Source organism: Clinocottus analis, unplaced genomic scaffold (genome assembly GCF_023055335.1).
Source record: "Clinocottus analis isolate CAN_PGR_092001 unplaced genomic scaffold, fCliAna1.0.p SCAF_10, whole genome shotgun sequence".
In the NCBI taxonomy this organism is placed as follows: Eukaryota; Metazoa; Chordata; class Actinopteri; order Perciformes; family Cottidae; genus Clinocottus; species Clinocottus analis.
The window spans coordinates 13,207,563-13,275,569 of NW_027175821.1; the positions used below are offsets into that span (position 1 = coordinate 13,207,563).

A 68,007-nucleotide genomic window follows, 5' to 3' on the forward strand; every position below is an offset into this window, starting at 1 on the left:
ACCAAGTGTACCCTTAGTTATTTTATGCAAACTTAAATGTAGCCATCAAAAACCAGAGAATGGAAATGTATCATAGTAATGTCAGTGTTTTATATATAATTTCTGAACTACATTACAGGCTGCTATTTAAGGATGTATAGCCCCATCTTCACCTTACAAAAAAAAGAAACTCCTACAGATGACAGTCTTTAAGTATCATTCTCTCAGTCACTCTTTCTATACAATATATGTACACACATTTTTTTCCATCATTACATTACAAGTAATGAAAAACAAAACACTTAGCCAAAGGGGAATAGAAAAGCAAAAATACAGAACATTTTACTTTCTCTCGAAAATTAAAATTAAAACATTTCGGCTTTTCTTGTTAAACCCATCCAAACAAACGCTCACGATGACAGATAGATAGATCATTGGAACCCACACTGATTTTCAAGGTGCCACTCAAAATATTACTGGTCAACAGTGAGGACAAAATTATATATATATATATATATATATATATATATATATATATATATATATATATATATATATATATATATATATATATATATATATATATATATATATATATATATATATATATATTAAAAAAAAGAAAGAAAAGAAAACAATAGCAACGTAGGTTTAAAGCACACAAGAGGACGGGCTCTGCTCTTCGGGTCTTTTCTCTGATAAGTGATGGTTTCAGTTCATCGCCGTTCAGACCGCTTTATCACCCAGCCAGCACGGAGGAGGCCAGCACTGCGACAGGAAGGAGTCAGTCTTTCCCTCTGCCTTCTAGTCCACCTTGACCACACTGTAGATCTTATTTACAAACCAGAAGCAGGCGAAGAAGCCAATTGTACCTGAGAGGAAAAGACAGGTTAGAGAAATCATTTGATAAAAAGGGGAACACAAACTATATGAAATAACAAAAAAAACTAACTTAAAAACACCCAAGAGGACTAGCTGTCATTGAAAATCTCTTTTCAAATACGACAAATATGAGAAAGGTCCTGAAATGTATGTACTTCCGGAGCACGGACACAAAAACTAACCGAAGTGTAAAATTTAACAGCCAGCTTGCTGTGGAAGCAAAACCAGACTCAATCCATGAAAAGCTTGGAAGGAAAAAAAAAAACTTTTGACAGCTAAGACAGCAATCTCCTCAAGAACGCACTTCATTTTGTCAGGGAGCGAGCACATTCTCCCACAATGTTGAGAAGCCAGATTGGTCAAAATCCTGGATCAATTCAAGTCCTATCTGACAGCTCAACAGGGGCCAAGCAGCCCAATCCCGAATTAAGTTATGATCAAAGTTGGGATGAGGTGAAAAAGACCGACCAAAAAAAAAAAAAAAAAAATTAAAAGATGGGGCATGAGAGAGATTAGGATTATTTAGATCAAAACTGGAAGCAAGGAGGGAAACTGATAATCTTTTCCTTGAATCCTTGGATTATTTCTTAGTGGTAATCTTTTGACATCTCGTCCCCTTGCTACTTACAGCTCCGTCTTGAGATAGTGTCACGCTGCACTGCAGTGACAAACAGGGCTACAGGCTAACTTCTATCCAATCTAATGACAGAATAATGTCGTCATCATGTGACATCATGGTGGGATGTTTCATAAATATCATAAAGACTAGGCTGTTATCCTTTTCCTGCACACACCCGTACTCTCGTCTGAGTGGGCGTGCGAGAGCCGTACGGGGCTGGAGAGTGCTGTTGCCATGTCAACATGTATCAATCTTTGTCTCCATTAACATGGAGACAAAAGCAGCAACAATGTTCTGTTCATCCTAGCTTTGTGAAGACGTGCGTGGTACATAAATCTGCACAACCTCAAGTCACACGTCTGGATTTTAAGTGCAAGCAAAGAGAAACTCAGCAGAGGTCAGGAATCTTGAGAGCAAACAGACTCATTATCCGTCATGGCAACGAGTAAAAGTGGTCCCTGTATCTTTTGATCTACAGAAAAAAGATTATAAAAAGAAGAAGCTCCCTGATAAAACTAGGCTTTGGCTTGTCAAACAGCAAATCACAGACAGTAGGATTGACCCAAATAAGTCTGCAAAACCAGATCTGACCAAGAGGGACTTTGAACATTCCTGTCTAATTTCCCACAGTCGCTCTGATTTTCAATCAACTTTAAACAAAGATGTTCAAATAGGTCCTTGAGAATGAATGCTCTTTAACTTCATTTGACACAGTGCTTCTTTAGTGTCAGTACAGAAGCACCGTGGCTCTATGACAAGAGGAGGAGAATTATTGCACGAGCAGTAAATCCTTGTGGCTGCCTAAAAAGCTCACGGCACTTCATCTCAAAGACTCACCTGTGAAGAGGAAGAAGATCAGGACCATAATCATAGTGTATCCAAAGTAGAGGATGGTGCTGGCAGCTCCAACTATTTGCAGCTTCGAGAAGAAGTAATGCACAGCGTAGACAAACAGATAGACGGCCGTGAAGCCGCTGGTCAGGAAGGAACGCCACCACCAGTGGTAGTCCTGGACACAGTGCAAAAGAGGGCAAGTCAGGACATGTCAACTGAAGTTACTTTGTTTAGACATGTCATTTGCATAAAATGTAGTCAGTCATTTCTTGGCACAGCACAGACAACAAACATAATCAAAGGGAGGAAAATACTTCAGCTGTTTGCATTTTTATTTCTTCCTGTATTTTCAAGAGTAAGACAATGATATGACAAACATGATGCACTATTAACAGTGAATTTATTTTTTACTGTCATGAGGTCAGCTATAGCAGGTACCTCAGCACATAGGTGGAAGTAGCAGAGCAGAATTGTGGCCTCAGAGCATGTGATGAGTAGAATAATGAAAACCAGGAACAGGAACCCAAACATGTAGTACATCTGATGAGACCTAAAGGATCAAAGACAACAGACGTCAAAGAGCCACACTTGCAGCGAGAGTGCGAGCTGTTCAAAACAGGAATTACAGATTACACATTGCTCCTGTCTTCTTACCAAATGCTGTTGAGGATGAAGAAAAGTTGGATGAAGATGCAGCCAAAGGGCAGGATGCCACCCATCACTATACCAGGAATAGGCTTTGTAAAGAATGACTGCTCAGGAATTTGGCGTGGGATTTGGTTTGTTCGCACGGGTTGTTCAATTGCCTGCACAGGAACACACAGAGTGTGAAAAAGATTGCAAACTCTCTCAAGCACACACACACACACACACACATTTAATCCGTCATCAATAAGTTGAAGTTACACAATTGTATCAATTAGGATGCCTAACTCACAGCTTTCTTGAATCCAAAGTAAGCACCGACGAAGGTCAGGGGCACAGAGATTCCAAACCACAGAGCCAAAATGGCCACCAGAGTGCCAAAGGGGATTGCTGCTGATGAACCCTCCACCCAAAGGATCAGGTTCATCAGGAAGAAGTCTGCAAACACAATACTAGGGAAAAGAGATGGACGACCAAAAATTACACAGAAAAATATAATACATGTAAGAAGCAGTGTGCAAGACAAACTGAGCATCTACAGTGCGACATGTCTCTCCAGGCAGAAACAAAGTACAAAGATGAGACAAATGAAAAGCGGCGTAAAAAAGTGAACTTACCCTGGGCACAAGAGTGCTGTCAGCAAGACGTTTGTCTTCCACTTTTCACCTCCAAAAGCTGAGAGAAGAAACAGAGATGGATGAGGATATCATAAAGAAAAAGATCACACTGAGGGCAACGACTACAACTGTTTTACTGGACTCTTACTTTTGTAAAGGCGTGCAGACACATAGCCAGCGGGCGTGCCCAGCAGAACCCAGAGGACCACAGAACATGTCATGAGCGCCCCTCTGTTCGCCGGTGACAGGAAACCCAGACAGGCCAGGACTAAAGTGGACAAACAGTCATTATACAATCACTCAGACATAACAGCATCATTGCAAATTAGGTACTGAAATATAAATGCAAGACTGCTTTTATTGCAACTCTGATCCGCGGCCCCATGACTTTAGTCTGTAAAACCTTAACTGGCATGACAGTGTATGGGCCTTTCAATACATCATCTTGGTTAAAAATGCAGTTTGATTTATTTTAGAGGCTCCAACAGAAATGCCTTCAACTTTGCTTTGAACTTCTTTTTACAGGAAATGTCTAACTGCCTCCCTGAATATCAGGACGTTTGTTACATGTTGGTAAAATAAAACTGGACAAAGGGAACTAAGTATGTAAAATATAAGAGTATGTTTTGAGAGGTAGTGGAAGTTAAAACTCAGCTAGTTGTCTTGAAAGTTTCAAATAATGTATTTAAATGCAGTTTCCACATGCACACTGTTTTTATATATATATAGCTCTAATTAATACATGTTGACTAACATGACTGAATACAACATCATGACATATTTTCAGTGTGAATGAAAACAATGTGACACTGGGGCCAGAACACAAAAGCAAAACGGATTCATCAAGTTCAGTATGTGTAATTACTATCAGTATCACAGCTTAATGTAAAATAGTCCTTACAGAGAGTGATGAAGGTCATGATGAAGATCTGGGTGCCCTGTCCGAGGAACACAGACAACAACATGCCCTTCCTGGGGGGACGGAACACGTCACCGTGCACCTGCTTCCACCCCGACTCCTCCTGTGCGTCCTCCTGGGAAGGGAGGTGGAAAGCCATACAGCGACAGTCACAATCAAGAGAGTAATGAACATTTGAAAGCAATAAAAGTTAAAGTTTAACCCACCACCAAGCAGTAAATACTAACTCACCTGTTAGCAAGGAAAAACAAGATGGAGACAGAAAACTTAGTTTACCAAAAGCTGTAAAATGTGGTGTGAACACCGCTCAGTCAATTCTTTATCGCCCTGTCTTTACTGTTTCACATTAAAAAGTATTCGCACCATATTTTACATTGTGTTCTAATGTGCCAATTTACCTTAATCACTACCCCAAACACCTGATTTATTAAACACAAAAAGTTTCTGTTCAAAACAGCTTTCAATACGCTTACGTAGAGTACAGAGGATTTCTGGGTCGTTGGAAGCTTTATCAAGTCAGCCTGTGAAATGTAACAAAATATTCATAATTCTGGGTAGTGTGCACCCAGTGTGCTGGGCCGTATTGCACACTGCAGGATTACACCATGTAACGGTCATCAAGATGACCAGTAAACACACACTTACTGCCAGGTGAAAACCTCAACCTCTGATATTTGTGAGTTTAATAGTTCAGCTAAAATCTAATAAATTACATTATCGTCTGTGGAATAAGAGGAATGTGCTGTAACTACAGGCATTAAGTGTCACAATAGCACAATAGCGTAGCCTCAATAATGTCTGCTCATTAGCTAGAAACAAGATTGCTCTAAAAAGTTCCCAAAAAGTTATTTTCTCAGAACATGTACCATCTACTTTGAATAGTTCATTTGCATGGTGGCAGCATGTTGACAGAACAAGAACTAATGAAATTAAAATTGTACCGTTAAAAACTAACAGCTACATTTTCAAAAAGTCTTCTCTTGCATGCTCGTGCTCATATACACATCTGGATCAGCTTCAACTGAGACCGAGTTCTACAATGCCTTTACCTGGTCCACTTGGTTGTATCTGGCAATGTCCTTGTGCAGGGTTCTGAGCATGATCATGGCAACCATGCCAGATAGGAAAAGGACGATGACCAAGGAGTTCATGATGCTGGACAAACACACAAGACATACCATGGCATCAACTAACAAACATTAAGACCCAGGGAGTTTTAGAGAGACTGTTTCTGTGGTGCACAATGTGAAAAATATCTTCATACCTAAACCATTGGATGTTGGTGTGAGGCATGGAAACTAGGATGTAGTCCCACCTAGAGGCCCACTTGATAGAATTGTTTTCCTGCAAAATGTTTGCAAAAAACATCACACACACACACAAATAAATAAATAAATAATATTAGTTATAGTACAATTGATTATATAGTAATAATGTATTGGAGGCCTACCTCAAATGTGACAGAGTAGGTGTAAACTATTGAGACTTCATTTTCAAACACCCCAGGGACCTCCATTGGGGTGCCTCCTTCACAACTTGGGTTTTTTTCATCTGCTTGTTTGATACTGTTGTGCACAAAACACACAAAATCTCTCATGTTAGATGATCACAAATCTAGTGTTGGTTATGACTGGCGAGTTGTAATTTGGTTGCATTGTGTTGAGGTAGATTAGACATACATCAAAATGTGTTCACATCATATTAAACTACTACCAACCGCAATTACCTCTTTGGCTCCAGAGTGGCAGCGACCAATCGAGCCCCTCTCCATCCTTCTTGTGCTCCACTGTGGTAAGTGATCTTGATGTCTACATGGTTAAAGACGTAAAACATGTTCTTCTTGTTGAACTCAGTCTGAAAAAAAGAAAAATTAAAATGTTACTCAATATCAAGTACTCAGAGATATTTGTTTACAAATCTAACCTTGAGAAATCTATGTTGTTAAGTATCTTCCATACTGGAATTATCTCATTCAAAATATTCCATAAAATGCATCTCTAGTTATTATTAAATACCGTTTGAGACTAAATTGCATTTAATTGTTAAATTACAGATTTTTTTTTGTTCTTTTATTTGTTTCATACAATAAGCTAATGTGCTCTATAAAATACTCACTAAAGTCAGCTAAATTATCATTAAGTTCTTATCTATATTGGTCTGGGACAACCCTTTACAAAATCAAGATTCCTGTCAAAATGAGAAACCACTTGACAAGCAGATGAACAATTATCTTAAACTAAATATGTAAAGTAGACTACACACGTTCCAAGACAGAAATCACAACTCACATTGATAACACAAGCATCTTTTGCTCGGCCATCTAAGGTAACGAGGCAGCCAATGGGGAAGCCTGGGTTGCAGTACTTCTGACCATCTTCCACATCATAGCACCAAGTCACCGGCATGTTGTCAATGATCCTGAAAATAAAAAAATATTCACCTCAACAAAGTTCTTGATAAATAAAGTCTGTGCATGTATTTGTATGTTAGCTTTCCTGCGGTTGCACATTGTTCAAACAAACCCCACCCTTTACTTCACGTAAAGATTCACAGTACAATAGAATAAAATAAAATATACAAACCAGTGGTGCTGGTAGTTCAGCTGCATTCCCATCTTAAGAAAATCCAGTTTGGCGACATTGTCCTGGTTATCTTTCTTGTAGGTTTTGGTGCACACCTTCTTGCATTTCACATCTTGCTTGAAGCTGACCTGTGAAAGGCAAATAAGAGTAAGGTTACATTAATATAATGCATTAAACAAATGTATATGGAACATTTTAGGGTTAACACCTACCTTGTAGGGTGAAGACTCAATTCGTTCACCAAACAGCACCTGGCCAAGGTTCTCAGAAGGCCTCAATTCATTGTCATCTTGGCAGAAGTCAAACCTTTAACAGTTTGATAGATGGTCACACACACATAAGATGTGGTTTACTTTAAAACATATATTTCGCAAATGGCATCAAGGAGAAACAAACTGTTACTTACACATCATACTCATAAGGCAACACTGACTCCACAGAGTCCAAGCGATTCACAAACAGCTGAATTTCTGTCTGTAAAGAAGCAAAACCAGTTTATCTTTCAGTCTATATTTGTTCTGTAACTGAACACATTGTTTTACACAGGCCAAAAGCTGACAGGTTGAGGTTGCCCATCGTTTTTTTGGTCACTCTAAACAAGCACGAGCAGGTAACGTAAGAAGAGTAGTGGTCAGTCAAGAAAAGTAACGTCATCACTCGATAATTGACTCAGAGCTCATATGTCAATAATCTCTTGGTGGGGTGGTGACCGACCCGACACCTCGATAGTTTATACAGTCCCGTGGTCACAACATTCATTAGTAACGAGCATCGCTAGATCACGTTATCTTACTATGGATTAGCACGTTTGGCAGGGCTGCGGTGCCAGGTAATAGACTGGGCCTAAAGAGAGGCATGGCTAGCTAGCAAGATTAAAGAAGACAACACATTTAAATGAATATGCCAATTCCAACTGCAGAATGTAAATACACTAACGTACTTTACATAACAATGGTCGGTCTCGTGAATTCAACTTACCTGGCAATCTTCACCGCCTTTGTCTTTTTCACAAAAACTCACTGGGGCTAAACCCGGAAGATAAAACGCAGAACACGAACAGAAAAACGAGACTAGCGAATAAACCAGCACAGAACCAGAGTGTATCCGCCTCTTCATTGTATCACAGACAGGGCTCTTCTTAGATTGTATATACTTATGTTCAAGGACTCCTTCTTCTAAGGAGAAGGGATGTTTGCTAGCTATATACTGTTAGCTAGCTCCGTCTTTCTACTCGGGACGCAGTAGCTCGTATGCCTTGGGCTCAAGCAGCATCGGTGACGTTCAACTCCATCAAGTTATGTGGAAGTCACAAGAACAGCACCGGAAGTGTAACGATTTTACCTTCAAAATAAGGTTAGCTCGTAAGTATTCTGATTAGTATGTAGGATGTATACATTTGTAACAGAAGTCTATTCAACAATGGCGGATTATTTATAGGTTACGTTTCGTAAGAATAAAATGAAAATCAATTAAATGTTCAATTTAATTCAAGTATATACACAGTGGTTTTATGTTGAAAGGAAAAGAATCCGACTTCCTATATTGTTCTGACCGACTTGCTTGACACCGTGGAAGTAACACTGACGTTGCTTATTGATTCCTGCGTAAACATCCTCCTTTTCTCTATGAACAGCAACGTCACTGTGCTTTATACTGAACATTAGTTACAAAAACGAGTATATGCGGGGGTTTTTTGTATGTGAAAGATATGCAAAGGGCATTGAAGATAAGACAAAAGTAACAACCACATTACGATTTCTGAATTTTAAAACATTTGTAAAGCTTCAAGCACCAATTAAATTAATATGCTGCTTACATGTCGAAGCATCAATATTGATAATACAACTTAAATAATGTAATACTAATACTCTGTAATAAATTGTTCTTTTTGTACCTTAAATATATTTAAGTACAATTTTTTTTGCATGACTTTTACATATATTGTCTTGCACCCTTTTTATGTGGTAACCTTTACTTAAAAGGAGGGCAAAAAAGTTGCCAATAGAGGCGTCCGATTCCACAACTTTCTTGAGCCCATTTATTTGATACCGTGCAGTTAAATACAACTGAAAGTTCCAACTAAGTTCAAGTTGATACTGGTGAATTTAGAAATGGATGACTAATCAAAAGGAATAAGTGAGGGGTTAAACATAACACATGCCCCCACACATGGCAAGACCCCATGGGCACATGTCCCGTCATGCTCATTTATAACACAATAGATATAAAGTTACAAAATGTTTATAATAATGTAATACGCAAGAAATTGGTAATACATTGTACTTATAGTACCTTAACTATATTTAAGTGCAATTTTGACTTCAAGACTTTTACATATATTGTCTTGCACCATTTGTATGTGGTATGTGCCTTTACTTCAAATAAATTGGTGCACACGGAATTGTAGAATAATTTAGTATGTTCTGCTTTTCTTTTAAAATCATATGTCAAACAACTTTAAGTTGTTATTCCATGATTTTGTGACATCATTTTGAAGACAATGTCATTTAGTAGAATACCGTGTGAATGTGTCCTTAGGAGCGGATACTATAAATAGGACACACACACTGCAAACAGTAATAATTTTAAACCTGACTGAAGGCGGCAGCGTCACGTTTTGGGCCGTCTGTTCAACCGGAAGCAGAGAAGACGAAGAAGTAAACGAAGAAGAAAGAAGGGCCAGAAACAACCGTGCAGCGCCGTCGCTTACACAAAGCCGCGAACAGTGCAGTCTGTTAACAGCTGGCTGCGTGCATACTTAATACAAACCACATAGCACTGTTGATTTTTTACTTTTACTTTTTAAAACAGCGTGTTGTCGTCGGAAAGCTCGAGTTAGTAACGTTAGCTGGAGTACCTGCTAGCTAGCGTGAGCAAAGTCACAAAAACAGCTGGCACGTTTATCGCCATTTTGCGCATTCAACAGCCGAAGACTTTCCCCAGGAGCGAGGTAATCACCACAGATATGTCTGGACACCGAGGGAAAAACGAGTAGCAGGCCTCTGTCTGCAAATTGTACTAGTTTCAGTATTAAGTACGACGCTTGTTTGTTTGCAGGCGGTGTGTGGCTTAGCATGGCAGAGGCGGACCGACCAGGGAAGCTCTTCATCGGTGGGCTGAACACCGAGACCACCGAGAAGGCCCTTGAGCAGTATTTCAGTAAATATGGCAGGATTGTCGAAGGTGCGACCAGAACTACTGTTTATCATCTTATTTTCAATTCTTACCGTGGTTGACTCTGGATAAATTGTTAACATATCGTCAGTTTACTTATTTCTTACAATTTCCCGCTTTTAATTTGATGCATATCAAAAGCGTGTAGCCTCGCTGTAATTAGAAAAGCATCACATCTCTGACTTCACATTTTAGGAGGATAACCGTAAGACTCACTTTTTTACTTTTAGTTGTTATGAATTTGAGAATTTTTGTTTTAATATAGCAATGAATCATGAGTGAATCTCTCTCCCCCCTCCTCCTTTACTCCAGTCCCCACTCTTTCTCTTCACTTAACATGAAGGACCTTGTTTATTATTTTAGTGCAGGAGTTTCGTCATAAAGGGAACTCATGAAAATATTTATCTTGGTTTATAAAAGGGGGAAGTTTTATCAAACTTTCACTGTTGCTAGATGCATCATTGTTGTGCTTTTGTGAGACCATAATGTAATTAGCATAATCTACGAGTCACAAAGCACAAGCTCTCCGCTCACTGTATTTTCTGATTTTAGTTATTTTGATGAAAGACCGTGAGACAAACAAATCAAGAGGCTTTGCCTTTGTCACTTTTGAAAGTCCGGCTGACGCAAAGGATGCAGCCCGTGAGATGAACGGAAAGGTGAGTACACTTTCTAATCAGCCATAATCTGAAAAAAAAGATCGGTTTGTGATTGTAATTTGAACTCTTCGGCCAGTCTCTTGATGGGAAACCTATCAAAGTGGAGCAAGCAACCAAGCCTCAGTTTGAGAGTGCTGGCAGACGAGGACCTCCACCAATGCATTCACGCAGTCGTGGTCCACCCAGAGGCCCCCGTGGTTCCAGGGGGGGTCCTGGTGGGATGAGGAGCCCACCATCCAGAGGTAAATTATTAATGTGTTCAGTTGAGTTTCTACAATAATATAATGTGTGTTCATAGTAAAATATTCTGACTGAATGTAGTTTTGTTAATCATCTTTGGGGCCTAGTGTGTTAATATTTGCATCTCTTGTCTGTGAAAAGACTACTATGATAATTCAGGGAATGTAGAACCCTTCTTTAAAGGGATGTCATCCAGGGGTCCTCCTCCAATGAAGAGAGGACCCCCAGTTCGCAATGGAGGTCCCCCACCCAAGAGGTCTGCCCCATCTGGTCCCATGAGCAGAAGTAAGTGGCTGTGTAGAATTCAACAGCTCTCAAGCAAGTACCCAGACATTTTTGGTGATGTTTATTGTGTTGCTTGATATGTTCCAGCCCCCATGTCAAGGGACAGGGATTCCTATGGTCCACCCCCTCCCCGCAGAGACTCAATGATGTCCAGGAGGGATGACTATCCATCACCAAGAGATGACCATTACAACTCTAAAGAAAGGTGTGGTATTTAGTTCTAGTTAATTTCATTACAATGGTGGGAAAGTATTACCCAAGTTTTTGCAGGTTTTGCTGAGCAGAAACAAAAGTATTTGGAATGTATAATATCTATAGCGTTTTATTACAATAAACTAAGTTACTTTAGTGAAATAGAAAAGTTAACAGTATACATCTTAGGCAAAAAAAACAGCATCTGCTATAACGTAATTCGAGTTTTGTAGTTATTTTGCTATGTTTTACAGCTACTCCAGTCGGGATTATAATTCAAGAGATTCAAGAGACTATGGACCTCCTCAGAGAGATTATTCATTCAGAGAATATTCCAGTTCCCGAGATGATTGTGGCTCAATGTCAAGAGGATACAGGTATGGGTTGATTAAAAAAAGTTAAAGACTGAGATTCAAGCTCATCTGGTCCTTAAATAATGTTTGTTTTTCTTATGTAGTGACCGTGATGGTTATGGTGGAGGCCGGGAACCCAGAAGCTATGGGGACCGTTCAAGTGGTGGTTCCTACAGAGATTCATTTGATGGTTACGGTAAGATATGACTGCATTAGTGTAATGACGACAGATTACCACTGTGGCACAAAGAAAGAAGAGCTGCACGAATAACCAACCAATTCATACCATTGAGTACCGCAATCGCCAGTCACAAGAAACTGCCGTTTGTCTTCTCCCAAGAGGAAATTTCAGGCAGCCTCGTAAAGCTTTTTCTTTCACTTTGAAGCACCCCTGACCTGCGATCCAAGTTGCATAGTTTCATACTATTAAGAATATATGGCCATTGGCATCTCAACTGAAAAACAAAATTATATTCAAAAGCTGTGTCCACATATCACAGTCCATGTTGGCGCGGCATTCGGCAAAACAATCAGTTTGTGGCAATATCATGCAAAATATTAAATGAGCTCCAGAGAGTTTGCAACCATAAGGAACCCCAAAAAGTCCTTGGAAACATCTGTTGACCACTGAGTATGTGTTGGCTAGCAAAGCACTCCCTCAAGGAGTAACGTTCAAAAAACCATCAAGACAACTCTGAAAACTTCGTCCTTACCTGCAATTCTGACACTTGGAGCTCTAAAAGGAAAACTGGCTTCTCAAATCAATGGCATGCTGAAATGGGTAACACTGCCCATTTATTCCCTGTGCTTGGATATATTACTGCCCATATCGACTAAGTGTCCATGTTAAACGTAAGATCGATAACATGATGGGACATTTAAACATGTCGTCCATTGAATTTATTTGTCAGCGAATGAATTCTATTGGCAAAAGAAAATGAGCACTTCACAGTGCAAGAAAATGTATAAATTGAACCTTGCCAATTACTTGACCCATTGACCCTGCAGGTAACTCTCGCAGCGCCCCACCTTCACGGGGCCCCCCACCATCCTATGGTGGGAGCAGTGGAAGCGGTCGTTACGATGACTTTGGCAGCAGTTCCCGGGATGGCTATGGCAGTCGTGACAGTTACACCAGCAGTCGGAGTGAACCATATCCACCTAGCCGTGGTGAGCGAATGGGCAGGCAGGAGAGGGGCCCAGCTCCCCCTGTTGAGAGAGGCTACCCTCCTCGTGATTCATACAGCAGCTCAAGTCGTGGAGGGCCACGTGGTGGGCGCGGAGGCAATCGGCCTGATAGAGGGATGGCTCGCAGCAGATACTGAACTGGACTTGGAAATCGCATTAAAGCAAACCGTATTCTCCGTGCACAGTTATCAAGTATTGTGGAAGACATCTGACAACCAGACAAATTCGACATGTCTAAATCTGTGGATTATGAAGCTTATCCTGTATCCTGACTTTTCCAGTTTTTTATGTGTAAAAGTAATTTTTTTTTAGTATTTCTCTTGGTCGTGTAACAGTACAGTTACCAAGTGAGTGTTAGTTTTTGTACATTCAGTGCTGTTGGAATCTGCAATGCCCTTTTCAGTCTGGCTTTCCTACTCTAATAAAGCTTTTAGTTGTACCTTGACCACTGCTCATCGATTTTCAAACCAGGACCAGAGACCGTAACATGAATGTAAAGTTGCAACATGATCTCGTTGAACTATGCTCTCTGCAAAGCATTGGTGAGTCTCAGCCCATGCTGTACAGTTGAGTGACTTGAGTTCCTTCCTAACACAAATGTGCCATCAACTGGACGCTACTGTTTTCAAGGGTTAGGCACATGTTACTGTCAAGATGTTTTAATGTAGTTTCCTTGGAAATGGATCCATCACCCTAGAGCCATTTGATGGCATGCAACGACAAAACCAAAGGCAACAACAACCAAATGCAACTCGACTGGTAGTCAACAGCTGGTAAGCAAAGCAAACCTCTTTGTTTCTCATCTGTAAATGAGTTTCTCTTTGTCCTGTATTGCAATCTCCCCACAAATGGTGGTACTCAAGACAACTTTTGCCTCAGAAGACAAAAAAAAGGAGTTCAACTGAATGCCTTTTTCACTGTAGTCGGTGTTCACCAGCTAACATTGTCGAAAGTGCAGCAACATCCTGAGAAGTTTCGTCCCTTTTCAGCAATGAAAGTTTAACCGCCATTTTCCCAACGGTGCCCTCACAAATGACCCTTTTTAACCAACCGTCAAACTCGGTCACATGATTGGCGACAGTGCATTTCAAACCATTATTATAGATGTCCCAAGTATTTATAAGAACTTTGTCTTGCTGAAAATTAAAAGCCATTTTATTAACTAGGAGCCATTTTCTCAGTATCAAAACCTTTTCCACGAGCATGCCAATCGAAACAATGGAGACCTCTGGAAGAACACCACCGTCCTAACTGCCAAACTGGAAACAATCGCAGAAGCAAATTCGCAGTCGGACCACGGACTAAAACATAGTTTTCAGATGTTTTATGAATACATGATAAAGAGATGGGCAATGTGTTAATTGTATGTTGTCATTGCAGGATGAATACCCCGCCAAGGCAACTGCCCTTGCAATTGACCTGAATTTTGTCCTCAAGAAGTTGGAACAATTAAACCTCAGTGCACCAGTGTCGGTAAGTCTATAGTTCAATAACTTCTTTGTCAAATAAAGTTCTGTGTCTTGCATAGAAAAGGTTGATTTATTTATATCCCTGTACAATACAATTGTTTTGTAATTGGTTGTAATGTTCACTGTCTTTCAGATGCTGGCGCAGGTTTCTGTTGTGGGCGCTGGTGTAACCTTGTCTTCAAGTGGAAAAGCGTGTTTAGTGCGAAGAACACAATCTCAGGATTTGCTCAGATGAAAGTGTTTATGGTGTTTTAAATAAAGACTATAAAGAATCTTTTGTTGACTGACTTTTGTTTTATGATATAAACATGCAATGAGCACAATTCTTCCCAAAATTGCTTTCTATAGTTAATTTTTAAATTGGGGTGGATGTGTTTGTGGGACAAACTATTTTTTTCTCCCCATTCTGAAGCATGATGATCAGCTTTTACTTTAATGAATATGTAGATCAAATGAGGCCATATTTCCTATTGCAAATACCACAATGAAACGTAGATTCATTAATAATGGACACACGGGTTGTGTCAACTTCAGCATGACTCAATTTGCATCGTGATAATTATTTTAAACTATACTGAGGATGCAATAAGCATTAACCTCCAGCGTAATGAGTGAGACAGTTTACATGTCGCATATCCAGTTAACCCTACAGATTCCCAGCTCCCTGTTGTTTCCTTTTCATTGCTGCATTGGCACTTGTAACATTAGAGAAAGTGCCCTCTGCCAACACGAGCTCCTCTGCAGAGGAAAACGACTCCTGTCTATTGTTGAGGTGCCTATTTGCCAGTAGGGGTGATCATCAGTTTTGCGTGTGGAAACCGCGTCGTCCTTCCCCCACCGCCTCTTTTTTTTTTTTTTTTTTTTTTTACTTGTAGCAGAAGTGCGGATGTGAGTTTCATATTGATACGGAACAGGCCGCCAGTTTTGTTTTTTTTAAGTTTTTTTTTCAGCAATGCGTGCCTAGGCAATGCTCGTTTTGTGGAGCTATGAATCCAGAGGAACAGACGGTAACGTGGTTAATATCCCTCGGAGTGCTCAGCTCGCCTAAGAAGAATATAGCGGATCCCGAGGAGTTTTTGAAAACATCGTTGAAGGATGGGGTCGTCTTGTGCAAGCTCGCGGAGCGGCTCATACCTGGCTTCACTCCCAAGGTGAGCTGTTGATTTAAGTCAATGTAAGTCAACAAATGCTAAATGATCGACGGCTCCCGGGGAAAGGAAGGAAGGAAGGACGGAAGGGAGGGGTTTGATGAAAACGATACCCGACAAGAACTTCTCCCTGCAGCAGGCCTTTTAATGCGTGTAGCTCGCGAGCCCTTAAGTTTTAGCCGCTCGTGCGTTTTGCTGCAGAGCCTCGTGCATCGAAATAAAACGCTGCATTTGTTTTCTTTTCACTTAGGGGACATTTTAAATTGTTGTTTCCTGTATAAAAAAAATGTTCCGCATTCTTGACACGAGTGCCTTGGTGTCAACACCCACCAAAACACGACCGACTCGGTCGGAAGAGTGCGTGAAACATCGGACACGGACTACGTCGGAGGGCTCGCGCAGGGGGATTACACGGGGTGCGGGGTTTTAGACAACTTTATTTGTTTTGACGTGTTACCCCGACGTTAACGACACGCATAGCTTGTTGAGAGGACAAAGTTGATATGACAAATAACAGTTGCAAAGACAGTTCGTCACTTCCTCCTGAACGGCTCTTACCGATGCGACCTCCCCCCTTTGAAAAAAAGCGGCGTCAAGACAGCTAAACGAGAATAAAACCGGAAGTAGTAACTTCTCTCTTTTATGATGACCTCCTGTGCCTAGTTTTTTGCTCTTTTTGTTTTGCTTCTTACACAGTCTGAACTTTACTCAAAACAAAAAAGCCGCATTTCTCCTCCTAAATTTCCCCATTTTCAACGTCGTAACTCGACCCTTCAGAAAACTTTATTTTGAAAGTTTGGAAAGTGAGCGGATGTTTTGCTTGAACCCGGTTACTTTGACGAGTCCTGTGCGGTTCATGGTTATGTATGCAAGAAGGGAGACGTAGAGAGAATCCAGTTATTTAGTTATCTGTCGGGTACCACGTCATGTGCTCCAGCAACGTTACTTTCTCTGTGTGACTGAAATGACAGCAGCGTAGGCGTTAGATACGAGCTTTGTGTCAGATGTCTGTCTGTCGTGTGTTGTGTTTGTATGTTTTATTTTGTGTGCGTGTGTGTGTTTGTGATTAGTACTGCCAGGACCCGAGAACTGAAGCCGACTGCATCACCAATTCCAGGGAGTTTTTAAGGGGATGCTCGTCCTTGAAAGTGGAGGTAAGTAGTTATGCGTCTGTTTAGGTGTCGATGCTTTGGACATGGCCTTCTCTCTCTCTCTCTCTCTCTCTCTCTCTCTCTCTCTCTCTCTCTCTCTCTCTCTCTCTCAATCTCTCTCTGTCATCATTGCTTTACTTAACTAACCCTCTGAGCTGCAGTTTGCAGTGCAGACTTTAACACGCTCTTGCTCGTGTTGTGATCTGCTTACCTTGCTGGCATCTGTTTTCCTCGCATATCCATGCTGTCAGTCACTCACACTCGCCAGACAGGATGGGGACTGCTCTGACTAGTAGTTATCAAAGGGCTACAACTTACTTTCAGACTTCCTTTTTTAGTATTCATTTAGTCTTTTATACTGCTTTGACATTTACATTGGTTAATTTGCTGCAGGTAACACAATCTCCTATTCACACACATTGCAGGGCTGTGTTCCTCAAAAAGATGTTCAAATCATTCACAGATGTTGGGAGTTTTCCCCGTCTCGGTGCCAGCTGGTTTCTGCCACACTGGACAGTAATTTCTCCTCTCGGCTTTATAAATAATCCTTTCTGGTCTTGAGTCACATCAGTTGGTTTCTTTAAACAGCTAATTGAGTCAGCCAGCTTGGCTCACTGTAAGTCAAGCAGTTCAGTAGTCCTGCCCAGCTGGCTTGTTATGTGTGGGAGGTCCCTTTTGCTTTCATCCTGCAGCCCTGCCTTTGCCCATAATTAGACCTTCTGTAGCCAGCCAGTAGCTCATGGGCAGAAGTTTTTGCCTCTGTCCGATATTGTAAGTTAGGGGATGTCTGTGGTGCTCCGGCAGGCCCTACCCATCCTTTGGTCAGTGATGTGATCGTGGTTAGAGAAGCTTTTCTCTCTTGTTTTTCGCCGTAGCAAATGGTGGCTGCTTTTATTTTGACTGCACAAAGAGAGCAGTCACACTGCTTTCACTTCTGCCCCGAGATGAAGAAAGAGGAAGCACCAATTACTGCTGAAGGTCACAGATTTTCTACTACATTTTAAACTGCACAAGATTATTCATTTGTTCAGATTTTTTACACACTGCTGTCAATCCGAGTAACACGTATTCAGACTGTGACTCATTGCTAAAGATGGTCAAGATGTCAATACTAGCAACAGTTATTACTGATCAATATTGTGATGGAAGAACTACATACTCCATTTTTTTTTTTATTGCAAATGTCTTTTTCTAGTATTTTCTACTCTTGAAAGCAGTGGCGCAGAATATTTTTGCTCAATGTTATTTTCTAGTGTTTTTTTTTACTTGATGAAATATAGACCTTAAGGCTGCTCTTATAGAGATGTGATGGCCACACTCGCTTTAACTCTGATGAGATTCTACATAACGTATCACCAAGGCTGTACTACTCAAACTCTATATTTAAGATGTTTTATTTAAAATGTGAAACCTTATCTTCTAGAAGAAAGAAGATAGCAGTCTGAGACAGAGTGAGCAAGCTGTGTGTGTGTGTGTGTGTGTGCGTGTGTGTGTGTGTGTGTGTGTGTGTTTGTGTGTGTGTGTGTGTGTGTGTGTGTGTGTGTGTGCGCGCGCGCAAGCATCATTGTTTGTGTGCAAATTTTAAATAAGTCTAGCATTGTCTGTTTTATAACAAACCACTAAGTCGCAAAATATAGGTCATGCTCAACATCCCACTTTTTAAAATCTCTGTCTGTAGGGTTATTCAAATCTCTGTGTGTTTCGTTGTGTGTGGGTGTCTCTATTGTTTTGTTTCTGTATCCACTGAACGAGCCTCTACAGCTCAGATCTGTGCTATCTGTAGAATAATTATAATTGTTACTTCCTCTTCTTTCGCGCCTGATGGATTCCGGCTCGTAAGAACAGATGTGTTTGGGGTTTTTGGTCTAATCCCATCTCCTCTGTTCCTTTTCCATCCAGGGGTTTGAACCAGAGTGGCTATACACTGGCGAGAACTTTGGCAAGGTGCTGACCACTCTGCTGGCTGTCAACTTTGCCACACAAGGTAAGAGTTTTTCAGTGTCTCTCCCTGTGCACCTCCTGTCCCTCATATTGGGGAATTCTTGATAACAAAAATGGATCGTAGCATTTGGTCTCACGTTATGTATCCCGATAAATTATGACTTCAGTGGAAAATCTGTATATTACACCCTAACACTTTGATGCAAACAATCGACGGAAGAAGTTTGGAGAGAGAAAAACAGCACATGTAGCTCCGTGTTAGCAGGCGATTCCTTGTTTCCACATGTATGTGCGATGATGGTTTTACAGACTTCTGCCATGCAGCCATTGTAAGTCATGATTGCGTGTGTGTGTGTGTGTTATCTATGGGCAGCTGGCATAGCAGTGTGTGTTTGTGTCATGCTGCGTACCATATTTACTCATGTGCATCCGTTGAGACACCCTTAATAATGTTCTCTTTGGTTCGTTTTATGTTTTTTCTGACATTTGGATTGAGCTCAGAATGGAGCGAAGTGCATTATGTAGTATCACACACACAGCTCACAGCAGCCAGAGAACCAGCAGCCTTTAGAATGATTTAGTCAGCGTTTCTGGATCAATTGGCCACCTCTGCGTGTCTCATAATTAATCGTAATGTTCCAGGCTATTTGTTTGGTGTTATGGAGTTTGTGACATGTGAGCAGTGTCGTGTGATTCTGATGCTGCGGCTCATAATTATCTCTGTGTAATTGATGTCAAAAGTTTTTTTAGAAAAGGTGTTGTCTTCCAGTTTAATTTGACTAACGGTACAAAACTCAGATATTCAATTTACAATGATGGACAACAAACAAAGGCACCAAAGTGTTTTGATAAATTACTGAATTGATTCATTGCCGTCTGGTTTTGGACCCATTAATTAATCAGGTAATTGTTTAAACACTATGGTGTTATCGTCCTTTGGGGATATGTTACACTGGCCATGACTTTGTTAATGCATGATCAATCTCTTGAGTGTACTTAAATGAAGGGGAGGACACGTGCCACAATCTCAGATGTGGACCCGAAGCCTCCCTCAGTACTTTGGCTTTGCTTGATATGCAAATCGCTTATAGGCTGGCTATGCCCAGCAGCTGTTCTCCTATCTTCAAAAGGGAACTTGATTTGAAGTGGATTAGTCACCAGTTGATATGATCAAACACAAGAGGCCTCTGTGTTGGCATTCGTTATCCTCTTCTGGCTTTGCTCCTGACATTTCTTAGAATGAATGTTTGTTTAGGGTAAATACTTTTGAACATAGCTTGCATACAAAAATAGCTGCGGTATCCACAGAGCGCAGCCGACAGCAGGGCTTGTTCTCTCCGTGCGGGTGTGTTGGGAGCGGCATGTTGGAGCCCAACGAGCGGCACATGTAGACTGTCCCTTCCGCCCTCAGTGTCGCATCCATCACATCAGTTCGCCCTCCCTCGCGTCTCAGCATATGGACAGCAGTAGGGAACCTCTTTCCCCAAACATTACACATGATCTGCTGATGAAACAAGATTACACAAAGTGTTACCATAGCACATTGTACTGCTGTGAGTGAAAGTGCACAATAGCATTTGTCCGTTTAATTGCGTCGACCTGAACTGCTTATTGGATCTGAATAAGAGATTATTAAGGCTAATGGGGAACTGTTATTTATTTCCTTTCTTTCCTCTGTGATTTGCACAAGCATCAGACAGTGGACCTGGCTTGCATCCAGTTGGCATTTGATAGGAAGTCTGTCCGCTGTGATTATGTTTCTGCTTGTTAGCTTGTAAGAGGTTGCCATGTGTCACTTTTCAAGTGACTATTAGTGACACAATTGATAGCTGTGTCAGTGCACCTCCCAGGACTGCACATCCGCTGCAGGACAGCTGGCAGCTACCGACCAAAAATCCAGCTGTAACTCTGCCGCAGAGGCCCAGTTATGACACTGTAGTGGGGATGCATGTCGGTGGCACGCATTATTTCCCTACAGAACTGCACTTCAGACACGAGACATGTTTGGAGGAAATGTTGTTAAACATATGTCAAGTAACTAAAACAAATGTATTTGCTAAACCAACATAAACAGCAGGAGCGATGACTGAGATATACTTTGTTGTTGTGGTTGTGTGTGAGAGAGCGAGATATCCTGGCGCTGTGCAGGGCCATACTCGCATGAATTATCATCAAGATGTCAGCTCAAAGTATGTGTGCTGGCCTCAACGATGATGATGATGATGATGATGATGATGATGGTGGCATGTGTTGTAGGTGAAGTTGTTCACCTAATGAGAACCAGGAAGTCACAAGCTCAGACATAAATGTTACCAAAGTAAAATTTGACCATATTTCCTGTGTGTGTGTGTGTTCATAGAATGTGCTCCTGAGAGGTCATGTTCGCAGTCCGGCTCTCACTCCCCACGTCAGTCGACATCTTCACACACACTCTCCTCCGCCAAATCCAAAGGCTCTCTGCGTCGACAATCCAAATCAGTGGTACGGTACCTTCTGCATTTTCCGTTCTCTCCTCACTTCACAGGCTTATTCACCTACATTTAGTTGTTGTTGTTGTTGTTGTTGTTGTTTACCGCTGATGACGACGCATGTCACTTAACTTTAATTTCATTTGATGTTTGACCGTCTCTCCAACAGGAGATGTCCGAGAACGGTGGAGGCGGGCAGCTGATGGTGAAGGCTCGCTTCAACTTCAAGCACAACAACGAGGATGAGCTGTCGTTCAACAAAGGCGACTTGATCCACGTGATGCGGCAGGAGGATGGCGGATGGTGGGAGGGCTCACTGAACGGCAAGACGGGCTGGTTCCCCAGCAACTACGTCCGGGAGATCAAACCCTGCGGTGAGTTTGGCCTCACATTCAGAATCATGATTCCTGAGTAGGATGCTGCTGTACGTCTCAAAAGGAGTTTATTGTGGCAAGTTTTTGTGGAATATACAAGATATGGATTTATATACACTTGCATGGTAATTGGTAATTTGCATTTAACATCTTTACGTGGAAGTGTAATGATGGGGCTATAGCATAGTTTGATGATGCATCTTAAAAAAAAAAGAAGAAGCTTTGATTAAATGAAGTTGCCGTGTCGCAAAATACATGGAAATGTATTTGATGCTGCTGGTCAGAGAGGCATTATGTTTTTCGGGTTGTCCACCCGTCTATCTCACGAACACCTGAAGGGAATTCCTTCAGATTTTGCTCAAACGTCGACCTGAAATCAAGGAAGAACTGAGACAATTTTGTTATCGGCGGCCAAGGTCACTGTGACCTCAATACTTTTTTTTCTTCATCTTTTTGACGATTATAACGAATTAGTTCCGAGGAGCGCTCTCATCCTTTTTACTTGACTCCTTCACAGAGAAGCCATTGTCTCCTAAAGGCACTCAGCTGACCAAGAACTATTACAGTGTGGTGAGTCAAATCTATTGGAATATGTAAAAATATAATTATTCCTTCTCTCACTTTGCTTCCACTAAAACAATGTTTGTCTGTGTGTCAGGTATTCATACATTTTAAATATATTTGTCATTCTTAAATCTTTTATTGGAGTTTGTCAAAATACTGGCAGCTCATACTGACTTAGTTACCATGTGATCACTGTGTCTGCTTTTTGTTTTCATTTGATCTATTTTACTGTATCTATTTTATAACTTGGACACATTTTAAGTGAACTAACGATGAACTATGGTGGACTAACAAGAAAAAAAAAAAAAGATTTTCCTAATTATTAACTTGTTTTCCCTTGAACATTTAATTTTGAGGAAATATTGTGCATTCTTAACTGTTCTGTGGACTGTGCTTTCTTTGCAGGTGGTGCAAGACATCTTGGAACATGAGCGGGAGTTTGTCAAAGAATTACAAACGGTGCTCAGCGGTTATCTACGAGCCCTGCAAGCCAGCGACAAGTAAGGGCAACGAAAAGGAGATGTGACCGATCCAATAATGGGCAAAATGCTTCATCGAATCCTGAGGGCAATGTGTGATTCGAGATGCGTATCCTAGAAATGAAATTAACGTTTCATCAATAAGTCTCTATTCTTGAATTTACTGAAGTCATATGGGATGATAAAGCTCGCTGTGCTTTCAAGTTTACCTTTCTTCCATCATGCCTGTTGGTGAGCAGTTGCTATTGTCTAATGTGTTCAGGCTGAGCAGTGCAGACAGCGCCACCCTCTGTGGAAACCTGGAGGAGATACTCACCTTCCAGCAGGGTCTGTGTGCGGCTTTGGAGGACTGTACCAAGTAAGTCATGCTGGACACGGATCTCCATGGAAACGTTTTGCAATTAGCTCAGTTTATTCTCAATAAACTCGGCTTAGCGGAGAGTTTGTACCACGGTGCATTCTTGCTGTGCTTGTATTGTACATAATCAAATGCCTCTAGCAGACCATTCGACACCAGTTGGGAAACTCTGACATCCAAGGCTTCTGGAAAGAAACGGCTGTGGAGTATATAGTTCTTGAAATACTGTAAAACTATATCATTTGGCCTGGGAATTGCTACAAAATTCAGTTTAAGAAACCCTAATGTATTACTAAGTATTTTTTGGGAATTCAATTGAATGCCAATGACCTGTATTTTGTTAGAACAGTCTTGTAGTCTTGACTATTCAGTATATCATCCCTGCAAACGTTTCTTCTCTCTCCGTATCGCTCTTCTTTTTCCGACCATGTTCTTCTGTCTTCGCAGAGTCCCAGAGGGCCAGCAGCGAGTAGCGGGCTGCTATTTAAACCTGATGTGTCAGATCAAGAATCTGTACCTGGCTTACTGTTGCAGCCATCCTTCAGCTGTTTGCATCCTCACTGACCACAGGTCAGTCATACCACAGCCATTCACCACAACCAAGAAATGTCTGAGAAGATAGTTTGTGGAAACGTAAAAGCCCCGCTATTATGCCAACTGTGTGAAGTCATTCGGCCTAATTTCTAGGCATTTCATGAGCCTCATGGTGGGGGACTCACTCAACTAATGGGGGTTACAACTATGGAGTAGTAAACAGAAACAACATCCTTCACACTATGAAGGAAAATTATATTCTGCTCAACAAATTTGGAGTCTTGTTTGACCTCCTCCTCCTGCCCCTAAAATGTATTCAATGAAACGATCTGCGAAGGAATAATCACTAGTTAATTGAGTTGTTTAAAACTCTCAGGCATACAGCCTGGAATGTGCAATCGGGTCGCGGGCACAAAAGGTTGGAAACCATCAACATAACCAACCTAAATGCCCTCAGACTTTGCTTACTCACATGTCTATTTCACAGGAATTTGTTTCATATAATTGAGAAGAGTTGACGTGGTTCATTTTAACTTCCAACCACAAGGTGTCAGGCTTCCCATCCGTAAGTGACCTGAGGGGGGGGGGGGGCTTCACTCAAACTGAGCAGTGACACCAAATCCCCCCCAAGTGCGGGAGGTTTCCTTAAACCCAGCTTCTATTAAAAAGCGTCATTCTCATTGAGTGGGACCGGCTGTTTTTCAATGTCTGTCGCGGAGATGAGAGTTGCTGTCAAATAGCAAAACAAAGCGTTAATATTGAGTAATGTCGAAGCCGCTTCTCAGATTCTACATAGCGAGCCGCAGATGAAGTTGAATTTCACACAGGAAGTAGACTGTTGACAGGATACATTGTCATTGTGGTTATGTTCACAGGCAAGCGACGTGCTTGTTCATTGTAAGCACTTTTGCGTTTCAGTTGCAGGAGGATGAGCCTTTTTTGTGACATTCACATTTACTCAATGTTGCCAGTTAGTGTTGCTACAGGATACAGTATGACTGAACTTTTGGATGATGGAAACCCGTGAATGGTGTTACTTTCAAATCACATTTCCAAGTTTGCAGTGAAATGAGAGTACTGCGAGAGGAAAAGTGCAAAAAAAGGATGACCTAATTTGTGGTGTCTTTTTAATGTCATTAACACCATTGCACTTATGTGTGGTTTATTTGCACATGCTCAACAAGTGACACGATGTGTGTGTGTGTGTCAATGTTGTTGGTGGTTCTGACAGCAACAACAAATAAATGGAAACTTTTAGAAAGTGGTTGGACATTTTATCTCATCGGTTTGCTGTCACGCAATCAAAATTCAAAGAGTATAGATAGTAGTTTTGCCTCTTTGAAGGATTGTTTTTCAGTGTTAGGTTACAAATTATAGTTATTTTTTTAGTGTGTGTATGTACCGGTAAATGTACATTTGCTGTGGCTGCATATGTAATGCTCATTCTATGGAAACAAACTTCCCCTTTTGAGCACATTTCTACTTTCTTTATCCATTTCCCACTTAACCTACACAGATAGCAATATGTTAATACATTACTAGATGATACAATCATTTATGTGTGCGAAATATAAGATTTCCAGTGCTTTCTATTGAAACAAATATTCAACACAATGCAATGTTTTGTGGTAGCATTAACGGTTTTATAGTACCATCAAGTTCTCATCATCATAAATCTGCATCTTTGAATAGTCCTTGAACCTGGACCCGTAGAGACGCTCTGCACGCTGTAGTTTATACCAATTAAATAATCTAAAAAACTGAACTGACTTTGTTTAACAGTGAGGAACTCGACAAGTTCATGGAGAGCCAAGGAGCCAGTTCTCCAGGGATCCTGACCCTGACCACCAGTCTCAGTAAGCCCTTCATGAGGCTCGACAAATACCCCACGCTGTTGCAGGAGCTGGAGAGACATGTGGAGGTACAGGAAATAGAAATACGCCTATGTCGAAATATATATTGAAATATGTAATTCAAAAAGTATATTTATTGAATAGAGGATTTGAAAATACTTTCAGAATGTTGTATTTATGTCTGTACAACATTTAATATTGTAGATTTGATCTTTGCCCAACAACTATATAGCCATTAATGTCTGACGTATGTCAAAGGAAAGTGAAACATCTTTTGAGTCTTTGTCTCTTTAAACCTCTGACCTGCTGCGTATATTACAGCATGCTTAGTATGTGCTTTAACATTCAGAGTTAGGCTGCCGTGTTTGTTGATGTGTCGTTTGGTTTCCTCCACAGGAAGCGCATCCAGACTATGCTGACATCGTAAAGGCAACGGCAGCGTTTAGGAGCCTCGTGGTGAGTCTGGATACGTCCAATATAGATAACTATATTATCTTTGTTCATCTTCACCAGGGATTTGGCGTGTACAGAAAAGAACAAGGCCAAACACAATAAACACGCTGGCAGCCTCATGTCGATTCTCAATTATTGGGTTGTAATCTCCTTTTCTTGTCCAATTATTGATTTATCTTCCCAACAAAATTCAAGCCACTGTTTTGTGTCAAAGCACGGCCCTTAAGACGGTCTTGAAGCATGCTGCGATGCCAAGGTGTGTGTGTGTGTGTGTGTGTGTGTGTGTGTGTGTGTGTGTGTGCGTGTGTGCGTGTGTGCGTGCGTGCGTGCGTGTGTGTGTGTTATTTAACCCAGTGTTTTTCCACCTTTTTTAAACCGCGGCACATCTTCTACAATAAAAGCACACCAACAACCAAAAAAGTTACAAAATGTCACATTGTAGCATAATACAGCACATACATACACATATGGAAGGTAATTATTGAGCTACCTACTGGCATGGAAGAGTATTTCATCACGAGGCCAGCTACTATATTACAGGCTCAGACGCGCAACAATGGAAAAATGACTTGCGGCAACTAAATAAGATTCTTTTAAAGCGATTTAAGTGAAATTGGACTTTTTCCCAGGGCATCTTCTATGGCCTATGGTGTGCCGTGGCACAATGGTTAAAAAATGACTGATTTAACCCGTAGACAGGCATGCGTAAACGGTCAGACGTGTCCTCCGTGGTCAGCCTCTGACATCCTTCTGCCGAACCCAACTTGTGTTTAAATAAATTTGCTTTTCAAATGTAGGATTAGTCTCATGTTTGGGTTGATGGTGATTATTTGTATAGTTTTTATGATGTCACCTTTGTCGTCGGACAGATAACACACAAATAGCCGCATAACGTAACTTTAGTATCGCAACTGATAAATAAGCACGGCGCTGGCGAGAGGGTGAAAAAATAAAAATAGACGTATGTGTGCTGCGTGTTGTTGGGCGTGTTGTTCCTGCAGTGGCTAAACGATGCAACCGCACTGCACCTGAGTGAACTCTGAGACACAGTTTCCTCCGTATAACTCTTGAGTTCCTAGTAAGAATAGACGAGTTGACTCACATGTCTCTTCAGCAGAGCTGTACAGGAAAGCAGGAAAAAAAAACTTCACCCAAAACTGACTGTTGTAATTTGCAAGTCTCCTTTTTCTTTGTGTTTTTAAGTGGTTGGGTGGGCAGGGGCTTTTGAAATGCTAGTTACACTGCTGCAGCTCTCTGTGTTGAGTGATTCATTTTGGCACAATGTGGGGTGGAAAATGATATGTCATTTTTCCTGTTTGAGGAGGGAGAGCCCCTAACCAGCACCTGAAAATATGCTACTTTATTTTACAGGTTAGTTCCTATACCTATGAGCAAGAGGTATAAGAAATGTTAGTTTCCATTTTCTAAAGCCATATCCATAGTGGGGAAAAAAATCCCTGCTGCTCATTACTCAGTATTTCTAAAAGACAAGAAACCAGAGTGTGTGTCACATGTTTGACATTGTGTAAATTCGACTGGAACTCGTCAAATCCAGTAATCTAGAAAAAGATCTCTCCAAAGTGGCCCTATATACTTCATTGTTCAAATGAAATGTTTTTGCATCTTTTTTGACTAGATGGTGTTTGTGTGTTTGTGTTTAGACGCAGTGCCAGGAGCTGCGGAAGCGCAAGAACCTGGAGCTGCAGATCTTGTCAGAACCAGTGCGTGGCTGGGAGGGAGACAGCATGAAGAGCCTGGGTCACGTGGCCTACATGTCCCAGGCCCACATCAAAAATGGGTCCAGTGAGGTGAGAGACGAAATAAAAGAAGAAAGGTGTAGATTAGAATCACCCGAGTTTCATCCATCAATGGCAATAGAAGAAAGGAAGGAAGGGTGTCACAGGATGTGTTGCATTGCTAAGCACACAATTGGATTTTGCATGTACAGAGAAGATGTAAGATGGACTTCCATGAGCTTCTTTTTCCATCTCTAATAGACTTTGAAATGATGATCAGTTTTTTTTAATTATCATATACATTTCTCAATGAATATACTAGCAGTTAGACATGCAGTTGACACAGTCCAACATTTATAAAAAATATTTGACCAACAATCCAGACAGCTGCAATAACCCCAAATAGTAAAAAAAAAAAAAGAAAAGTGCAATAAATTCTATGTCTAAATTTGAGATTCAGCAAATTCTTATTAGCTAATATTTTCACATTCTGGATGCTTTATTATTATTATTTTTATCTCTATATAAAGTGCATTGTTCTCGATTGAGAATGCATGGGGTGTTGCATGTAAGCAGACAGAGGGAGTAGGAAAGGCACCCTTGGGTGAAGTGCTCTATAAGTATTTGACTAATACCAAGTCTCACAAGTATGAGCTACCCGCCCTGATGCCCAGAAGTGTCATTCTTTACAACAAATGTGAATAATCTACCTTATGTGACTTGGCCTGATTGTGTTTTAGGGTTCCCAGTGAACCGTGTGTACAAAATGACGGCCTCCTTCTCTGTTTAACAATTTAACATCCCCCTCCTGTGTCTAAGCAGAAACCTATGTAGGCCATACACATACTGAAAACCATCTTCTCTTGTGTGGTTTCTATGCAGAGGTAGATTTTAAGTCGGTGGTTGGAAATAAAGCCCACCATAAACATTTAGATTCAGCCTCTTTTATGTTTTTATCTCTGCTAACCGCTTTCCAACCACCATACTCTGCAGCATGCCGTCTTGGCAGCCCATCTAATTTCCCATCTATACAACAAGCGACAGCCTTGCCAAACCCGTTCCGAGGTGCTAACTCAAGCTAAAATATGCAAAAGTCATCTCTGATTATGGTTTCGAGTCTTAATGTGTGACTTGCTTTGTGACAAGCACTACAAATCAACAGGTTCAACCTCAGCCACCTTCCTTCCACTGATTGAATAAACTAAGAGGCCACACTGGAACAAGTCATTTCTGTCTCTTTTTTTGCAGGAAAAAGAGGAGCGCTATCTAATGCTGTTCCCTAATGTGTTAGTCATGCTCTCTGCCAGTCCCCGGATGAGTGGCTTTATTTATCAGGTGAGCAACACAGTATACAGTGTGTATCCTCCATCAGTCCTTCATGACTATTTTCTCCTCAATTGTGTAAGTTTGAGTCTTTGTTGGCTCAATCACTCTAGGCTACAGCAAGATATGGAAAACATGTCCTACCTACTATATGCAGTGCCGTATTATTTCCCCTGCTTTTGCTTGTTCCATTCAGGGAAGACTGCCACTGACAGGCACCACAGTAACAAGACATGCCGAGGATGCAGACAATGGACACTATGCCTTGGACATTGCAGGTTTGCATCTGAAGCTCTGGAGAAAATTATGTCTCGTTTTGCCCAATAAGCATTCGCCCAAGAAACAGTCAGGGGACCTTGTCTTCAAAATACAAAGTTCATGCAGTGTCTGATCCCAGAGCACAAAGTCATACGACAATACCTAACTTTTTGAATGTAAACTAGCTGTCGAGGGATTGTGAAATATGTATTTATTTCAGCCAAGAAAAGAAGCTCAGACGTGTCCCACTTTTTCAAAGAAAATACGATATAGAGAAATCATTTGATTCACTTCCACAGTAAAGCCTTCATTTTTAATTCAATTAATTTGCACTTTAATATATTTTTGGGAATTGTCGTATTTATCATGAATACTTTTAGACAAAACACAAATATTGAAGGCAACATTTTTTTTCTGAATTAGACTTCGATCTCCAAAAGAGATACTTGCATTTCAACAACTGGCTGTTCTAGTTGTGATCGTGGCATTTTGACTTTTCTCGGCCATATGTGGCTTTTACTGATGTGTGTGTGCGTGTGTGTGTGTGTGTGTGTGTGTGTGTACTTATGTGCTGCAGGAAGCATGATCGATCGTATTACAGTGTTCTGCAGTACTGCCCAGGATTTACAAGAATGGCTAGAGCACCTTCAACCCTTTACCAAAGGAGGAAGCCCGGCAGGAACCATCTCAAAGGTTAACACACACACACACACACACACACACACACACACACACACACACACACACACACACACACACACACACACACACACACACACATACATACACACATACATACATACATACATACATACATACATATACACACACACACACACATTGAACCGTCAAAACAATACCAAAAGTGAAGCATGCAACATGCAGAGGTGTGATAATATCACAGGCATAATTCCCACACACTTACTTGTCTTCTTTCCTTTGAACCTCTCATGTAGACGGTAGAAGGCAAGCCACTGAGCATGGTCGGCACCCCCACTCACCTGTCCCACCTGGGCAGCCTCAGCGCCATCAGTCGTGGCCCCCTGGAGCCGCCAAAGACCAGCAAGCCCTGGTCCCTCAGCTGCCTGCGCCCAGCGCCTCCCCTCAAGCCCTCTGCCGCACTGGGATACAAAGAGGTAGGCGGTTGTAGCGTTGCAACAACAAGCGCACACACGCTTAGTATGCATCTTTTTAGAAGCAGTGATGCAGTACATTGTTAGTCAGAAACCACGAGAAGTCCTCCTCCACTTCAAGTCCCTCACTGTGTCCTCTTTCTGTCTCTACTTTATTCAGATCTCCACTATATGTTTTACACAATACCTTCCACCCAACACACAAATAACACAAGTGAAGTTACACCTTTAACCATGAATTGGACTGTCATTGATACATATTCAGCAGTATTTATATGGATTTTCAGGACGCAAATCTCGTCAACTACCTGCAGTTGTAATCTGTCGGCATGTTAGCTGCCTGTAATCTGCTTTTGTACTAAAGATCATTCAGTATTTATAGATAAGAATTGTAACTTTTCTACTTTTGCCGAACATTTGTATCAACTACTCCTTCGTGACGTTTGATGTTAACATAACTTCCACTGCATGTGGTCCCACAGTGTAAAATCTTTGTGCTGTGCCGTGCTGACAACAGGAAAACCCTTCACACATAAAGTACATGACTGAAAAGTCGCAACGAGTTATTAATAATGCAGTAAATAGAATAGATCTAACACGACTGTGAGTGCGTCTGACACATAACATGATTATGTTCTGGGGAAGGTTATTCCAGCAATATAGTGTGGCATCGATGGTGCCAGTGGTTAAAAGCGACCGGTACTTGGCTTTGACAGCCACGTGGGAGGAAGAAGCTTTCACAAAGTCAGCTCTTTCAACTCTTTCATTTTGGATAGACGGTCTCTGTAAAATACATTAAACAGTGTTGAATAAAGTAAACATGCGACATGTTGTTTTTCCTAACGTTGTAGCTCCTAATCTAAGAATCATGTATACAGATAATAATACTACACTAGCTGATTCTAGTCATAGCTTGTAGCTATTTGGCTCTTTTTCTCTGCCCTGCAAAGAATGCACGTATAGTCCTCTGAATGCATAACCCGCTTTCTGCTAAATTCTCCATATATTTCTCTTTTTTTTACTTAAAGTAACTAATATATTCTGCATAGACAAAGAATAGGTGAATGGCAGAGTGGGGGTATAAAAATGTTCACCATTAACTCTCTATCACACCCTTTTCTCGTCGTATTTTTTCATGCACATTTCCCCTTTTTCCCTCTTTCTCCATACTGCCTTCTGTAGAGGATGTCTTATATCATGAAGGTAAGGTTAGATCACATCTCTCTGTGTGTGGGTAGGGGTGGGGTTGGGATGCGTTTGGGATGGCGTGTGTGTGTGTGTGTGTGTGTGTGTGTGTGTGTGTGTGTGTGTGTGTGTTGCCCCAGTGTTGAGCTGGCATGCCATCGCTCTGTTTGCTTCTCTCCTCTCTCATTGTCATCCGTTGGTTTCCTGTTTTTTGTGGTCCTGCGTGTCAGCTCTTTTTTTTTCTTTCTTTTCTCATTCCCTTTTAGGGAGTCAAGTTAGAAAGCAACCTTTCTCATGCAACGGTAGTAGCCTAATAATTTCTAGTTGGGGTGCAATTTTTGAACATCATGACACAGTCGTGTCTCCAGAGTTGTGTTTCCTATCATATATCTTTGTCTGCTCCATGTAAAGGCAGATGTTTACCGCTCCATATGGCGATTATATGTCTCAAAGCATATTGTTCATCTGCTCTCAAGTGGCCATGGATGTCAATCTTGCGGCTTTAAAGTCATTAAAATGTTCCAGAACATGTGTGCACTGTGCATATTGCACTATTGATGTACTCCAAGCAGTGGATGAAGCTAAAGCTTGACACAAATTGCAGTGTGCCACTGAATTGCTCATCACTCTACACATGAACTCAAGCACTTGTAGGAAAAGTTTTGATCTTTTCGAACTGTTTATCCTCTCCATTCCCCTTTTTAAAAGTAGGTGAAGTTGTGCCAGAAACCCCCACTCTCCATTTTATATTCTAATGATGCTGTCAATTGTTCCTTTTCTGATTCTTATGAGGGACTTTTCTGAGTGTGTGTGGTAGAGGTTTTGCAAGTTGATTCTCCATAAATTACTAAAAAAGACAGTTGCTTGCTATCTGTTTTCTTTTTTGCGGGTTCTACCAAGCCTCCCTTTTCCAGCGACGGGCACGGAGCAAGTTCCTTCATGTGAAGTCTCATAAGAATGTGACGTTTATGTGCCATGAGTTACTCCACTCATCTGCGTTAGCATGATTACTGTGACTAAACCGTTATTTTCAGCGAGTCGATTATTCATCACACCTTAACTTTTATTCTGCGCAGGAGAGGAAACAGACATTGCACTTTTTCTTTTTTTCTTTTTAGACCTTTTTACTCAAAGCAGCAGCAAAAAAAAAGAAGAAAATGTCTCATTCATAAAACCGCATCCTCGTGGTTGGAATGCTCGTAGAAATTAATGTGATAACATACCGACATCCTTTCTCATAGCGTTAATTAACACTGTAAAATATTCTGTACCGTAAAAAAAATGTTTGATTTTAGTTTTCAGGATAGCACAGACGGGTGGGTTGGTCACAGACATCACCACATGCTTGCTGCCTTGTTTGCTGATGGAACTTTGTCCTTTTGATGTTGTATGTTTATACCGAAGATGTGCGTCCCCGTGAGCTTGCATTCTGTTTGCTTTGGAGCCTCAGCTTCATAGGTGTGTAATGCAGCGTGTGTTTAGAGAGCGAGAGAAGTACTTAATTTGATGTTGGGCTCTTCCAGGACTCCAGCAAGAGCCCGCGGCCCATCAAGAAGTTCCTGCCGGGCAACAGGAAGAAAGAGCGGAAGCACTCCGATGACGAAGTTCAAACGAGGAAAAGTATGAGTTTTATCTTTCTCGAAAATGAGAGAGGGCTTAATGCAGGACGTGTCCTCATGTAAGGTCATGCTGTGTTCATTGCTCTACTGCCGTGTGTGGAGTTATTTTGATCTGCGAAGCAGAAATGTTTGTGACACCATCGGCTGGTCAAATTGCTTAATTTAGTGTTTATGGTATTGACCGTCTCTGGTTTTGACAGGCACGGCGGCGCTGGAGGAGGACGCTCAGATACTGAGGGTAATTGAGGCGTACTGCACGGGCGCCAGCCTGCATCAGACCGCCACGGGCGTGCGTTTATGTAAGAAAAATGTTTCCTTAATGCCTTCCTGCATTGCACATCTTTAACACCTGATGAAGCCATGAATCAAGCCTCCTCATTAATGTGTGTGTGTGTGTGTGTGCGTGTGCGTGCAGCGGTGCGGAAAGAGTGTGTCCCTCAGGTGCTTCTGCCAGAGGAAGAGAAGATTATTGTGGAGGAGATGAAGAGCAACGGGCAGACAGTTATTGAGGAAAAGTAAGCATATCATTACTTTTGGCAAATGCTTTGTAATAATTTTTACTGTAATTGAATCCAAATTTGATATTGATCCAATTCAGGCTGTGAAGGCATGAATGTTCACATAGTATGACCTTGGGTTTAGAGGCACTATAACCTTGATATGCAGATTGTTTGTTACCTGCTCAATACACAAGCAGATGTTTTAAACGGAAAACCAAGATAGTGTTCAGCAAAACTTACTTGTTTTTGAATTTCTTCCAGGAGCCTGGTTGATGCTGTGTATGCTCTGAAGGACGAGGTTCATGACCTGAAAAAGGTAAGTGGGAATTTAGTTTGACCAACATACTGAATGTGCTTAATGTACTGAATGTGTTTAATGTACTGAATGTGTTTAATGTACTGAATGTGTTTAATGTACTGAATGTGTTTAATGTACTGAATGTGTTCAGGCTGAAACATTGTTTTCCAAAACTAAAAACTGCTACATAAAAAAAGCAAATTATATGGTCAATTTAGATACAGATTTATCTCATAATGAACTTGTATCGCCCTGCAAGGACGTATATACAATACCCATTTTTCACAAAAGTAGCATGTTTATGCAGGTTTTTAAACGGTTGAGAATTAACTTTTTTTTTCACTGCCAGTCGACGAGTACCGATATTCCTTTTCTTTTTTTTGTGCCATGACGTCACAATCACTGGTAACTGTTGGTAAACAGTGAAAATTAGAAGGTGGATACTTCTTTTCTCGTTTAAACTTTCAAACTTGAGCTTGTGATTGTTGGGACATTGAAAGGACTCGCAAAGACAGCTGTTTCATTTAGATTCTTTGAATAAAATGAGTTTCTATAATCAAGGTCAAAAGTTTGTCGTCTGACAAGAATCTGGTTTCTTTAAGGAGAGAATATACATTTTAGTTTGAAATATTAATCCATCTTAATAATTGTTGAAATCTCTATTGATTTGATTTATTATATATTTAATTCAAAATCCAGACGTGAGTGGAAAGTCTGTTTTTTTTCATTTATTTTTTGGTGCAGTGGGAAAGGGGCTTCAGACAACCTTCCTAAATGCTGCCACCGTCTGTATGTTTCACAGGAGAATAAGTGGATGAAGCAGTTTCTGGAAGAGGAGCAGAAGTCTCGCAAAGAGCTGGAGCGAGTGGTTCGCAAACTGGCCAAGCAGAAGAACGATTGTGCTTGGGACGACTGCGGCCACTGAACACATCCACACAATCATCCTCATCCTCGTGTGTCTCTGTCTGTCTGTGTGTGTGTGTGTGTGTGTGTGTGTGTGTGTGTGTGTGTGTGTGTGTGTGTGGGGGTACATTTATGTAAGCGTGCTTGTGGGTGGTCAGGTGTGTGTGTGTGTGTGCGTTAATCTGTCGATGTAGCGTCTCCATATTTCAATCACACACAGCAGAGTGGAACTCCCTCGCTGACGGCGATGCCTGGAGATTCTACGTTTCAAGTGTTGGAGCTTGATTTGACGTTTCTGATGACTTGTAATCTGTCTTCCTGATGCAGCCTCACTAGATGAGACCAGGATTATGCTTCTCCACAGAGCCCCTCGGCTCAATCAAGACTGGTGAAGTGGGACGTTACGAACATATACTGCCTCGAGGCGACTGGCACTGTGAACACTCCCCTAACAAACGGGACAGTTTGGGACAAGGAAAAACACAAGATCTCTGCTGCTTCTCTTGCTTCAGGTGGAAATGGAAAAGGAGGACGACGCCATCGAGTCCGATGGCCGTTCTCTTGCATGCACTTCCTTTACCAAGGGGACTGATTTTCTTTTCTTCACATATTGAATGTTTTCGTTGTCGTCATGTTTTATTTGTCACAAGGACACCCACAAGGAAATGGATTCGTTGAGTTTTATAAGTGTGTGCGATTTGCATTTTTTTGTACCATTGTCGACGTTCACATCCCAAGTTCCCACCGCGTTTAGTTTAAGCAATTCAAACGGGTTCGCTCATCACGCTCCGTTCAGTTGTTTCCATAAGCAGCCGTGACTGTTTGTTAAAAACTGCATGAATGTAAAAGCGTTTCTACAATATGAAATCTGCATCAGAAATGTGATAATCAAGCTATTCAGATAATCATATATATATATATATATATATATATATATATATATATATATATATATATATATATATATATATATATATATATATATATATATATATATATATATATATATCCAAAGTAATCCGGGATGCAGCTGCATATTAAAATAGAAAAGGCTTAACGATGTATCATTTATATACAAGAGAATGCAAATAATAACAGGAACGTCACCTCTTCTCTTCTTACTAAAATATATTCAAGTATGATTTTAACATTAATTACATAGCCTTGCTTTATTTTGAATTTTAAAAGAATATTCTTTATTTATTGTTCACCCAAGCATTTAATTGTGGTGTTAGCCTTATTGATATAGTTTTGCTGCCTTTACATCTGTCTGGAAATGATGAAACTACATTGCTGTGTAGAGGCAGAAATATCCTCGTCTTGGCCAAGGGAAAAATAGACATTCTTTTTCATCTCAGAAGAGAAAAAAGATGACTTTAATAATGAGTCTGACTTGAGATTTCAGAGGTTTTTGTTTGCAACCTCTGTGGCCTCCTAACAGGGTCCTGCAGAGCTGATGGAGACAGAAAATAAACCAAGAGATGTTTTTGTGGGTTTAGAGTCGAGCTCAAATGTTCAAGTGCCTCCCGAAGGGGTCGATAAACTTAAGAGAGTTTAAGACCGGACTGGGACTAAATGCATGATTTATATTGAAAGTGTCACAGGTGGTTTGTTGTAATATTTCAATAAGAATGGCTCAAGCTTCATGGGTATATATCGGGTCTGCAAAACATACAGGGCTTTGCGTGCTATTTAAGATGCAGCCTCTTTACAGAGACCCACTGCGGTACGTTTCCTCACGAGTGTGTGCACTGGCAACACCGTTCGCTGCTCTTGCAGCGCTGCAGAGCAGCTGTGATGTTATTGAAATGCAATAAGGGACTGACCTCTGGGTTAATCTCGACATGGAAGGCCAGATTTGGATAAATTGCAATAAGAAAAGAATTACCCCAATTTATTTACCAAAAAAAAAGAGGCCAGACCGTGTGGTTAAGCCACCATACTGTTCGGCTTGTCATCATTTTCCATTTGCCTTTGTTTAATCGCTTCTCTCGGTATTGATGGTTGTCTGAAGATCACTGTCCAGGTCCCAATTTTCATCACGCATTGTCCAAAATATTATAATATTGAAGTAATGCGCAATCACTGTTGGGAAGTGCTGTTTTTGCATGAACCTCACAAAGCAGCACTGGTACTTCTGCAGCAGAGATGGTTTCTTGCTCAAGGGCACATCAGCTTGGGAAAAAAAAAGTATGATCTTTAATTGTTATTCCTCATGGGATGCACAGTTCTCTTCAGCATTACAGAAGCTCTGCTTGCAGTACAAATGTGTGTCTTCGTCTCATCACATGTTCCCTGTTCAGATTAACATACAATTGCTGTTTGTGTATCCTAAATTGTTTTCATCGCGTACCACATACTTTAGTTTTTTAATTTCAAATATCCTCAGCGAGCACTTACTGGTGGGATTGAGCTCCGGTTTCATCTTGTTTATCTCCAGACCACTGTGTGTATTGTTTCTGGCAGGTTGTTCTATGCAATTGTTGTTGTTGCAAGTATTGTAATGCTTTTTTTTTTCTAGACACTCTGTACTTTGTGTTTGGTATGGTCATTCTTTTATTAAAAATTTAATATAATATTTTTTGACATTCATTTTATTGAGTGAGAAATGGAAATCTCCAAAGGTTTCACACGCGCATCACCACACAGTATGAACTGCATGTTCCCACTGGAAAATGCACCCAGACGGCCTTTTCCATGCAGCGCTCGGCACATGTGCGGTTCAGGATTATGTGGGTTGTTCAGAATTCGTTGTTCACAGGATGGAAGCAGTGACTAGAATAGATGACATCCTGTCAAAGTGTGCCGCCTCTGCATCATCTCCATAAAGATTCACACTTTCCATTCAGCTTGGCTGCACGACAGTTTTGTGATGTCTGAGGTGGTGACTTTAAACTTGCTCACAGAGTACTTTCAAACCTATATTAGTCAGCAGACATAGAGGTGTCGCTGTATCCAATGATTAAATTAAAACAACTAGGTCAAGGTCCCAACCGTACTTGTGCATTTTAACTGAATTATCCTTAATACTTGACTTCCTGATGGCTGTCTGTATATGAGATCAATCTGCATTTAAACTGTAAAGCCACATGAGAACGAACAGAAACTTCTGAGGTTACTCTGATGGATTACACAACTCAAACCAATTTCAAGAGTGTGATAAAGTATTCATATACCGCATGGAAATGAATAGGAACCAATGGCTGCCTGGAAAGAATCAAAAATACATCACAAAAGTGGAAAATCTGCAGTTTGCTTGGAAGAATTACCAGCAGTAAAATACTGTGAATGTGATTTGTAAGCAAGCAGTGAAATAAGATTTGCTTCCCATCTTTCTTGTACGACCGAAAACAACATTCAGTTTGATGCATACGTTTCTTTACACACCACAAAATGACCTCCAATATTGAGTCGAGTTGCCGCCTCTGAAGAGGCAACCTACATCTCGAGTGGTCGTGTCTCTTGTGGCTGAGAGAAGATGTGTCTGTATGTTTCTCGATTCCTAGAAATTGAAAACTTGTAAGGTTTTGCGCTTTATGTGGTAAAAGTTTAACGTCCGAGTCGTCAATGCAGCATCAATGTTGAGGATGTAAAGAATATTGTTTGTCTTTTTTGTGCTAATACTAGTGATGATTCTGGGTATTTTAACTTGTACAAGGCACGAACCCCTCAAGTATTTCTGAGTCATCAAACAATGCTAATGTTTTTTTTTCAGCACTAAAATGTTTTAAGTTTACAGAAAATATCGGCTTTAAAATATCCCACATTACCTCATACATAACATGCTTAGTCTGGATGTTAATGTTTGATGTACGTGTCTTCTTTACTTTACGTCTGACTAACTCCTGAATGCAAGTGTTGGAAGAAAAACGCATTTACGCTTCATCAGTTACTGTTTCACTGTTATATTCAGACTTCTCCTCTTACTGTCTCTGTTTATTCTTACACACAAGCTTGGCATGTCTCCTGATAGCCATGAGATTGGGGAATCTGTACGTCTCTGTCTGAAAGAACGTGCAATTCCATAGTTATCATACCATGCAGAGGCCAAAAGACGTACTGGTGGGATGAAGCCATACAGACGTCATGGTGGCCTTGGTGTATTGATAACCATAAGCTATTTAAGAAGGTAGTGCTTCGCTCATTCTTTGAGCAAGTCTTAGATATGCACTTTGTCTGTCACGTTGTACTTCTGACTCTGCTCCTTCCTTGCGACAAATGAATGTTCCTGTTTTAATGATTTTACTCCGAGGGGTCGAGTGAATTTTTCTAACAGCAAGACAAAGAAAAGAAATCTTTTAGACTAAATATCAAAAGTTTCATTTCCCAGCCATACAAGCTCATTTACATTAATAAATACAGAACAGCCATTCACAACTGCAACAAAAATAACACAAAATCACACAAGTACATCTGATTTAATAAATTAAGTTTTAGGAATGTGGTCTTTGTCTCCACGAAAAAAAAAAATCCGAATCCATCAGTTGATTGTTGATCCAGTCTGTTTAACAGCGTTCTCAGTCGATTTAAATCCAAGTACATCCACTTAATGAGTTCCCACCGTTCAGATTATGTCCATGCATGTGCTCACATAGAAATCCTACAGTCTGTACATCCCAAAGGTTGTGGCTCCGTCCCCGTAGTCCACCAGCAGAAGGTTTTGTACCCAGACACTGAGCTGGTTTCCTTTCTCCAGCGTGATCACCTCTCCCTGCGTGGCCGTGCACTGGCGCGGGATCAACGCAGTCCCGCTGCCGCTGTCCAGGCTGCAGTAGGCCTGCGTCAAAATCGTTGCCTCTTCTTTATCCCCCTTCCTCAGAGTCACCCTGCTGACCAGAGGGCGCTCCGAGTCACCCTTGGAGAAAGTCACCCTGGAGTAGACGTAGTAATCACCAGGCTGCTGGATCGTCAACCAACTTTTGCGGTAGTAGCCGACGTTCCTAAGAACTGAGTGCTTGATGTTCCACTGGAGAAAACCCGCTGGAGAGGCAGAGGCAGAGTTTAAGTTACATGACTGAGATGACCTTTTCTTTTAACTTCTTCATTTTTGATTTCTTTTCATTAAAAAAAATCCCAAATATGTCATTTTTTATAATTTCTTACATTCAGATTCCTGATCTGATCGCTTATCAACGAGCATGCGTGCCAAGGGTCGGTAGGAGGTTTCCTGCTTTTCTGACGCGCGATAAGCCTCTAGAGAGGAGAACAAACATCTGGTCAGAGACAATGAGATTGCAATTCTTTGCAACTTAATGTATAAAATAATGAAGTGAGCATACCTTTTCTTTCTTCCTGCTTTCCCGATGGAAGCTGGTTTGAAAGCTGAAGAAATGAAAACAGTGGAATGTCAGGAACAGCTGAACAATATGCTGAATGTAGATTTTATTATAATACTTCTTATAATATTCATAGTTTTATATGATAATATCTATCTTTGTTCACAAAATGCTCAACTTTGTAACACCCTGAGCTGTGAAGTTCAGCTCTCACTTGTTTGTTCAAGAGCATTTCCTGTGATTCAAGCCTGAATGCTGTAGTTCTAAGTGCGGTTTGCAGGTGTTTCATGTTTGAGAATGGCCTGAATTAATGTTGCACAAAGAAACAAAAGATCTGTTTAAGAGTTTTTTTTTTGGTTGATTTTTTTTTTAGCTTAAAATTGAAGTTAAACAATAGTTAATATTACAAAAAACTAGACTTGTTTTTTGTTTGTTTTTACCTTTAAGTCATTACCTTGATATATTAGGCAAAGAAAACATTGAAAGATTCCTGTATCATTGCCATAATAATACATGCAGCAGTGCCATCCACTATACATCTAAACTGTAATTGGTTAAAAGAAGAAAACAGCTTCTTACCATTCTGTCATAGTGGTACAGATAGAAGAATGCCCCGATGGACAGAAATAAATGCAGCAACACCACACCAACCACAAACCGGACCAGAGACTTGCTGTGGCCCTGTGATGGAAGTGGAGCCGGGATGAGGACCTGGTGGGACCCGCTGAGGCGCGGAGGCACCGGCGGTGGAGCCATGCTGGTCTGGTAGGTGTTGATCATGGTGAGAAACCTAGAGAGGCCCGAGGTCCTTAACAACCCGTGCACTTCTGAGCCGATGTGCTCTCAGGCAACTGAGTTTTTCTCTTGCTACTTCCTGGAAGCTCTGAGATGCAGATCTGTGTCCTCTGCGGGGTTCATGTACTGTGATGTTCTGTCTGTGTGTGGCCTGACAAATCGCTTATGAACATGTGACCCTAAATGACACACAATGCCACAAGGCCCTGTGCTACTCAGTGTGTCTATGTTGTTTGTTTACTACATTTTATTGTAAATGTTCATATTTTCTATTTTTAAATGATGCCATACTATTGCACCGTGTTTTACTGTAAAAGAAAAATTCACCAAGCCAAATTCCTTGTATGTGAAACAATAAACAGTTTCTGATTCAGATTCAATGTGGCAATATTTATATTTTCGTCCAATGAAAATCAAATACCCAAGAAGTGTAGTATTTCATGTGTTTTTAAAGTAGGCAACATGACACAGAGTATACCCAAAATGTCTTTGTATTGAGTGATTACATGGTTACTTCACACATTTTTAATGCTCGGTGTATTTTTCTGAGTCATCAGTTGCAGAAAATAGATATGATTTACAAAATAATACTAAAAGTAAGAAATAAGACACAAGAAAATCCCATTAAACATAAACGTAACCTCTCAGTGACCACAAAAGATGTATGGCCATGTGCACACATGTTTTCACTGTTGGTTTTATTATTGTAATTATTTACTTCACAGGTAATTCAAGTGGAGGTGCTGCTTTTAAATAGGTTGCAATGACTGAAGTCCAGATCAGTAAACCCTGCTCCAGTTCAAATCAACTTGAAAATGTTTATTCAGGTACACGAGGTTGTCAATCTTAGATGACAGCAGTATGTGAACTCTGGTTGTTGTGGGACATTTGTCTGAAATGTAATAACAGAGTCTGATCGGGCTAATGGGAAATGTCTTTAATGTGGCGTATTGACACCGGATACAGAGCGCTGCATATGCAACTTAACAGACGCAACTTAACAGACGCAACTTAACAGATGCAACTTTGGCATTGTTTCAATCTTTTGTATGTTTGCACATATGTAAAAATTGACAATAAAGCTGACTTTGACTTGATATATATATATATATATATATATATATATATATATATATATATATATATATATTTATATATATATATATATATATTTATATATATATTTATATATTTAAGCAGATGCTGAACTATATGGCACTGAATTTACATTCAAATGTTACAGAGTTGAAAGTGACATTCGTCTTCACATGTAAAATCAATATCAGAGTGTCAAGAAATGTGTGTCCTTTGGTTGCACTTTGCACAATAATTCAGAAAAACTTATACATTTGTTTTAAGGTTCACAGTCTGTCGGATGAAAAAGATGAAAAGCTTTTAAGGAGTGTAGTGGACAACGAGAGTGTGCCGGTCATTGTGCTGACAGCAGAGGGCGGCGCTTTTGGAGCCGCCGAGGATCTGACGCTGTGAAGAGCTGAAGGAGGCCTGTCTGTGGACGAGGAAGAAGCCAGAGAAAGGCGTCCTTGGGGTTGGCTGCTCCTCTCCTTGAACAGACTGGGGTTCAGAGCTGCACTTTATGAAGGCCACAACGCATCTGTAAAACTGTGTAAAAGTACAAAGGAGTTATGGTCATATCCAGTAAGCTTGAATTGGTTAGTTAAATAAATCAAATACAGTCTATCAAATATATCAAGCTCAAACAAAAAAAAAGACATTTATTCAGCGTCAAATAGTAGAACTTAACACAAAATAATTTCCAGCAATTTTCAAATTCACCTGACTTGCAAATCAAAGCGTACAGTGTTAACTTCAGAAAATATTAAGAGCACATCTGGCCCGTATACAGCTGTAGGGGAATGAGAGCTATGGGCCAAAACAGAGAGAAGTATGCCATCCAGTGTGCGGCATGTAGCGCCTGAGAGGTGGCACTGGAGAGACCCGGAGAGTGATAATAATAACTGAGACTGAGCTGCACCCTCAATGTCACAGAGGCATGGCTGCCTTTGAGTTCTCCTCTGTGGATGAAACCACTCTGTTTTTTCCTCCCCGCTTTATATTTAGATAAACCTGAGCAATCGTCTGCACACCGTACTTCATTCTGGTAGCAGACGGCATGAAGACACCTTGCCCTCACCTGGTTGTTGAAGAACATGTAGATGATGGGGTTGACGACAGTGCTGAACTTGGCCAGGACAGAGGGAACCACACTCGCCGTGGGAGAGACCAGTCCAGACCTACCAAAGGTGGCCATCAGCGCCATGATGCCGTAAGGCATCCAGCACAGCATGTAGCAGGACACCATGGAAAACACCATCGCCAGAATGTGCTGCTCTCTGCGCTGAGCGGCCAACAGATTGATCTTACCCACCTGGAAGACCGAGGAGAGCAAAAGGATAAACCTGTCTTAACGATAATGTTACCCAGTTAAATACAACAGTTAAAGAAAAGGCTTGGATCAGGTTGTGTCATCTGCAGCCAATTGCATGGATTCTTCCATTCAAACTCCCATTGATGGCATGAAATGTGTGCACCATCTTTTAAATCAAAAGCACCTAGTTTTTAAAACTGGCCTCCTATTTTAGTTGTGAGTCTCAGAAGAAACAACCCTGATGATGTCAACAGCGTCCACAGTTTAGAAAACTCATCATGACAAGTAAAGTGAACATATAATGTGTGAAATCAGTTGAGCACCCCTTTTATATCTATCAGACACACTTTTCATTTCATGATTTTTCTCAGGCGTTTTAACTTATATCAGAGATAAAATAATTGTTTGCACTTATAGACTTGCAATGTAACTTGATGATGTTTGCTGGATCTAATGAATCGGAGCCAACCTGTATGACTCATGCTGTAGCGGGCTAATCATAGAAACATTCCTGAAAAGAAATACCGGATGATTAAAGCTTCTTTGACAGCAGCGCGGCCACAATACGCCGGGTTCTGTTACATCTGTCCTGCTGGTTTCACTTGATGTACTGAGGCGCTGTAGCTGTGGGCTAAAATTAGCTCATGTATCATATCCGAGTGGATAAAGCAGCATATCACTTCCGCAGTATTGATTTCATAACCCCGTGGTCACAGTCTTGTTTAAATTGCACTGCTGTGCTTATCACGGTGCTCCGTGAATAAATGAGCATGTCGGGCTGGTGAAGGGAATTACTGTCAAATTACTGCACACACTCAATTACACTCCAGCTTGTGTGTATTACCTCACAACCATTGTTGCTCTCTCTTCGCGGTCCCCAGTCATGTCATACATGTTCTGACAATGTTCAGTTAGCAGGGATTTCTGCATTGCTTGACTTGTTTGGCACATAATACATCTGGGAAACATCACTTCATACATAGCCCATTTATCACTCATCTCACCCCAAAATCTCACTAAAACATGGCGGATAAACTCAAGTTTCTGAGCTACCGTAAATAAATTGGAAATAAATGTTCTGTTCTTTTGTTTCAGAATGAAATGGGTTATATTTATTAGGAAATGCAGCCATTGCTAGTTCAACAATCAGAATCATGGAACACTAAATCTCAAAAGTGTGTGCGCTTTACAAACAGCATCGAAATGTGTTGCTGTGAGATCCAAGCTTGAGGCACACCGTTGATATAAATGTCATCTCTCCTCCTGATGTGTGTCTTTCAGCCACCTTTGAGAAGCCGGGAGATGCTCGATAAAAATTGATTGCTGAGCTTCTAAGAAAAGCCTCCAGTCGCACGGAGACTGGTGGTGCTTGGCTGAGCCCCCGTTCACCGGTACAGTAACCAGGTTTGCAAAGCTCTCTGACTCCCTCTGTGCTTTGAGTTAAAAATACATAAAACGGAGGCGCTTATACAATAGCAGGTATCCAATAGTAACGGGTTGCTTCCACAATCTAAAAATAACTTCTTGGTGATTCATTGATTGGAGTAGTAGCAAAGTGCAAGGGGTCAACACCAATTGGGTGTCCTTAATTGTCTATTATCTATGTGAGTGGCAGGCAGTTTTATATAAGCCCCACCAGGGCAGGGATGAGTCACTGGAAACTGGGGACGAGGGATTGTTGCCCTTAAGAACACAGCCAGGCCGGCACAAACTTGACGCACTCAACGGATACATTTTCCCCATTCCTTCTCCTCGGATACATTGATTGTAAGATAGTAAACACAGAGCTGTGGCTTCTGGCTTCTGGGATGATCTCGCTTAATCCTTCTTGAAATTACCTTGAAAACATCTGATCAAGTGTAAGTGTGAGTCACATGACTTTGATGGCCCAAAAGCCACATGAAGAGCTATCAAGGATCCATATAGATAATAATAAATCCCTTATTAGGCCCACAGTTCTCTGCATTTTAACCCAACCTCTTTAGTAATTAAAGAGCAGTGGGCAGCCGTGAAGCGCCGGGTGTTCAGTGTCTTGCTCAAGGACATTTTGACATGCAAACTATATGGAGAACAGGGATCGAACCGGCTGCCTTGTGGTTTCAGGATGAACACTCTCCCCATGAGCTATCCGCCCTGGAGAAACAGAGAGGTGGCACGCTGAGCACATCATCTCGAGAAAAAGATAACTCTGTGCATGCAATCTGTGTTTTATATTGAACCTTTGTATCATTTTCTAGGAAATGCCCATGAATAGAATGTAAGTGATGACACAATGTTTACAGGCACATCAAATACAGTGATAGCATAAGTACGCTGCAGAAGAAGAGACCAGTGATGCCTAAAAAAAGGAAAAAAACATGAACTGTAATGAATGGACTTACCGTGAAAAAGTAGTCAAAGCATGACAGATCTAATTGAAAACACATTTCCTCACTGGAGATAAGGATGCATCACATATGTATGACAGATACTGTTTCTAAATTTAGATATGAGTCACTTTCACTCTGAGCTGCCATCATGTGAGGGTGTTTCATTTCCCACTTACATGTGAGAAATAATAAATGTAAATAATGGATTCACTCAAACAGAAGTCTACATAAGCAATGGAATTAACTCTAAATGTGCATTATATGTTTTTATGTGTTATATATGTTTCAATACCCTGCTTTTATTTGTATTTCTGTCAACCATAAAACACAATGAAAAGAACAATTATTTAAACATGTTATTTTTTTGCGGTGGTTATTTTTCTTGTTTGGTCAGTGAATTAGTGAATTAAAATAGTTCATGTTGTTAAGAGTGCAAGAGGTATGAACTCACTCACCTTCCTGATTGCCACCAGGATTCGGCCATAAGAGTAGACCATGAGCAGAAAGGGCAGCAGCAGGCAGAAGATGAAGAGACACACCACATACGAGACGCTGGTGGCGGAACGGAGGTGCCACTGGACGGAGCACGTGGTGCCAGGGCCCTCTGGTCCGTAGCTGCTCCAACCCAGGAAGGGCGGCATGGTCCAGAGGAGAGAGTAGAGCCAGGAGCCTCCGACACAGAGCCAGGCCTTCCTGAAGTTTGAGATGTCGACCTGCGAGGAACGCAGCACGACGGTGTAGCGCTCATAGGAGAGAACGGACAAGGACACCAGGGACACAATCCCTTGAAGATCAGGAGGAGAGGGAATATATATATATATAGTTTTATTGAAGTAACATTTTTTTTATGTGAAAGTAGATGCTTTTTGTCAAAGACTATTTGTAAAAGAAGACTTTGTAATGTGATTCTTGTTGTACACATGTAGGTGTTTTATTATATGTTGAGAAAGGAAAGGGATTTACTTACATCTGTGCCAGAATCATGACACAATATCCTCATGCCAATATCTACAGTGTATGTGATGCATGATGTAAACAGATAATGCTGACTAGGACTTTACTGTACACCAGCTCTGTGCTGGGCTGCATTTCACCTGCATGCGTTATATGTGTGTGTGTCTTTTTTCTTTTATTAAGACAGTGATGTTTAAAGGTCAAGAAACTCCACAGAAACACATGTCAACACAACAAGATATGTTTATCCTTTTTCAGCCAGAGTGGCTTAATGGAGGACAATTTTGGTCCGTCGATCAGTCCACCACTTTGGTCCAGACGGGAATATCTCAACCATTTCATTGATTGCCATGCAATTTGTCACAACTTTCATGGTTCCCACACACTGAATAATACAAATAATAGTAATACTGGTGACATTGGTGACGTTTCCTGTTGCCCCATCAAGAGGTTTAAATCTGGTTTTAAAATATAAATCTCAACACATTCTGGATTGTTTGCCATGATATTAATTACAGTCAGAATCACCTTTATTGGCCAAGTATGTGCACATACAAGGAAGTTGACAACTGTTTGTCAACTACACAGAAATAGAGCTAGGAAAAATGACAACAAAGCTGGACAAATAAAGAGACTGGACAACAAATAGGTGTCTAAATATATCTAAAAAGCACCAATGACCAACAATACGGATTCAAACATCTCTACAAGTCAAGCGTTCAGCAAGTAAACTAAGTAAACACGCATCCATGTTCCTCCCAGGAGGACTTTTTAACTTTCATATAGCGCCATCATCAGGTTAAATAACAGTTTGTACACAAAACTTTGATTTGCGGACAAGCCGTTACGCCCGCCTTTAACTTCCTGAACCCCTCTCAAAACGTCCCACATTAAACACAAGTTGCTGGAAAGTGCGAACAAGAGCAAACAAGCTTGGAGTTGCACGGGGTTACTTGCACTCATCGCACTCACCAAAGAGGGAATTGGCGAACCCGTACCACTTGCAGCCTTGCTCTCCAATGAGCCATCTCCCGTGCAGACTCGCAGCGAAACTGAATGGCGTGCCGAAAACGCACACGAGGATGTCGCTCAGGCTGATGTTCAACAGGATGACATTGATGGGCGTCCAGAGGGTGCGAAACTTCGCGAAGATCAGCAGCGCGAAGAAGTTGTTGAGGATCCCCGCCACTAGAATGAAGCCGAGGCATACTGCCACCACCGTGTGGCCGGTCCGGCTCAGCCCGCCGGGGCTGTGGGACACCGGGGCGTCCCGCGCAGTGGCCACGGTGCCGAGGCTCGAGCTGGGGAGAGCGCTGTCTGCGGTGCTGAAATTGAAACCGCCTAAATGGACGACCATGGCGGGGAGAGCTGCCCAGAGGGGCTGAAGAGAAGCACAAAGTCCTGCACACCGCAGACGATATGCCAACATGTGTCACCGCTATTAGAGTGTGGTGAGAGTTGAGTGTGCCCTGTGCACTCTTTATACCTGCACCCCTATAATGCATATGGAAATGCCCCCACCCCTGGTCTCTGCCACGCTCAAGCACTCACTGTCTGTTTGTCTTTTCAGAGTCTCTTCAGTTATTAGAATGACTCCTTCTGATGACAATGGGCTGTGTAAATACAATAAATCCCCCAGATTTATTGCTTTCCTGCAGCACATTTAGAGCCATTCAAAAGTTGTGCTGAGCTCATTCTGAGGTTTGAATCACATTCACATAGTTACATCAACCTCTTTTGGATTGTAGGTCCAGGTCAGATTCAGTGAATGTCCAAAATGAAGTTATCCTTTTCAACACTGGAGAGAATTAGTCAGGGCGTTCTGCTCCAGTAATACAAACTTTGAGTTCATGTTTTTGCTATGCTGTGCGTTTTATATTCATTGCTGCTGTCTGTGCCAGACTGTTCCTGCTGTGCAGCTGTAGTTCAAATGAGCACAAAGTAAGTCACCAACAAAGACAGTTTCACACCTGTTCAGCATTTTCTTGTTTGCACAGCATCTTTTAAAATAAACCAACTTCCACAATAGCTTTTGCGGACCATCCCAGTGTTTCTGTGTGTTTTATGCAGACATGCAGAGCAAATCAAGAGAGAGATATTGGCTGGTACGAAAGTAAAGGTTAGACGCGGAAGGATGAATTAATATTAAAAGGGTGGTAAGAACTCAATTAATTCAGGCAAATTCCAGTAGAATACCTAAAAAGGTTCAGCTGTACTGAGATTACATCACTGGGTTGCTGTGTCAAACATAACTTGTCTGCGTTGACTCTGAAATGCTTCATAATGACGTTGGTGTAATGGGATTCTGCAGGAAAACAATTGCAGTGGCTTAATGATCACAGTGTGTTAAATGGCATCTTTAATATGTTTCCATTGCTGCAAAATGACAAATTATCATAAGAATAGTTACTCTGTTGAAACTCCAGCATGATTTATAATACCACTTGCAGCGTATTGTTCCACAGTCATTTTATATTAGATGGTTTTTGAATAATAGAGGCATGAAAAGATTACAAAACATTCAGTGAATTGTTTTAGAATCGCAAGTTGTCCAACCTAACTCTAGCTTTGTAGTAAAGCGACCACACAAACTTCAACGTAGCACCACAACATTGTGTCTGTACTCTGTGAACGTCTATCTTAACTTTCTTGGCACGACTGATGAAGCAAGCAGCAGGTCAGTAACTCAATATTAAAAAAGGCACAATTTAAAGCGGAAATCACAATACAAAGCAATACTCATCTAGAAAATACATTTATTTTTCTATCTTATGTCTATTACATGCATCACAGTGGTGCGCACGACTGCAACTCCCTTGGTGACACTTGGAGCATCAATGCTAACATCAGCATGATAACATGCTCGCGATGCTAACATGCTGATGTTTCGTAGGTATAGAGTTTAACATCTTAGTTTAGCGTGTTCACATGATCACATCTCCTAATCAGCACCAAGAATATGGTTGAGGCTAATGGGAATGTTGACATTGCAGGTATTGGGCAATAAAACAAAGTATTGCACATAAATGAAAAGTTGAATTAATGCTGGATGAAAAATTGAGGGATCCTGATTTAAATTTGTCTTAACGTGGACATGAGTGTGTGTCTACCTATTTCGCAATAATCCTAGTTGTTGAGACATTTTACTTAAAAACACATTTCAGGGTCATGGTGGAGCTGGACGAAGGGTCAGGAATAACAAAAGTTCACCTGGGGAAAATGAATGTGTGTAGAAAATTCATGTCCATTTGCCTAATGGGATTCTACCCCATCTGGGTCAGTCTGACTCCCAAGACGTGGGACCGATTCTATAATTCCCACGGCAGGAAGTTATTAGCAGGAGATGGTGCTTCTGGTCCTGAGGTGGGTTCTGCGATAGCACTCATCTCATCGGTTGAATGAACACTTCACTTCAGAGATCACCTGGTCAGCCTTACATCTGGCAAAACTGTAATTTTTAATGAATATCTCAAAAATGTTGAGGTGATCAAGGAACGTTTGGAGTGAACCAGTTGGTGGATGGCTTTTTGGGTCCGTCTAAATGCTAACTACGATCGACAATAAAACCCAGGAGGAAATCAGCAGAGATCTTGGCATTTTAAGCCTCGACCAAAATTGGTTCTCCACAACCCTCTGCAGACGGCTGTCATATTGCCGTGGAGGTCTTTGACCTGAGGCTGGATGTCTGTGAGGCTAACAGTAATAAGCAGATACATGATCCATCATTTGGTGTGTTAAAAACAATCTTTGTGGACCAGGTGGCAGATATGTTGATGAGAAATGTTGTACAGATTCAGTTTGTCAGAGTGTCGATATGCAGTAAAAATAAAGACTCTGTCGGCATCCAATGCGCTTGTGCTTTGCGCATCATTTTTTTGGCAACACATGGGTTGTGTGTATGTTTCTCAGGGATGACAGTGGAGATGTTTCTTTGCTCTGACATTGTTTCATTTTAAACACAGACATTGGTTCATAACTCGGCTTGATTATGAGATGTTTGGCCCCTGAACACAGCATGAAAAGCCCCATAATGCACCAGTGCTTCGACCTGGCTTTGGGTTCACCACACACTTAGCAGAGACCGTTCAACGTATTGCTAATAATACTTTACCCTGCTACACTATCCCCTACACTAACAGTGTCATTTTATTATTTTAATGCAAGAGATGATATTGTTGTTGATTGTTTTGCTGTGATCATATATATCAAATATATTCTATCAAATAATTAGATATTCTACTCAATATGACTTTAGATGATGACCTTCTTTGAATCTAAACTTTTTCTTGTCGGAAGCTGAAATAAACTTTAACTATCTTGTTAACGACCAAACGTTTCATCTTAAAGTGTCACCGAAGTTAGAACTTTAATTAGCTTACTCACAAAGCCACAAGTGAAATATGTGTTGGCAGAACCAAGATGCTCCAATAATGACCACAGGCCTCTGAAGTTTGACCAAAACATCACATTATAATGAGAAGACTTTTGCACCTACCGTCTTGAGTCACTAAATGGACGAGGTCATGTGGAGGTGTGAAAAGGTAGGAAACCAACAGGTGAAAAGAGCTGCGAAAATTAGGGATGGTGGTGATTAAAGAAAAAAACATCTTGTAGACTCTATTGAATCACAATTCCTGTTGGCCCGTCACTAAATGGAAAAGGTCATGTAGAGGTGTGAAGAGGTAGAAAGCCAACATGTGAAAAGAGCGGCTGAAATTAGCGATGGTGGTGATTAAAAGGAAAAAACATCTCGTACACTCTATATTGAATCACACTTCCTGTTGGCCAAATTGTCCTTTTGTTATTTCCATATTTGCTCCATCGACGTCATACAGAAGCAGATCTCCATTCAGCAGCGATGTGGGGAAAAGTTCAGTTATTGTGCTTAATATTGAATACTTTTACTGGACACAAAATCTTAAAGTACATTGTTTTATTTTTAAAACTTTTTGTTCCACAACGCCATTTTCCCCAAAGATAGTTTTATTTCATATTGCCAATCAAGACGAACAGTACATCTATTTCTTCACATGATTATTCCTTTCATAATGTGTCATTTAATTATTTATATAACACCTTGGGTTTCTACAATATCAATAACTAAAGGAAAATATACATCATATTCAGTGGTGAAAGACATTAATATAATTTACAAAGTAAATACCACACTATAAAATATACTAGATTACAAATAGAAGTCCTGGGTATAAAATCTACTTCAGTAGAACTGCAGATTTATTGGCAAAAAAATGTACTGAAAGTATCAAAAGCAAAAGTAATTATTATACAGTGTGATGCCTGTCAGCATTTTATCAATATATATATATATATATATGTGGATTATTATTGATACATTATATTTTAAGTGGTAGCCCACGTTAATGTTTAAGTAGCTAACTGTAACTAGTGGGCCTAATTGTAGCTGTCAAATAAATGTGATGAAGTAAAAAGTACAATAGTTTCCTCCAAAATGTTCATGTATAAAGTAAATTGAATACTAGATGTACTTCAGTTCACTAGGCCTACTTGAGTTATTGTACTTAGTTATACTTTCCACCACTAATCATCTGTCTTGCATCTCTTTGTATAAAGAACTATTGTACAAAACATCATTAAGTCTCATTATTGTTCATTTTGTGTGTCTGATGCTAATTCCTTTACAAAGTATGTTTTGCAATACTTTTCTTTTTATTTCAGCGGTATTTCACATTTTGAAAACATTAATTTAGTATTAATCTGTGCTCAACACAGATGTGTTTGGGATCTGTTTATTTAAGTTTGTATATGATTCCATTAGAGCACAGTGCATGACATAAGTTTAAACTGACAGAAAACAAGTCATTAACATCACTATCCTTCATTTGTTTTGTTTGTTTGACTATTAGGAAATATTGTCTTCGAAGATATTGACATGGATAATATCTGTAGATATGAACAGCAATATTTACACACTCACAAATGTTCATACTTTCACTTTACTTCACTGTAATACTGGTCTATTTACTAATGTAGTCCCAGAGAAGTGCCTGATAAAGGCAGAAGAAAATGCCCTTTCATCCCACAGGAGCAACAACACACAGTGGTTTGAGATCCACAAGAGGGACAGAGTTGAAGAACAGGTTTGTCGAAGAGAGTTCCCTTTCAGAAAGGTTGCTCCACCTGCTGCATGCTAATGCACTGAGGTCATTTCATTCTGAAATGGAGGCAAAGGAATGGAAGCGCAGCAGTGTTTCTTTTGCGTGTATTCTCAGCTAACACTCAGGGAGGCCTGTTTGACAAGAAATCCTCTGACAGCTGGACAGAAAGATGGCTTTGCAGATCCAGAAGTGGGTGGTGCAGTTGGAGCCGTCCCGTCTCCGCTGCACCGGCCCCTCTCGCTTCAATCTTCAATACCAGTACAAGTCCTTCTTGTCCAGACGTCGCCCTGACAGAGTAGACAATGTCAGTGATTACTTCGTAGTAGAAATGGATGTACATTAACAAGTTTGCTGAGTAATAACAAGCTGTAACATATATGTTTGATCCTTTTCACACACATTCACATTTCTCAGAATAAGAGGCACAAATTCAGGAGGTGGTGACCAACAAATAAGGAATAAGGAAGCAATTATGTGTCTAATGTCTAATTAACCTGCTCATAATGACTTACTGTTTATGTGTCAAATGGCTCTTTTCTGCTATGATAGTACAATACTTTTTTTTTTTTTTAGAAGTCTGAAGTGATTTTTCTGAAGTACTGATGCTTCATCAGTTAGTCATTGTTGGGTAAGTGATGCCTCTACTTTACTTAAAGGGGCCTCACAAATGTAAAACATATATGACAGGGATGTAAAGGCAGAGACTGTTCCCAACTGGGACATCCCACTGACAAGTTCCTGTTTTTGTGTGTTGTGGTTTGAAAGATTTGCGTTCCATGTTGTTCATTGCATTGTCGACTCCTCTGTCACCTGGTTTTCTGTCCTGCCCCTCCCCTTTCTGAGACGTGTATACACACTCCAATGGGAGAAGTCAACGGGATCACAGATTAAGACCGATTCTTTCACTCCACAGTCATCAAAGTAACAATTGTCCCACTTTTAAAAGTCACATATCCTCTGAACATACTCACACTAAAATAGCATTTTTCAAACAGAGAGAACATGTATTATTTGTTCCAGATCTTTTTTCTGTCTCAGCAACAAACTCTCGCAAGATCTGGCAACTAAAGTCCACAAACAAAACAAACACTTTTGTATTTGACCTGTGTACATACGTATAATTTGCAATATGCAAATAAAACCCAATCAGCTTTATTTCATCCACAGGACTTCCTCAAAGAAACAAGGACCAATAAGTGACCCGTAGGGGTGTGTGAGACAACACAGAGAGGGGACTGTTGGTTATAAACAACCATAGAGGGTCCTGAAGAAGTTCACATAGACGCTGCAATAGCTTCAGTTAAGTCAGATTCTTAATTAAAAGAAGAGCAAAGAACAAACCTGAAGGCTTTTCTTGAAAGATGTTTTTGCTCTTCTGTCAACTTGTTTTGGCAAGAGTTTGATTGCCAGATGGCTGGATGAGCCGTCTGGCAATCAAACTCTCGCCAAAACAAGTCGTATTTAAGTGAAAGTACCTTTTTTCACACAGTTTCCAATGACGACTTCTCAGATGATTTTGTGTAACAAATCATCTTGCGGGTCAGGTTTCCAGTTTGGTGCTCTTTGTTAATAATTTGATGTCTCTCAGACTTTGGAAAGCTCCTTCGGGGCCACAACGGACACAACTACACACGTTTGCACATTACCAAATATGAAAAAGTTCATCATTAGATTGTTGGGAGACAGTTTGAAAGATGTTAAGCAGAAGGCCTACCGGGCTCGAAGCCTGCAGAGGGGTCCACGGAGTCTCTAAATCCTTGAGGCCCAGTCCAGCTGGGATGCAGTTCTGGTTTGGAGCTGGAGGCCATGCTGGGTCCCATATCCCCCCGGTCATTATGCAGCAAGTTGAGCAGAGATGTGGCGTATTGCTGACCGGTAATACTCAAGCCATTAGGGGACATGGGGTAGGCGATAGACGGCAACCCGGGGCTCTCCTCTGCCCTGGCACTAAACGAGTGCCATGAGCCGTGGGCGTCTTCTGTAGGGCTGAAATTCAGGAGACGCTCAGGAGGACGGACCTGTGCCTCTGAGTAACAGTCAACAGCACTGACGTGACAAGGGCTGGATTCCTCTACAGGGTACAAAGAAAGAAACCACTTAGTGAGGATGAGTGTGTCCTGTTTGTAGTCAGGTACGTCATGCACTGTCTATCTCGTTTTCTTACCCAGTTTAATAGTTTTACGCATTTTCTTTATCTTTACCGCGGGTGCCTTGGTCTTGCAGACTTTGCTGAGAGCACGTGTGAAGTGAGCATCAACCATGCTGTTGATGTCTCCCTGGAAGTAAGTCAGGATGACACCGCGAGAATGCTCCTCCACCCTCACAGCCGTGGGACTGTCATTTCTGTTTTCCATGGGTCAGCTGTGACTGAGACATAACAGGTTGTTAAAACACACAGAAGACAACCTCATCCATTCAAGGATTATGTACCACATTTTGACTTTCTTTGCATGTAGTGACGAAAATGTTTTATTTTTACTGCATCCCTGAAAACAATCTAATTAATGCTAATTATTAATCTCTATTTGCCCTGAATGACTCACAGCTGACATATGCTTAAAGTGATTATATTTTGCCATTAAATGTTCAATCGTTTTCCACAAACACAGACGGTAGGATGTAAAGTACACCTTTCATTCTGGTACATGTTATGTCTCAGTATTAACATATTATAATCATGCGACAGTGCTCAATACGTTCTCTCCAACACCAGATGATCAATTCTGAGAAACATGTCGAGATCTGGAAAAGTTCACACTTTGCCAAATAAATGTTCATAGTGATTTTACCATGAATAAATACGTGAGAGGTAATATACTGTGTGAGTTAAAATACATGTGGTCACCCACTGGAACTGACAACTGTATGTTTTTTGTAAAAGTGTAAATAATCAGATTATATACATCAAAGAAAGAAACCAATGAATTAAGAACCAAAGCATTGTTTGAGTTAAATTTGATGTAACTTGCTTCTCTTACCTGAACTGATGATCGACCAAAGATGCCCAGGAGGCGCGTCTTTGCATTGACCGGTTGAGTCAAAGCTAAAGTGTGCACCTAAATGAGCAGCAGATGAGATTGTTGGAAAAAAGCTTCACCAGGCTTGAGTTTGAACATTCGAGTAATCTTTTAGATTCGAAGAACCAACCTCAACGTTCCTCCGGGACAAAATATTTTGCTCACCTAGCCTCCGAAGTTACCTGGTTGTTGCACTGGGAGGGCGTGCGATGCTTCCTGAACGCAGGCAGCTATGAACAGAATGTCATCCTGCGAGTTCCTCCAGAACCTGACCGACACCTTATTAAAACATTCCTCAGGGCAACGCAGTTTAACAACACGCTGAAGTGAAACGCAAGTCAGAGAGGCTCATATTCTATTTTTTAAATCCATTAAAAGTTTTATATATGTGCATATATTTTGTAGAAATCTAGCTATTCCAACACATTAACATATTACGTGGTAGAAAATACGAAATTGTAGTACAACTTCCAAAAGGTCCAAAGAAGAAGCCGACTGGTCTTACAAATGACAAAAAAAGAGTCATGCGTATAATTTATTACGTATTAATACAGTTATTGGTTACAGATATGGTCTTTTCCATGACATTTATGTTATATTTACATGGAAAACTGTATGCAACATCTACTTCACACATTACTTTATTCTTAAACATTTTAGAAACAATGAATATTTATTTGTGTTGTTTTGTGATAAAAATCTACATTGAAAGTAGTAATGAAAACTTTAAAGGTAAACTGTAAATCAAATATGGGCTGCTTGCATAAAATGTACAATTTTCAAAACACATTCTTTTATTTGATTGTCATTTTCATTGGTAATTATGGCGCAGGAGTGTCCACTGAATGTACGGTTCATTTGATCCTTTCCCTGCTCATCACAGACATGAAGCTGTTCGATTTTCTGCTGTCGGTGTTTGTGAACACATGATGGATCTTTGGGGGCGTACAGGATGGCACACACAGAGGCCCGCTCACACCCCCTGGTGGTGGTTTGGTGTTGATCCTGTAGAGGAGCCAGAGACCTTTCTGATGGTGGACGTGTTGTCAGAAGCGACTGAGTCAGAGTTAACAAGATGATTCTTCTTGCAGCGACCGCCCAGTGTCATTGAGCGGCTCCAGTCTGAACACACAGGGGACGAGAAGAAGAGCATTGTGCATCATCCATCTTGAAAAAAGCACCCTAATAAACCTGTGTCCATTATACTGCATTAAGTCCTAGACAATATGTAGCGTACCTGAACCATTACTGAGCCTGAAACGTCCGCAGCACAAGTGGATTCTCCACTGCTTCCTCACATTTTCCTTCATCACACAATGGAACAAAAAGACAAAAAACCCTGGAACAAAAAAAAAACAGACATATGAGACAATTGTGAGCTAGTACAACATTATATCAACATTCTATTTCTTTTCGCCCTTTATTTTAATTCATGTAGTTTGATTGTAGCTTTAACTACATTCCCAAACGTGCCCTTTTCTTCACAATTATGTCACGTCATCTTCAAACCCAAATAATATTCAAACAAAGAAGATTTACTGCACAGTGCATTGTATGTATCTACAAATTGAAGTTAAAACAAAAAAAATCTGAATTACAGATATGTTCAAAAATGAATTGCTCCTCTGTAGCTGATCATACTTAACACTACTCATATTTACCCTGCAAGGTGTTGAAAATGGCGAACAGGTACATCAAGACCACTTTGCCTGGTCCAAATGAAAAAAAGCCTATCATCCACGTCAGGCCTAACAGGACGGTGAGACTGGCCACCGCCCTCAAGTCATGCACATAGTTGAGACTGTTTGTTGACTGCTTATTGGTCCTCATCTGTCTTATCTGGATCAGAACCACGATGAATACAAAGGTGTTGCACAACAGGATCAGAAGAAGAAATGCCACCACCGTCACGTAGAAGAAGACGTCATTCTGCAGCCAGCAGCTGGAAGGAGGGAGAGGGACGGTCACCATGTTGTTTACTCTGGGATTTTGTATAAATGTCATCATCAGCATTGCTTGCTGTGTGTTCGACATGGCAGAATTTGGGATTCATGGTTTGTTTTGTTGTTGTTGTTTTGTGTGTTTTTCTCATCCTCAACAATACATTCATAATCTCATCAATTTCATCGGGGTCGCATTTGACCTAATCTCACATTTTCCATCACACAATTTAGACATGATGCTCCCATGACTGATCATAATAAAACGACAGACCAGCGTCTGTACCTACAATTGGTCGGTGGACTGAAGCATCGGAGCAGACTCCTCGGGCAGACTGTTGCCGTAGGCGTCTTTATCTATAGCCATCACCAAGCTGACGACGAGCAGAGGGACACCTGTAACGACACAAACAATCCTAAGTCAGATGGTAGTTAATTCAACATATTCACACACCGTGATGAAGAAGAAAACTATTCCCAAACATATTTCTAGTTTTGTGTATGTTTTATTACCAAAGTGACAGTGTGAAATGAATGTTACTTTTTATCCCGACACTAATAATGAAAAAGAAAATCAAATAATGTTGAGCATTATTTTCTGTCTGTTGCTGTTTATGATTATAGATAAAAACAAAGACATCCACTTGATTTACCGGTAATGAATTGAGTCTTGGAGTCAAGACAAAATTATATTTCAATATACGAGGTGACTAAAGTGTGTAATAATGGTGGTGATAATGCTCGATGGCTACATATGTAATTAGGTGTAAATGGAGACAATTAATTCAAGGGCATTACTATTTCTATCTATTACTATTTTCCAGGACACAAAGTACATTAAAATTGCTGGATTTGTAAAATAGAGTGTAACCAACTAAAACCACAGCTGCTTGACACAAACAAATCAAAACCCTCTTCTGAGTCCTTTCAGCCAATCAAAGCCAGTCGGACTTTTCCAACTGTGAGGACCACTTTGAGTTCTTACCCCATCCTACAGCGCAGAACTTGAGGATGTAGGAGCGAACGTAGATGTTGAACACCTTGACCAGTGCGAGGTACATATGCACGGCCTCCAGGCCCATCCAGGTGAAAGAAGCCAGCAGGAAGTAGTGCAGCGTTGCAGCAGTGGCAATGCACAGACCGTAGTTGGAGAAGGATGAGAGCCAGGAGTCCAGAAGGAAGAGCATGCTCAAACCCAACAGGGCCGCTGACAGGTTGATGAGTATCTTCGATGGGTAGTCTCGACGCAGCTTCCTAAAGTTACGGGAGTGATAGACACGGGGAACAATTCAAATTTCACCCTGATGTGTCAACAGGCAACATTAGGTTTGTTCACAATCTGCTATGAAGCAACATTGCCGCTGATGCAGCTTATGGAACTCGGGCCTCCTCTCGCGGGTTATTGCAGCAAAGAGGGTCTTAATAATGTAAACCTCGATACAATGTGAGTGTGTAGTTGTCACTCAGAGTGACTCACTCGAAAGAAAGGTAGGTGAGAAGAGTGATGCCCAGGAAGATGGAGGATACACCACAACCAAGATATGAGATCACTGTCAGAATCTGGCTGTCAGCTTCACTGACGGGTGTCCTGGATACGTCCTGAAACAAAATACACAAACTGAACATTGACATATTGTTTACATATATTTAAACCCCCTATTGGTAGCACCAAAACAGACACTATGGGAAGCGGAAGTGCAAGCTCAAAACTCATCCCGTCATAATTATTTGAAAGAAATAATGATATCCTTGTAATTCACAAATTGTGGTGTGAACATCAGCTTCTGAGCATCAGGAGCAGAAAGACATGTAAGCAGTCGGCGGGCTCCTGCCAGATTGCACACAGTGTGTTGGTGCTTGTTTGTTCCCTGATTTGATCGATAAAAAGCAGACGAGTGACTCACCAGGAGCACAGCGAAGTGTGTGAGGTGATCACAGAGACAGCTGGTCCGATAAACAGAAACACTTTGGGTTTCACAACCTCTGCTGTTCCAACCGCCCCGCCCACCTGACGCACACACACACACACACACACACACAGACACACACCACACACAGACACACACCACACACCACACACACACACACACACACAGACACACCACACACACATATTTGATAACGGTAGCTTATCAGTAGACGCACAACTTCCTGCGTAAATGAGTCTTTATTAATGTCACTGGTTCGTCAAAAAATTGAATTACTGTAAATCTAAATCCATCTGTAAACATATAAAGTACGGTAAATAATTGCCAACTCACCGTTTTCCTGGAAATCCCAAAACATACACTGAACCTTGTCTTCTGGCTGTAAAACAAAGACAACATGGGAGTGACGCTGGTTTCAAAGGTAAATACAAACTCTTGTTCTGACTGATGAACTGAATACATTCGCACCTGTTGGGGTGTCGGATGGCTGAAGGTCACCACCACTCGGGCCTTCAGGTTGCTGATATGGCTGTTATTGATGCTGGCAGACACGACAAAGGAATGCAATGTCCAGCTGCTCTGTGTGGCATTGGTTGTGCGTGGGTCCTTTTAATACAATCGTTGTCACATCAAGAGACACAAGGATAAGGTCAGTGGTCAATAAAATGGGCTACAGTGAGACAACTTAGATTTGTCCTATTTAAACTATATTGATTGTTTTCATAATTAGAATTGACCATCTTTATTGGCCGTGTGTGTGTGTGTGTGTGTGTGTGTGTGTGTGTGTGTGTATACACATAAACTGAGTGTTTTTATAGTTTAATTGTTCACAAAATGAGAATATTTGATACCTGAAAAAGGTCATCTGTTGCATAGAACTGAAACTGGACACGAGTTGTATTTCTTTCTCCAGGAGGGAAGAAGTTGTGGAGTTCAGATGGCAAAGAGATGGTTGCATCTGTGTCATAGAGCGGTTCACTCACAAAGCTGTGATTGACAAAAATCTGTGGAAAAACAAAGTGTTTCTAATCACTTGTCAACCTTAAAATGATGAGTCAGACTTCCAACTCTTGCCTTTAGCTTTCTTGTTCAAGGTTAATCTGCTACAACTGCTTGAGGCCACAAAGCCTTTCATTAACACAGTTTCCAGAGCATGAGTGTCGCAAAAAGTCTCCTCAAAACAGTCAGGTCGAACCATTTCCAGCGTCTTACCTCTGGATTGAGGTTCGAAGAAGCAATAGACACGCCGAAGGTGAGGCCACTGAATTTGTTCTGAGCTACGTCGATCATGGACATGGCCATCGAGGGGGCTGTTAGACTAATAGATCCGTCCTGGAAATCCATATTGTTCCCCAGTCTGTCTGTCAGGTTAAGGATACTTTCCAAAAGACCAACAAAAAACACATTGATTAACAAGAAAGTACAGATTTGAAAAGAATAAGTGTTTCTGTAAAATCTCTAAAGTGTTCAAAGGTTAAGTTCAGTTTTAAATGTACTGACCAGGATACACACTTCCCTCTCCACTTACATGCTAGCCACTGGAGTGATGTAAGTTTTGGAAAGCAGGATATCTGCAACAATTTTGACGATATCGGCACCAATCGCAGGCTGGATGCTGCTGAGGTCAACCACTTCACACAGCTTCTGCACGACGGTATGCAGCTCGGAGGAAGAGAGCTCTGCACTGTCACCTAACTGGACATCGACAAGGTCCTGAATCATGTCCACGACCTCAGCCACGTTACCTAGAAATCAATAATGTCATCAGTGTTTTGTGTTGTGTTTTTGGCAGATTATTCTGCTGTAGTTGAAGAATAAACAAGAAAGATACATGTTTTATTTCAAAGTATCTTTAAAGAAGTATCATAAGCAAAGGAAGTTAACCAGCTGATGTGTGTGTGTGTGTGTGCGTGTGTGTGTGTGTGTGTGTGCGTGTGTGTGTGTGTGTGTGTGTGGCTGATCGTCTTACCAGCAGAGACAGTGACATTGTCAAGGTCTGATATGGTCACAAGTGGTTTGCAATTTTTCATATCGGGTTTAACCCAGCTGGTGGTGTCAGTTTCAATGTCTAAGTTACTGAAGAGAATCAGAGGAGACAGAAACAACAGAGGCAGAAGATATCAGATATTATTTCTGGTCTCGTTCTGATTGGTTTAATCAAACTTCACTGTCATTTAAAGGGTGATAAAAAAAACAAAATAAATTACAAGCTGATGATTGTGTTTTAGTCTTAAAAGCATCAACGGTGTCAGACCATAAAACTGATTACCCGTATTTTCCCTTAAGTAATATTGATATAAAATGGGTCAGAGATCACGTGAGAAGATTGATGCCCTTCATTACACTAATAATTCCCTGATAGGAAATTGTTTTTTGTTGCCTGAGCTGCAGTCTGGCAGGGATCCATCAGTCGTACATGTGTAGGGCCGAGTGTGTGTGCAGAGTGGGAGGACTGGTGGGAGCAGGACATCGTAATTGAGGGAATTTTCTTGTCTCGCTGAGCTGTCTCTATGGAAACAGTCTGCTGCGACAAAGAAGTAAATGGAGAACTATAGAAAAAATAAATCCTGCAAGATCAATGTTGGCTCAGCAAACTCCGGCTGGTGTGAATAAACCCCTTAAGATTATTATATGTAAACCCCTTAACATTATTATATGTTGTTTCTATTGTAATTTACTATATGCTTTCTTATTGTGTCAACGACATTCATAATGTCAGTCAATAATTCCTTAAATCATTTGTACAACATAATGATTGTTTGAAATTAGTGTAGGCTGATTCATGTCATTGAGATTGTGTCTGATAATTGACTTGTCTCTGGTGAAATAGGAAATCTATAAATAGAAGTGTATGTCTTACCAAAGCCGGAAGGCTCTCTTTGATTTGGGCTTTTTGCATCCTATGTCTTGGTTGACTTGTGGAAATGCTTCAGGCCAAATGTATTCTCCATAGATCGTTGAAGTAGTTTCTTCTAAACAGTTTGCTGGCACTGAAAAAAATACATATACGTCATGTAAAATCATATTCCATAACTGAACACATCTTTACTTGTGTTAGATAGAAAATCCAGCTTGTATATAATAACAATATAAGTTTATTTATGAAGCACTTTTCAGAACAAAGTGCTTTACACAGCTGAACCCAGATGATCATTAATAAAAGGCTTTTTTAAAAATATAAGATCAGGGGATTTGAAAGATGTCCCTGATTCTTCAAGCCTCAGACCTTCAGGCAAGCTTACCTATATGTTTGATCGCCACGTCCATAGTTTGAATAATAATGGAGTCGTTGTCATACCCGGATGTCAAGGCATTATGAATAAAAGTGGAAATGTCTGCCACAGTGTTTTTGTTGTATTCTTGAACATGGAAGGTGCAGTAATATCTGCAGATGAAACATACAATTATTGGCACACAAAACATGCAGCATGCTTTCTGCAGCATTATTCTTCTCTTTCTTTTGCCACTTACTGTTTTTGTTGGCCGTGGAAAATCTAAAGAAAGGAAACCAGAGAGATGTTGCAATGTAGTCATCAGCAGCTGCAGTGTTCTGCGATATTATTCAGAGGATTAAACTATACAGGTATGCCATTTATATAATTTTCGTATGGCCTTTTTGTCTATGCTATTAAAATGAACCGCACACTTACCATCAGTCCATTGTGTTGCCCGATGTTCCTATAAATATTACAGATGAATAATAAGTCAACTGTCACTTATCACGCACATAAAGCACTCACACACAATTAAAACACATTTCACGGGTCCCACCTGCCGACGTTCTTCTGGACGATGAGATTCAGCACAATCATGGTGTCATTCACCTCCAGCTGCTCCTTCACCTTTTGCCAAGAGAGAATAACTCAATGGACACAACGTTTCTTTTCCACAGCTTTCAAGTTTAGTTATGTGAGTCTCTTACCCATTTCTCAATAATTTCCTCTGGTTTTGTCTGGCTGCCGTACATACTTAAAGTCAAATTAACTCTGAAGAATGTGTCTGGTCCGACTGCAGGAGAAAAAGGACAGCAGATATCACAGCAGTGCATCTCTACTGTAAATGCATTATACAACAACAAACACGTTGTTCTTTCCAAGCAGCATTTGTGTTTTGTCCTGTACTGTACCGGTTGTGAGCTACTACACTACAGTGTGAATGACTGAACTATCAATATGCCTGGCAGGAAGCTTTGATGTGCCCACAGTACGCAACAAAGTCTGTAATTCTGCTGTGGTGGAATACTGAGAGAGAGCTGATGGGGTTATTTTACAGATCCATCACAGAATCAGGTCTAATCGATCTGTCGGACTGAGAATTTAAATGAGTCAAACTGGATTTAATCGAGGCAGCAAGGAAAGCAAATCCAGACTGTCCTATTCGAAAGGAGTTTCTTTGAACAGGGATTCAGGTTTGTTACGTGAACTGACCGGCAGTCTCGTTGAGCTCGAGAGGATCTCCTGTCGTTGACATGTTCGCGGGTCGAGCTGAGAGACTTTGAGTTGGACCCGTTTCTGTGAATTTAAAGACATGACGAGAAATGATCACAGCACAAAGAGATTGTTTTGCACCTGTATACATTCTTTAATGAAATTACTACGATCACAACATGATTCAACGTTGCTGCAAAGCAACAGTAATACTTGTGGACGTTGTTTTATTCTTGCATGCTTACCTGGTGTAGATGCAGAGCTGACGGTTGGCTGTGGTTCTCCCACTGCAGGGACTAACTCTGAAGGAGACCAAATGAATCACTAGTTATAAAAGAGGGAACCTTGAAAGAAGAACTACAATTAAAAATAGCAGGAAGTCTGACATGAATCACGTTATGGAAATGGAAATGTCTCAGAAATTATGTCTCTGGCTTTAATGTATCTCTGCAGGTGTACAATAACTTTGTTCTATCTAGGCAGCATCATTTTAATTTTGCCATTTGATAATCAGGCTGAAAGTGCATAGTTAATTTAATCACTTTAATGTATTTGTTAATGTTCACACATCAACTGAACATTTCTTTTAACTCAATGTCTGCATTGGGTCTTTAAAAATAAAATGAATAAATAAATATGCTTCCTGCAGAACTGATGTACTTCATCTGACATTAACATACATCCTCTTTTAAGATAATGGTGATATAATCTGCTTGTCTAAGGTTCGACTGACGCAGTACACATGAGAGGACCATAGTGCACTTTACGTACCCACAGGGAGTATGCTGATGCTCAGAGGGTCGGGTGTCAGGGTGAGGACGTCGTATGAGAAGGTCGAACTCAGCAACAAAGCAATGTTTGCCTGAACCACTTCTACATCAGCAGCAGGATCCACGTTGACGTAGACTTCACAGCTGAAACTTGGGATTTATCACATTGACATGGGTTAAATCTGCAGTTGGGAGAATATATTATTGCCCTTGTGCCGTATGGTGTAATTCTTAGTAACATTTTCATGTCTTGAAATGATCTCACCACTTGTCACAGGTGGAGTTTGACAATGCTCTTGATCCCTAAAGACAAAGTTTTCACCTCTTTATTAAAAGGTTTTCTGATTTTATCTAATTACACACAACTGATTGCCGTTAATACAATTACAGCCATCTTGAACTCAGCTCAATGCTCACATACGTCATTCATTTCCTCGGAAAATTTCATTGTCTCAATAAAGAAAATAGCCCGTTTTCTGATCAGCTGGTCTTTGAGGAAATTGCTATTTCCATCTGTGGAAAATCAAACTGATGTCCTATTAGTGGTGTACCTGAGATAGTTGTCCAGGTAGAGCAGCAGAATTATTAACCACATGGCAGGCACGACTGTACGGGGGACACAGATAACAGAAATTACAGACAGGACTGTTGTCCTGGATTGCAGCTTTGATCATAATGAATTTTTAGATTCACTAATACACACACACACACACACACACACACACACACACACACACACACACACACACACACACACACACACACACACACACACACACAGAGACAGACAGACAATCTGTCTTGATGATAAACCAGCTAGAAAAGTAATTCAACACATTTATATTTTATTTATAAGGAGCTGATTCCTCAAATTGCAGAATTGCTTTTTCTGAAGTAAAGGATCTGAATACGTCTACAAGCACTGCCAGCTGAGAGGGGTGTTTTGCTAATGAAAGTTGCATTACCTTGAGGATGACACAAGGATGTCATGGACTGAAATGTTGTGAGAGAAAATACTCTCCAACTGACAAGAGATGAGAGCAAAGATTAACTCATTCAAATCTGACCTGTTTGTTCAAAGTTGTGAATCAAATGTTATTCATACCCAGTTTCTCGTGAGTTCCTCCAGCGGCACTGAACAATTTCCAGGCTGCGTGGAGTGAACTATGGACATCCACATGTTGATTTTGTAGAGTGACCATGCTAGAAAATAAAAAAACAAAATTTCAAAAGGAAAAGTTTTCGACCTGTCAATGGTTTAATGCACCAGTTACTAGTGGTTGACCTTGTCTTTGACCTTAAACTGGAGTTACTGAACATTATTCGCCTACCCTTAAATCTAGACATCTTGAACTGCATGACCATAATGTGCAAATGAAAAGGTCAGAGGTCATACTATATTTACCACAATGTAGGTTGTTGTCAGTCTGGAGATGACAGTCGTGTTTCCACTGACTCAGGTCCCACCTCAACACGTCTCCATCTGCACAGCTCTGCTGCCTCAGCTCCTCAGCGCTCCGTTCTCTGGCCCACATCCTGAACAGACCAATCTCACCGAACAGTTCCTTCCCGGTCTGCAGCTTCACCTCCCCATTGACGTTTGTGTAATGAGGCACCCCCAGAGTGAGGGTGCCGTTTGGGGACAGTGGCTGGGATAGGGGGAGGTTCACAGAGGTCTCATTCTTACTGGTTCCATTGATGTAAATCCGCAGCCTGCGAGCTGGGCCGGACCAAGTGACACACACAGTGTACCAGTCATTCAATTTTAAATCTCTTTCCAATGTGTACTTTTTTCCAAACAGCCATACGAACAACTGTGTACTTGTGCCCCCAAGTCCCAGCTCTATGTCTCTTTTCCCAGGTGCTTTGTAGTCAAAGCCTGTCCACTCCACTGTATGTGAGTTGCTTAAAAGCATGCATGCACTCAGCTCCTTGAGGGCTGGGACCACAGCTCCTTGTTGTAGCTGCCATAAACACCGCCGACCCCTGAACAGTACCTTCTTACCCCACAAGCTGGTGCTGGCAGAGGAAGCTGCAACGACACATAGGTGGAAAAGACACAGATCGATACACCTTTTGTATTAACAGCTATTACTCCTAGTGATGTTTTGTACTACTTTAAACATTTTCAAGTGCTTTAAAATCACTTAAGTGGTATGAGTCTTACTTGAGCCCAGCAGCTGCATACACAGACAGATTAGAGTGAGACAAGACAGGCTTCTGACGGAGTTCATGACAGCAAACAAAAATCTTTCGATGCCAGTCAAATGGTGATCTGCTAAAAGGTGACAACCAGATACACATAGTTGTTTCAGTTTACCTTGTAGTAAGACAACAATTATCAACGTATGACCATGTGGCTTAATACATAACTTAGACTTACCGTGGTCATCTCCTTCAAATCTGAAGTTTGAGCTGTTTTGTGAGAAATCAAACAAACAATGTTCACAAGAGCTGGCTGAGCCACGAGTCTGCTGGCAGGCGTCACTTCATTTCTCTATAAGAAGACCTCCACACCCGCTCGCTGTAGTTCCCTGAGTTACTCATTAAGCGCCACCCATAAACATAACTAACAAGCACGATAACGTTACGATCGCGACTTCATGAAACCCTTTGCAAATGGGAATTTAAAAATCCTACCATTGACACATTCAAGTCATTTTTGTGCAGTGTGAATGCACATGTTTTGGTGTCAGTCAGGGTTTTAATGTTTTAATGGTAATAATGTTCTTAACAAGGCTTAAAGTTTGAAGAAATACTGCTCCAGGATGTTGAGAAATACTTGACACACACCCTTGTTTGTGTAGATGTTGATGACACAGATGTGCCATAACTGTAACATTATCCAAATAGGTTGTCTCATTATATATCAACCTTCACATTTGGGGCTGCTGCATGAGCTGCTGCATAACTGGTTCTTATTGATGCAAATAGAAAACGTCATCTGCGAAGATTGCTTCTCTTTAGGTTTAATTTGTTCATGGTTATAACTGAGACAGGTGTGTGTGTGTGTGTGTGTGTGTGTGTGTGTGCGTGTGTGTGTGTGTGTGTGTGTGTGTGTGTGTGTGTGTGTGTGTGTGTGTGTGTGTGTGT

The 68,007-nt window shown here is 40.9% G+C and overlaps 5 protein-coding genes across 8 annotated transcripts; 2 read left to right on the forward strand and 3 right to left on the reverse strand.

The window, feature by feature from the left end:
* Positions 1-600: 600 nt before the first annotated feature.
* Positions 601-8,374, reverse strand: tm9sf5 (transmembrane 9 superfamily protein member 5). The gene is made up of 17 exons (XM_068594326.1): positions 8,056-8,374; positions 7,484-7,551; positions 7,290-7,383; positions 7,078-7,205; positions 6,784-6,913; positions 6,222-6,349; positions 5,946-6,060; positions 5,760-5,839; positions 5,545-5,650; positions 4,478-4,610; positions 3,725-3,844; positions 3,577-3,634; positions 3,252-3,411; positions 2,969-3,120; positions 2,753-2,864; positions 2,318-2,489; positions 601-851 (listed from the first exon to the last, which is right to left on the reverse strand). Exons 1-17 carry the CDS (start codon positions 8,191-8,193, stop codon positions 784-786), a joined length of 1,962 nt encoding a protein of 653 aa, XP_068450427.1. The 5' UTR covers positions 8,194-8,374; the 3' UTR covers positions 601-783.
* Positions 8,375-9,716: 1,342 nt separating this feature from the next.
* On the forward strand, positions 9,717-14,887 carry rbmx (RNA binding motif protein X-linked). 3 transcript variants are annotated; one of them, XR_011078284.1, is made up of 10 exons: positions 9,717-10,027; positions 10,135-10,260; positions 10,804-10,910; positions 10,987-11,152; positions 11,292-11,435; positions 11,523-11,640; positions 11,882-12,004; positions 12,085-12,176; positions 14,549-14,641; positions 14,771-14,887. XR_011078284.1 is itself a non-coding variant. In XM_068590902.1 (9 exons), the coding sequence occupies exons 2-9, from the start codon at positions 10,152-10,154 to the stop codon at positions 13,303-13,305; spliced, it is 1,176 nt and encodes a 391-aa protein (XP_068447003.1). In that variant the 5' UTR covers positions 9,717-10,027; positions 10,135-10,151; the 3' UTR covers positions 13,306-13,613. The 3 variants fall into 3 exon arrangements, 2 of the variants coding, with proteins under 2 accessions (XP_068447003.1, XP_068447012.1); XM_068590902.1 differs by lacking the exons at positions 14,549-14,641; positions 14,771-14,887 and adding an exon at positions 12,989-13,613; XM_068590911.1 differs by lacking the exons at positions 14,549-14,641; positions 14,771-14,887 and adding an exon at positions 12,989-13,613 and having other exon boundaries at positions 11,319-11,435.
* A 644-nt stretch (positions 14,888-15,531) lies between these two features.
* arhgef6 (Rac/Cdc42 guanine nucleotide exchange factor (GEF) 6) lies at positions 15,532-35,602 on the forward strand. Of its 2 annotated transcripts, XM_068590942.1 has the most exons (22): positions 15,532-15,788; positions 16,856-16,939; positions 18,836-18,920; positions 21,237-21,358; positions 21,515-21,719; positions 22,237-22,289; positions 22,689-22,783; positions 23,025-23,120; positions 23,568-23,690; positions 25,437-25,575; positions 25,904-25,963; positions 27,622-27,768; positions 28,945-29,031; positions 29,216-29,297; positions 29,855-29,970; positions 30,234-30,413; positions 31,593-31,613; positions 33,119-33,215; positions 33,415-33,513; positions 33,630-33,729; positions 33,976-34,030; positions 34,815-35,602. In XM_068590942.1, exons 1-22 carry the CDS (start codon positions 15,624-15,626, stop codon positions 34,935-34,937), a joined length of 2,334 nt encoding a protein of 777 aa, XP_068447043.1. In that variant the 5' UTR covers positions 15,532-15,623; the 3' UTR covers positions 34,938-35,602. The 2 variants fall into 2 exon arrangements, with proteins under 2 accessions (XP_068447043.1, XP_068447052.1); XM_068590951.1 differs by lacking the exon at positions 31,593-31,613.
* A 3,913-nt stretch (positions 35,603-39,515) lies between these two features.
* On the reverse strand, positions 39,516-40,971 carry cd40lg (CD40 ligand). The gene is made up of 4 exons (XM_068595387.1): positions 40,771-40,971; positions 40,195-40,237; positions 40,019-40,108; positions 39,516-39,895 (listed from the first exon to the last, which is right to left on the reverse strand). The coding sequence occupies exons 1-4, from the start codon at positions 40,969-40,971 to the stop codon at positions 39,516-39,518; spliced, it is 714 nt and encodes a 237-aa protein (XP_068451488.1).
* Positions 40,972-42,212: 1,241 nt separating this feature from the next.
* On the reverse strand, positions 42,213-48,052 carry tmtops3a (teleost multiple tissue opsin 3a). Its single transcript, XM_068586410.1, has 4 exons — positions 47,668-48,052; positions 46,197-46,525; positions 43,139-43,372; positions 42,213-42,606 (listed from the first exon to the last, which is right to left on the reverse strand). The coding sequence occupies exons 1-4, from the start codon at positions 48,050-48,052 to the stop codon at positions 42,382-42,384; spliced, it is 1,173 nt and encodes a 390-aa protein (XP_068442511.1). The 3' UTR covers positions 42,213-42,381.
* Between the last annotated feature and the right edge of the window lie 19,955 nt (positions 48,053-68,007).

Excerpts from the sequence above, each read along its gene's own strand:
- rbmx (XM_068590902.1), top strand. The coding sequence starts at position 10,152 with ATGGCAGAGGCGGACCGACCAGGGAAGCTCTTCATCGGTGGGCTGAAC. Across the intron at positions 10,261-10,803 it reads ATATGGCAGGATTGTCGAAG|TTATTTTGATGAAAGACCGT; the intron begins GTGCGACCAGAA and ends TTCTGATTTTAG. Across the intron at positions 11,641-11,881 it reads CATTACAACTCTAAAGAAAG|CTACTCCAGTCGGGATTATA; the intron begins GTGTGGTATTTA and ends TATGTTTTACAG.
- tm9sf5 (XM_068594326.1), bottom strand. The coding sequence starts at position 8,193 with ATGAAGAGGCGGATACACTCTGGTTCTGTGCTGGTTTATTCGCTAGTC. Across the intron at positions 6,914-7,077 it reads CTGAACTACCAGCACCACTG|GATCATTGACAACATGCCGG; the intron begins GTTTGTATATTT and ends TTTTATTTTCAG. Across the intron at positions 6,061-6,221 it reads GCCACTCTGGAGCCAAAGAG|TATCAAACAAGCAGATGAAA; the intron begins GTAATTGCGGTT and ends TGTGCACAACAG.
- cd40lg (XM_068595387.1), bottom strand. The coding sequence starts at position 40,971 with ATGATCAACACCTACCAGACCAGCATGGCTCCACCGCCGGTGCCTCCG. Across the intron at positions 40,109-40,194 it reads AAAGCAGGAAGAAAGAAAAG|AGGCTTATCGCGCGTCAGAA; the intron begins GTATGCTCACTT and ends TCTCCTCTCTAG. Across the intron at positions 39,896-40,018 it reads ATCAGATCAGGAATCTGAAT|CGGGTTTTCTCCAGTGGAAC; the intron begins GTAAGAAATTAT and ends CTGCCTCTCCAG.
- arhgef6 (XM_068590942.1), top strand. The coding sequence starts at position 15,624 with ATGAATCCAGAGGAACAGACGGTAACGTGGTTAATATCCCTCGGAGTG. Across the intron at positions 33,514-33,629 it reads CGCCACGGGCGTGCGTTTAT|CGGTGCGGAAAGAGTGTGTC; the intron begins GTAAGAAAAATG and ends GTGTGCGTGCAG. Across the intron at positions 33,730-33,975 it reads CAGACAGTTATTGAGGAAAA|GAGCCTGGTTGATGCTGTGT; the intron begins GTAAGCATATCA and ends AATTTCTTCCAG.
- tmtops3a (XM_068586410.1), bottom strand. The coding sequence starts at position 48,052 with ATGGTCGTCCATTTAGGCGGTTTCAATTTCAGCACCGCAGACAGCGCT. Across the intron at positions 46,526-47,667 it reads GTTCGCCAATTCCCTCTTTG|GGATTGTGTCCCTGGTGTCC; the intron begins GTGAGTGCGATG and ends CTGATCTTCAAG. Across the intron at positions 42,607-43,138 it reads ACATGTTCTTCAACAACCAG|TTTTACAGATGCGTTGTGGC; the intron begins GTGAGGGCAAGG and ends ACTTTTACACAG.